Below are 62072 nucleotides of genomic sequence, written 5' to 3'. Positions count from 1 at the left end.
GTTAATATCGTCAAAAATTGAGCTGGATATTTGTTTGAAAGGCCATATGCACTATATATTCTTCTGGGGTAGGGGGTCTGAATTTCTTTCTTGTCAAAGAATTATGTTTATTATTTAGCTTCTATTTTAAACCGAAGCTTTCAAATATTTGATTGAGGGGCTTTCGAGATCTGGAGAAGCAGATTATAACGAAGAAGAAAAGGAAGCTTAAGCTTGAATTTTTAAAAACCCATAAAAAGGCTCATAATGATCTCTAAAAGGCTCCCTATGCTTGGCCTACATGATCATCATTCAGTGACGCCTCTTCTTATATCATAAATCCATTGGTTTAAAATTAACACAGGATCGTGCATCCATCCTATATAGATCTGGGCCCTGTTTCATAAAACTTGATATCAATAACAAGCTACAAGCTAGAGTTATAAGCTAAAGAAATCAAGGCATCTGATTGGCTGAGAGCAAAATTGTCCGAAAGAAATTTAGCATTTGTTAAAGCAATGCTTACACGTTTTTCTCCTTCATAAATGAGACGTTGTTACCCGGGGTTGTTACTTGTTACTGAATTACCAACTCCCCAAGCCCCCCCCCCCCAAAAAAAATATATATATACAGTTGAGCACTGTCAGAAATTGCAGTTTCACTAAACTTGCTTATATATATATATATATATATATATATATATCAATAAATCGATAAATCAAAATTGTCAAGAGGGGCAGAAAACAGGTGGTTCGCCCCCCCCCCCCCCCCCCCCCTCCCCACACACACACACGATTCGCTCCTTGGTAAAGATTTGTCCTCAACAAAAAATTCTTATCATCGGTTGCCTTGATGGAGACTAATACTCTGAGGAGTCTTGATATCCCTTCGCGTGGTGATTCCCTCCGCAAGATCAGACCGTCCGACATTCCCGCGCATGTGCAGTTGTAACACGCGGTTATGGTCTGCACTTCAAAGACCCTTTGTCCCTCCGACTCGAAGAGCTGAACTGAAACGCCCAAAAGCTAGAAAAACTAAATGAATGATAAATAAATATATAAAAATAAATTATATTTGAGCTCGAGCCTGTCCGTAACCTCATCTTACCCACAAGATTTGACCCCTCAAATTATTCAGACCATGTGTCAGCCTTGACCGTGCGGCCGTCGAGCACTCGCCCCAACTGCTGGCCGCCCCCCGCCGAACCAGACCCCGGCCCCTCCCCCACTCCGGGGTCGGAATGACCGCATGCATGTTACCAAAATGTCCGGTAAAGGGGTACTTTTCAAGCACCAATGTCCGGCTCGTAGTACACAAAAATCTAACCCGTATTGACTTTACACTCCGGAATTTGGGGGTCAGTTTTCAAAAGGAGGGAACACGCATATGAACCAGACTAAGTCGGATCGATTTTACCCTATCTAACCCGTGAACTAAATTTTGTAAGTATAGAAAATATTATGACTAGATATGTTGTATATAATTGTCAGGATTCTCACCCCCGATCACATGTGTGGAAAAACGTACATTTGCAATAGGCTCGCCCTATTTGAAATTAACGCATTGAAGAAAAATCCAAACCTATATGATCTTTTCTTCCATTCCATTCCATTCCCTTCCCTTCACTTCAAGCGCGTAGCCCGGTTTTTATTTTAGGGGGGTGGTATCTGGGTGGTATAGTGAGCACGCGAATCACTACAGAGCGCGCGTAGCGCGTTCCCGGTAGGGGGTGGGTGCAGGGAGGGGGTAATCCCCCCCCCCCCCCTCTCGCGCGAAGCGCGAAAGCTTTGACGTTTCATTAGATTACTAGAGAAAGAAGGCGATTCGTTGTACCGTCGGACTCTTAATCCTTGTCTAAATTCAGTTTCTATTGACGTTTCATTAAATTATTAGAAGACGAATCGTTGTACCGTTCTCGACTCTTAATCCTTGTTTGAATCGAGTTCCCCTTCCTCCGCGCGTAGCGCGGAAGTTCTGACGTTTCATTAAATTATGAAAGAAAGAAGACGGATTCGTTGTACGATTCTCGACTCTTAATCATTGTCTGAATTCAGATACCCCCTCCCGCACGAAGCACGGAACCCTTGACGTTTCATTAAATTATTAGAGAAAGAAGACGTTTCGTTGTACCTTGACTCTTAATCCTTATCTGAATTCAGTTTTCCCCCGCCCCTCCCTCGCAAAGCTAGGAAGCCTTGACGTTTCATCAAATTATTAGAGAAAGATTGAAGACGATTCGTTGTACCGTTCTCGAATCTTAATCCTTTTTCTTCCTACGTCCTCTTCCTTTCTTCCTTCTCTCTCTTTTTTTTTGTTTTGTTTGTTTTTTGGCCGGCGATTTAGGGGGGCGACCGGCCGCCCCCACCGCTCCACCCCCCCCCCCCATGCTTCGCGCCTGCTTCCCTTTCTTTCCTTTTCTTTTCTTTTCTTTTGGTTCTGTTTGGTTTTGTACATATATTTTCAGCAATGTCCGTCATTGTAACGCGGGCATCTTATTTTGTCATTGTATATTAAATTATAAAATATGTTTGTAAGCTGAGCTGTGTTTCCTTATAACGCCTTATTTTATTCATCACGTAGACTAGTCATGCTATTACGCCCAAAGAATTTCAGATCATACGCGATAACATGTAGTTCCAAATGCTGCATAATAAATGTGCGGGTAATTATGCCGAATAAGGACAACGGGGTGGGGGTAGGTCTATGTTTAATTTTGTTAAGTGCTCTGACTTCTCTTTCTCATAAAATGCCTATGTTTTTCTTTCATGACAGTGCGAAAGGTAATAACTGTGTCTTGTAAAAATAAAAGAAATATACACTTCCGGGTTTCCCTCGTATGGCTGCGCTATTCTATCAAGAGCTAGAGGGCGACAATGCTGATACTCAATTATTTTTGTTACACTATAAACAACAAAAAAGTATAATTGATTGTTGTTATATTTTTTTTTTTAATTGTGAATGATTCTATTTGTTTGGATTACAATCAGTAAAATTTGAATTGAATTGTGACACCGTCCTATAATAATGTCCCGAACCGTTGGACTCCAAGGGTCGTCTGGGTAGGGAGATGTGGGCAAGGTGGAAGGGATCTATAGGATGCTCCTTTTACAGACGTTATTATCATCAGCATCATTATCATCATTGCCAGTATTATTATAATTATTAATATCGTTATCATCATCATTTATTATTATTACAATTATCATTGTTATTTTTATCATCATCATCCAAAGTTTAGGGTTCGAATCCCAACGTCTGTTTTAAAGACAAATTGATCTACTTTGCCATGCACTCTCTACCCCGTCTCCACCCTGGTCCCCGTCGCATAAAACTTACCATTGCTGGTAACTTTGCCATCAATGGTAACTTCCATATAACTTCAAAATCACTCCATGGTAGTAACCATCAATGGTAAGTTTTTTGGCAACGGAACCCAGTTTGTAAATGGCAATTAATAATTGCAGGGCCTGCAGGAACAACGGTATTCTGATGTGGCTCAGAGGAGGCTATCCCGGGGGGCAAGGGCACAGCGTCCCCTCCCTGAGTATCCCCAAAGTGCCCCTTTTTACATAGGCAAGGGTCCCTTAGATTAAAAAAGTACTCTTACCCCTTATTCTTAGTCCAAAAAGGTGCCCGTTTGACATTCTATAAGCGCCTCTTACCGACACTGATAATTGTCCCCTATTCAAATCTGAGAGATGCCACTTTTAATTTGACACGGTGCCCCGTTTCCTCGGTAAGACTGCCCTTTACCCTTCTTAAGTGACCGTTTACACCTCTGATAAGTGCCTCATTTATTTTTACACGTGCCCCTTTTGCTTCCAAATATGCGCCCTTCTTTCTTCCGATAAGTGCCCATTTTCCCGTCCCTTTTTCATTAATACCCTTTTTCACCTAGTATGAGAAAATGCCCACATTAAAATTTGATATGTGTCCCTTTTCTTTCGACAGCGACAATTCTTTTTCGTTCTAATGAGTGCCTTTTTTTCTCCATCTCTGGTGAATAGCTCTTTTAAGGTCCAAAGACTCCGAAAAATGCCCCCTTTTCACATCTGATATTTGCCCTTTTCACCTTTTACATGTGCCCCTAATTTAAAACTTAGAGCAATTTTTTCTTTAATTTTCTCAAATCCTGCTCGCAACGCTTACTCGCATTGATAGTTGATATGTTTATTAAAGGTCTGTTTAGTATGTTATGATTAGGCTGCTTAATGGGTAAGTCCACTCCAAAAATAATTTACTTTCAATAGAAGCAGAAAAATCAGACAAACCAATCAAAAAAAGTTTGAGCAAAATCGGATAACTAATAATAAAGTTATGAATTTTTGAAAAAGTATATGTAAAACAATATGGAACAATGAGAATCAGTACACAAATTGCCAATTTAGTTATCAGTTTGTGACGTCATGTCCTCACAACTTATCAATTGCATTATATAGTTTAATCCCATTAATTTACCTTTTTATCCCCCAAAAAAACTTGATTTCCACATGCCTTTGCTCAGGTTATATGATTTGTATCATATTGCGTGCATGACAATTCCCAAAACCTTTTATGAATTTTGAAGAATTGATACTATTTTCTGAATATTATATTTCATAATTATTGATTTTTATATAAATAGTTTATCGAAATTAAATGTTCATGATTTAACTGAAAAAACGTCTTTATTTGTGCATCCACACAAATTACTAACAATCTAACTTGGATGCTGGAGTGAAGAAATAAGATTATTAGGGTGAAACTTTGATAGGAAATTTCTTTTATCAATATAAAGAAAACAATTAGTGGATAGTGAGGACCATACGTCACAGACTCATGAGTGAGTTGCCAATTTGTGTAGTGATTTTCAAAGTTTTTGAGGTCATTAAAAAATCATAACTTTTTTTATTAGTAACCCGATTTTGCTCAACTATTTTTGATTGGTTTGTCTGATTTTTCTGGTTATATTGAAAGTAAGTTATTTTTGGAGTGGACCTTTTTTTGTTTTTGTTTCCTTCTTTTATAAGATATAAGTTTTTCCCCTGCAACTTCACAATTCTTAATTTTTTTTTGATCGCTCGCTTTGCTCACTCGTAAATGAATATTCAGACCATCACATCCAACTGCAAGGTTAGATGCTTAAGTAGTATCTTGGACCATGTAAAGAGAGAAACAAATTTTGAAGTCATCCGTCATAATTTAATCATAAAGGGATATTAGGAAAGTCTAAAAATGGTAGATTTTCGCTTTGAGGTTTCCTTTTGTATAGGAGCCCCTTTTTTCTAGAAAGTGCTCTTTTTTTGGTGCCCTCGAACAAAATGGTAGACTTTCCCATGTAAGAGCCCACATTTTTTTCTCCAGAAAGTGCCCCTTTTTTCTTGGTCCCCCCAAATAGAATGGTAGATTTTCGCATTGAGTTTTCCCTCAGTGTAGGAGCCCCTTTTCAGAAAGTGCCTCTTTTTATGTTGCCCCACCCCGGCTTGCTTTGGAAGACGCTTTGCCGACCCTGCAACCTTTAATTGAATATATACCTATTTGATATAATTATATTTAATTAATTTCAACAAAATTGAATTAGGCCGTCAGTTGTAGGAATCAATGAGGGCAAGGAGAAGGGTGCCCAACGCTTTCCAAGGATACTCGCAAAATGCCCATGCATCCCTACTGATCGAGCGCCCCCATATCATTTTTTTGTTTATAATTCTTAATGCCAATTTCTCCTCTTGAACAGTAGTTTTCATAGATTCTGCATAGGTGCCCCCCCCCCCCCCCCCAGTGGTAGGATCGTTGTTTAATGATATTTACGTTCCGTTTCAATATCAAATTGTAACCTACTGCATTATCTTCAATGTTTCAACCTAACAACGTGGTTCACTCATATTCAACAAGGCAGTCATCGATTTTACGGTTCTAATTTCCCATGGACATCCACCCCCGGATAACCACCATAAGTCAACTTCCCCCTAGGACAACTATAGTACCCCCAGGACAACTATATAGTACCCCTAGGGCAACCACCCTCTAGGACGACGACCCCGGACAACTCTTCTAGGGGGTAATTATCCGGGGGTAGTTGTCCGGGGCTAGTTGTCCTAGGGGATAGTGGTCTGCGTAATGGGGGTAGTTGTCCAGGGGGTAATTGTCCTAGGGGGTAGTTGTCCTTGGATTAGTTGTCAAGGGGTTAGTTGTCCGCAGGCACGTAGCAACAGGGGGGGCATATGGGGGGCACGTGCCCCCTAAAATTTCCAAGATAGGTTGAATTTTTGTAGACCCCTTTCTTGACCTCGATCGATTATATGTATGTGCCCCCCCCCCAAAAAAAACCCATCAAACTCTGGCTACGTGCCTGGTTGTCCGGGGGAAGTTGTCCTGGGGGAGTCGTCCTAGAGGGTGGTTGCCCTAGGGGGTATCTGTCCTAGGGGGTAGTTGACTGGGGGTGGTTATCCGGGGGTGGATGTCCAGGGGTAGTTGTCCGGATACGCGAATTTACATGTGGTCAATCCTCACACTACATTAGCCCAGAAATCAATCAGACATAGGGGTCCATGCAGTGATGCAGATGTATGGAATTATCTACCTAACTAATATAAAATCACCAAACTCCTTTAAAAGAGCACTCAAATGATTTTAAATTTCGCAGATGTAAGATATTACTTACATATAAACAAAATCTATATATCAGTTTTCATTATATCAAACATAAATCTAATTTTGTTATGATCTAAAAGACATTTTACGACTTCTTTTTTCTTGTTCTTTGTAAATAGTGTAAAAAGTTCACAACCCTTTAGGAATTTTGTTTGTCATATATCATATATTTGAAAGGTGTTGTAACAATTAAAGCTTTATTTGCTTTTGTTTCATCACCTTTGTATAATGTTCATCCTTTAAACTGTATAATAGTTGCAACTTGTCTTTGATAAAACATTGATATATTCTTTTTCATGTGAAGTCAATTCAAATGTATTGTACAATTGGAAAGGATTTTTAACATATTATATTCTTTTTCATGTAATGTTAACTCCAATGAATTATGAAATTGTGAATATGCATAAATAAATAAATAAATAAATATACTAAAGTATTATCATCGTACGTACGTATGACCCGCGTTACCAATGGCGACGTACGTCACTAATGAACTGAAAATATCGCTTAGTTTCTTTTTTCGATTTTTTTTTTTTTTTTTCCATCTAAGAACCGCAATGAAAAAGAGATTAAGAGATGCATTGTTTTTATATTCAATGTGTCTGGTGTATTTTCTTTTTTTCGATATATTATCTCGAGCATGCGACTCAATATCTATGATGTTTTCGGTATCAAACACCAAATATTAGCAAATTATCGTTTGCTTTTGTTACAAATGATGTCCATTCATCCATTAAAAATGGTCGCTAACTTCAGAGCATACCACACTCTTGCTGTGCAATCCGGGTGCGCTGAGCTAGCTCGCTAGCTATAGACGTTTGTTTGTGTGCACCTGCCCCCCGGGTTACAGCGGTGTGTGTGCCGATTCCCGATCCGCTTGTACCGTACCGTACTATACTGCTTGGAATTGTACGTACGTACGAAGTACGTGCGCATATTAACCATGGTACGTGCAGAAATAATGGGGAAAAAGAAATTATTAAAAGGAAACAACAAGTCCGCAGTACTAATATCGCATTCAATTGTATTTTACCGACTTCGTAGGCAAATAGCTCACGAAAAATCAGGTTTGACAAGTTAGTGGACCAAATTCAACTTCAAGTCTTTGAAATATCCAACAAATACAGGCACAATGGCGTGATTTTATGGAGACATCAGCAACTGCTACAGACAGTGCTAGCTACGTAGAAAAGTCAAACGTTCCAACTCCAAGCCGGTTTACCTTCGCCAAGATGAGAATCGAAATGGTGGATCAAAAGTGATTTGAGTTTTACAAGGAAAGGTGGTGAACCCTTAGTTGTTTCCAGATGGAGAGCAACCTGCAGGAAGACACCATGGAGTACATTGATTATCCAGAATATGCTGATATTATGGAATTATTCATTGAGACTTTGACAGGAACTGTCTTCGAGCTGCGAGTGTCGCCGTTCGAAACTGTGATTTCTGTCAAGGCCAAAATACAGAGATTGGAAGGTGCGAAGTTACTTAGATCTACTCACTGAAATTAGTGGAAAATATATAGAGAATCTATGGGGATAATGGGTGGAAATATATGGATTTTTTTTCTGTGTCACTAGACTAGTCTACTAATACTTTAAAGTAGACCTACATAGAATCTACTATAAGCATGATAAGGTGTTGAGATTGATATTGTTCAGTATTTAACTGCTCAAGCCCTCCGGCTCCATTTTAATCGGAGACCGAATGCCTAGACTAGATCTAGTCCCGACCCTAGGCTTTGTATTGTACTGTCACCAGTTAGTTTTACTATGGCCTTCCACGTTTGCACATTCCCTCACGTCCAACCCGTTTTGTCCACGGTGGCCTGAAACGTTGTAGCGTCCTGATTAAAACGTTCCACTGGAAGACTGCCATCCCTCTGGAGACGGCAGAGAAAAAGTTGATGTGCCGTGCAAGAGGATCATGCAGCACAGGAGATTCTTGAGTGTGAAGAGAAGATCACGGCCTGGAGAAAGCTCAGTCGGTAGAGCAGTGGTCTCGTAATCCGGTGACCCGGGTTCGAAACCAAGGCGATGCGCTAGTGCCCTTTGGTAAGGCATTAATCCTCATTACCAGGTCCCTCGGAGAGCCTGAGAGGACCAAAACCGTCGCCTTGCGGCATTGAAAAACGTGGGGTGAACGATGTGCAGAACCAGGACGCGCGATGAACGCAGATGGTCCGAGTCAAATAAGTCGCGTAATGGAAAATTACTGAGAGCAACAATATGTACAATAAAAATGTGAATCTACAACATGATTGCTGTGGCCGCCATGGATTTTTTTGCTATAGGGGGGGGGGGGGGGGGGGGGTAGTGAGCACTCAGATTTTTTTGATTTTTTTTTTTTCTTACTCAACACCTCCCCCTTCCCTGTTGAGCCCCCCAAAAAATTGCATACGATCTCCCTCGAAGCAGTTCTCCAAAGTTGACAGCCCTATTTTAACCTAGCATAAGGCCAAGCCGCCAAGGGAATTAATTTTGAAATGGCAAACGTCTTATTTATCTTCTCATTTTTTAACTTGTCATACCTAAGTAAAAAAAATCAATTAAAACTTAGACTCTGATTGAATGTTGAATGTTCTATATCTACACAGTTGGAACTTCTGAATCAATCAAGGCCCCATCTTAAAAAAAGTTGTGATTCATTTAAATCAATCGCAACTCGTCTTAAGGCCCCCCCCCCCCCCTCAAACAAAGAAGAGCTCCAATATTAGGGGGTGTGGTGTATCATCTGTCCAGATTCCACAGCCAGAAGGTAATAAGATATTATCATTAATTTGTTTATTTTAAAGACGGCTTTAAATTTAAAGTTCTCCTAGCTCTTGAGCAAGAAATATTAGTGACACAAGACACATGTATGTATGTACTATGTGCATATAACAACAAAATTGATAAATTGTATTGTCTTTGATTTTAAATTATTTGCAGGTATCCCCATCTCCCAGCAACATCTCATTTGGAGGTCTGTAGAGCTTGAGGATGATTACTGTTTGCAGGACTATGGGTAAGACTTTGATTGTTCGATCAAATAAAAGGACATCAGTCCGAGTCATTTCGATGTATTTTATAAAGAGTTTATATGTACAGTTAACTCTGCATTACTTGAAAGTCGCACAAGTCGAATTTTCCCTAAAAGGCCCAAGTCAAACATATTCTTTTTTTAAACCAAACTATGCAAAACGTATTTTATTCACATCGACTAAGTCTAATTTTGCCATAATCGAACTAATTATGCTGTCCCAACAGATTTGACTAACATGTATTTACATGAAGCTCTATGCAGAGTTAATGTCAAGAAATGTGTAAAAAGTTCTTTCTTTTTTTCCCCATCAGAATTCCACCATCGGCATCTCTGAAGTTGGTCTTGGCAATGAGGGGAGGTCCTATCAATACTCGAAGAAGTGAGTCTTTTTGTTGTCAAGTTACATAAACAATGTTACTTTTAAAATAAGGATCAGGGCTACTGTACTTCATAAACAGGCTCTGAATTGGGGGGGGGGGGGGGGGCTAACTCAACAACCAGAACAATCTCTGCATCATGTTCCGTTTCTAGAGTTTAAATGCCAGCTACTCACAACTTGTGTAGTAGATTGTGTTGTACACTGTAGCTTGTGTGACAAAAGGGGCCTCTAAATCGCCATAAATTTTGCTGAACTTTTCACCTTTTGAAATTTGTATTTGCTTTGTGTTAACTATCTGAATTCTTTATTTTTTTATGTGGTGTTCTACATGTACACAACATATTTAATGCAATAAATCAACACAAGTATTTGTGATCGATTAAGCTTTTGTGGATAACTTGGCTATGATCTTCTTCTGAGCCCAAGTTGTCTCTTGTGCTGAGTATTAATGGTGTTCTGCTCTGACAACAATACACCAGTTTACGGTTATGGGCGCCATTTTAATGTACGAGTAAACAAATCATTGACCTCTAGAGGTCAGTGGTTAACGCGTAAATTAAGATAGCGCCCATGCAATATGATGTGAGCGCACAGCGCAGGCAGTTAAAATGGCGCCCATGTCTGCGCATGCGCACTGTCGTAACCCTAAACCGGTGAATTGCTACCATTCTGTAACAAATTTGCTCACAGGCAATCAAATTCTATAGTTTCAGTAGCTTGTGGTTTAATTTATTAAACATTAAGTGAAATAGTTTTAGTTTCATTAGAAATAAAAATACAAATAATAGGTGGCAGTTTTCAAGGCAAAAGCCTGAATTCAGGCCCTATCAATTCAGTTTCAATATCTAGGCTTTTTGTGTACAAACTAAACAATTTTCAAAGATTTTCAAACCCACTCTTGAATTCTCACTGGTAACCCTAAAAAAAATGGGCTATACAATGGGAAAATACTTGTACAGGGCTCCATACCAACTTTTATGGAAGGGATCGTTTTGAAGATATTCCATTCTAATCTTTACTTCAATTCAATCAATTCAATTTTGTTTAATTCAGTTATAAAGAAACAATCAGGTATATAACATACAATACACACTAAGAACATATTTGACAAGGACATAAAATAAACTGAATAGGTTGCAACCAGAAAGAAAACATAATCCTTATAAAAAGGTTGACCCTATTTTGATAATAAAAAATATGAAATATATATTCGTTACTAAACATTATTAAAACAATACACAAATCAAGACAACATCTACATGTACATTACATGTGCCTAAGGGTTTGGCTACAATCACATTGAAACAATTTGGGTTATTTGTCTGATCGTAGCTACATGTATGGCACTTCACAGTACATGTTCATGCTTTTGAACAGTATACAGTCATACTGTACATGTCTATATGGGAAATAAATGTTATTAACTAATTATTCTTTGACAGTTCCGATGGAAGATCCCGCTATCCGGGAGATGGCGGAATATATGGAGGCCAACAAGGAGGAAATCTGGGAGAAGTTGCCAGGCAACCGCCAGGTCACCCTCCTCGTCTTCCGGGAAGGAGACCAGCTCAATTTCTTCCGGGTTGTGGACCGGGGAGACGGGACGCTGACCCCTCTCTCTGAGTCACTAAGGTGAGGACTAATTAGAAGAAAAGAATGAAGGTTACGGGTAGAGAGAAAGAGAGAGAGAGAGAGAGAGAGAAAGAGAAAGAGAAAAAAAGAAGGAAAGAAAGAAAACGTACTGTGAGCACAAGTCAGGGAAAGGGAAGAACAGATAGAAATAAAAAAAATTATTGCAATTGTTAAGGAAAGAATTTAGGCCTAATAAACTGACACATTAATGTTTTACAAACTTGTTTTTCGAGTTTTCCGTTTTCATTTTCATCTACATTTACATACAGTGTAAGGCCAAATAACAAAAAATAATGTGTTTCTCGTCCGGACGTTAAAAAAAAAGGTGGAGGCAGGGCATTGCTATTTACCATTTTGCAATTTGTTAAATTTTATCCCCCAAGATGGCTCCCATGCCATCTTTATAATTATAGCTGGCTATGCGTTTTTATTCACAGATATTGTGCTATGTGAGTAGGCTTCTTTCTTTTTTTTCTTCTGAATAGTAAATAGTAAAAAAAAAAAGAGGAGGCAGGCGGGGACGAAAAACACTTTATTTTTGTTATTTGGCCTTACACTGTATGTACATGTAGATGAAGATAAAAACAGAAAACTAGAAAAACATGTTAGTAAAACATTAATGTGTCAGTTTATTTGCTATTCAGTGCCAATCAATAACAAATGCTAAATTTCTATGACAAATTGGCTCTCAGCCAATCGATTGCCACAATTTCAGTATTGAATTGAAATTTATTTCCATCATCATGACAATATATACAAAGATAAAATAACAGTAATTGTATCTTGTTTTCTATAACAAACTTTATGAGACAGAGACCTGAAACCCGTTCTCAAAGCCTTTTCTCTGTGACAAATCTGCTGAAAACCAATCAGAAGCAAGGATTTCACTAGCTTTTAACAAAAACTGTCATTTGTCACTGATGACAAGCTCTGTGAAATGGGGCCCAGATATCACAACAATTAGCAGGACTTCACTCTTTATTGTGTTTTACTGTTCAGTAACTTCAGTGTACATTGTATAGACCAGCATTTGTTATTGCTGTCAAAGGCAATGCATGTGATCACCCATTACAAATGGATTGATAAACAAACAATCTAGTTGTACACTGCGTAGTCTTACATTTTAAGAAGAAGATCCTGTTGCACAATGGGGAACATAAAAACATCACCAAACTTTTAACAACTTTGTAGTACATGTACTGCAAAAACAAACAATGAATTAAGATGATTCCTGATTGCCTCCACCTTGTAAATCTGTCAAAAAAGCCAGCATAAAATTTTAGTCAGAAATTTGTAATTAATGCATCAAATCTCCAAAACGTAATAGTACAAATTAAAAGCTCCTTATGAATACAGGTACAGGTGTATATCAATTTTTGCTCACTCCCCAATATTGCAGTCTGCATGTATATGTACACATTGTAGGTCTACTTTGTACATGTACATTGTACATGTACATGTACCCGTATTTTCAAAGACATGTGCACTTGTATTTTCATAGACATTCAACACTGCACATATGTATGAGAGGGGTAGGGAAATATTGCTCCCATCTCCTCCGCATGTCACCTCCATAAATTATAGACACGTGTTGTCAATACATGTGTATTGCCTATTGGCACACATGCGAGTCTGGATAGATAGACTAATTCCAACCACTTCATTGTGTTGACCGAGCCTTCCCTTTGACCACTTGCTTCTCATTATAGACCGTTAATAGACCCCCTGGCCATTGTATTCACACAATAGCCACCCTTACGTGCTTGTCAATAGTCTGTGGGATAACACTGGTTACCAAGGGGGTTTCCAATGTACACAATAGACCCCTTACCTGGCCTGGCTCACCTCCAAGATGTTCCCAACTTACGCACCTTGCAGGGGGGGGGGGGGGGGGAGGAGGTTTCATCCCTAGATATGTGTAGGACTCGTTGATGTGGATAGTTTTGTTGACCCTTTCCTACCCACATAATTGTATACATTTTTAGCTCATTTGCAGAGTTGCAAGCTTTTCCATAGCAACCATTTAGTGAAAGGACAAGCACATGACCCATCCCTTTATATATAAGCCATTTTGTAAATACTGTCTGCACATGGGCAGATAAAGGTCATTTGTGATAAAATTGTAAAATGAATACGTGCTCATGTTATGTACATGTAATCATTATTCATGTGTGCACCTACGGTACATTCTATGATACAAGAGGGCAAACAAAAACTTTTCATGAAGCACATACATGTACAATGTACATGACTTTGGCATTGATTATTCTAAAATACACAAAGTGGGACTTCTCCATGAGTAAAAGATCTGTGGATATTTGGAGTCATTTGACACATGTGCTAACTACAAAATGGTCCATTCTAAACGGTGTCATTTTTTCTTTCTTTCTTCTTCTTATACGTATAAACGTCTCCCTTTAAGTTTAACTGTTCAAGGAAACATTTCATAATTTTAGAGCAATGTAATATAATATTCGTGTACTATACATGTCTGAATGACAGGCACTACATGTAGATAGGCCTACAAAGTACAATAATGTTGAGCATCGTTGAGTATTGAATTTATCCAAGCTCCGTAAAGCTACGAAATATTCTCCCTCGTGCAGTAGTTGAGAATGATGCAATCATTCAACGTTACAGCGAGCGAGGGATGTTTGAAAATCAATGGCAAGTGGAGGAGCTGTGTCTCTTGGGAGTATGAATTACATTATAAGCATCTAGTCGTGAAGGCCAGGTGCTAGATCAATAAGATCTTCTATTGATGTGTTTTTGTTTGATACCAGTCACACTCCTGCAATATCCCTAGGCTATCATTTTGTTTTGATTAGAAATGAGGATGTGGTGTTGATTAATTTTTTATTTCTGGTTCCAGAGATGATTATTGTTTTGAATGATGCCAAGTACAGTCAAACCTGCTTTAGCAATCACCTGTATAGAAAGACCACCTGTCTATAAAGACCACATTTTTCATTTCCCTACTATTGTTTCTTATTTAAACCTGTACTAATGGAACCTGTACATACATGTACATGTACATGTACTTGTACAAACTGTACATTTTAAGACCACCTGCATAAAGATCACAGTTATAATTTAACTCATTTGTCTTCTAGTGCACATGTATTTGATCATACATGTATGCATACAGCATGTACAAATATGTACTTATAGTCTTCGCTTCTTATGGGCTTTCCTGTACTTTACTGGCACACAGTTCATGCAGGTACATACTTCAAGATTGATTTCACTTCATTGTTTTGTTCACTGGTTTCATTGACCAAGATCACAACCAAGAGAAAGGAAACTAAGTATTACTCACAAGTCGACCCACAACCCACCCTTAACGTCAAAATTTGAAGTGGGATAGATTCCCAGGTTTGCATGTCACTCATAAATTTACACAGTGCTGATGTAATCTAGAATGTTATTATGACATAACGTCAACCCGAGGATACATCAAACATTCATAGATGTTGTGTACTTGTAGTATGAATTTCATGTACCGGTATGTAAACTGTATTGAGTTACTTAATATGTTTAAATGCCCTTAGAACATACTGTACCCCCCCCCCCCTTTGCCCAAGAGAGAGAGAGAGAGAGAGAGAGAGAGAGAGAGAGAGAGAGAAAGGGGGAAATCCCATATAAACAAGGAAGAGAATACATGTACATGTATATGACGAAGCTTGTCACAGTACGGAACTATAATAGATAGTATAACAAATATGTCCAAAAATTATTAATATGGTGTAACTGTGTATAACATTCACAGGTAATATTTTCATACATTTACCTGTACATTATCAAATTGAAGTACTTGAAATCGACCTTAGTGGTTGTTCCCAGAACATTTCTTCCCCCCCCCCCCCCCACTTCCCCATTCATTACAAAGCAGGAAAGCCAGAGAAGCTTGCAACGGTGTTTCCTGCTTTCAAATGTAGAATGAACTTGAATTTACATGTACTCATGTTTTTTTAATGAAATAAAGAAAATTAAACAGAATTGAGTGCATACTGTGGAGTTCGGCATAACACATGAAGAGAAAAAAATGAATCATTTAACATGCTGATATATATGCATTAAATTGTATTGGACATGTTCTCAATCTCATTGACATACAGTACATGAATGTACATGTACATGAAGAAGGTTTTCCTTGTCAGGTACAAATGTCTTCTTTTTTAAATAATAAATTTTTATTCAGATTCAAATATTATAATAATTTTATCCCTCCTTTTGAATATTACATGATAGTGACAGTCTCATGAAGAAGTATTCATTTAAATGAGTTACTCCACAAACATATTAAACGTTTCTCTCTCTCTTTCTCTCTCTCTCCCTCTTCCTCTCACTCTCTCTCTCTCTCTCTCTCTCTCTTTCTCTCCCTCTCTCTCCCTCTCTCCCTCTCTTCCTCTCTCTCTCCCTCTTTACATGTACAGCGGTGCTTCTGTGTATAACGTTGGAGAGGAGGAGGATGAGGAGAAGAAGAACCTAAACCCAAACCCGCCACCGGAATATCCGACGGAGGAGAACGACCTCACCATGGGAAAGATGAAACTTCTTAGGGCCAAGATGGAAAATTTATCCGTTGGCAAGAAGGTAAATTGAGAGTTCAAAGCCAACTTTATGGAAATTAATAATCTGTTCTGCTAAACACTCTGTTTACAACATTGGATTACAGATCAACTATGATTTTACTTTGAAAAAAGGAAAATATAAAGAAAGATACTTTAAAAATGAAAACAAATTGAAATTCATGTGAAACGATCAGGAAGTCAGGACAGTTTATTTCCATGATACAATTTATAAACCTTGTGTTGAAAGGAACATTTATGATAGTAATGATGAACTTTTGAACTTATGAATTATGAACCAGTAACATGTTACATGTAGGTGATTTTTCATCTGTGTAAATCTCAAGGTAACATGTCATTGATGTTCACTGATTGCATTTGTGAAAACATAATATGTTCAGAGAGAACTAATGCATTGTGTTATTGTTTTCTGTTGAGAGCCAGGCGGACTAAACCTCATACTCTTACACAGATCTAACGCTCTTCTGGCTTTCGGTATTGATGAATTGCTCTATTGCTTCATTATTACCATCCGTTTGTTTATTTTTTTTATAGAAAACGACAAAGACAGCAAGACCACCGAGCAGCAGTCGACCCAAGAGTTCAGGACAGAGGAGAATCTTCTCAGCTAAGAAAGGAAGCAAGTCCCTCAACAAGACCAGCCCCCTTCCACCCGTAGGAACTACAATACTACCACCTGTAGGGGGCGCTATGGTTTCTACTGGTGACAGTCATGAGAAATTGCCTAGTACCAGGACACCTCGCATTGGATCGTCTGCCAAGGGTCTAGGCATGAGGACACGGACAAAACCTGAAATTGTGCCCAAAGCGAGGGCAGCAGACATTACGCAAATTGGTGCTACGACGAACCCAGTGGCTATGTCGGCCGGTATGAGCAGCCGCAGCAAGAGCCGAACATTGAGACTCAGTAGTAGCAAGGAGAGCAGGCATAGCCCCGTCCCACCGCCGTCGTCATCGCAGCGTGCTCTTGAGAACCTCACCGGCGCCAATCTGCATCACTCCTTCCGAAGTCGGACAAACGCATACCCACACCCCCCTTCCACGCAGAGTTCCTTCATCCAGGACCTCCGGCCGACCACTTCCTCCAATCTTGCCGAAGCAGCCCAGGTTGCGGCCGACGCCAGCCGAGGCCCGGAACGCATGAACCTAAAGACTGCCGATGCCCGCATGGTGACCCAACTCGTAAATCAAGCTAATCGCGAAGGCAAGATTAACAATATTGTGAGGTCGGGACACCGTGAGAGCTCGCATACGGGGAAGCGCAGCGGACATTCTCGAGTTACTTCGGGTAGCATGACGCTATCTCAAGCTCTCAGTTCCAGCAATGGACTCACAAATGCTATTAGTGAAGACAGGATAAGAACGCCAGATGCCAGGAAAGCTCTGATTGTAAGTTAACCCTGCCTTGAGGAAATACGATAAGCAATTAGGAAATGTACCAAATTTTACCTCTCTAAAAGGAACTACACTGTATGTATATTTATTCAGTGGTAAGCTTCTTGTTTCTCACTTTAGAAATGCAGATTTTTAAACTCTGCACAACTGGGAATAATAGCCAAAATGAAGAGAAACAATGGCAAATATGGTCAAACTTGTTCTAGTTTTGTCACTTGAAATATATATTTTTTATGTAACAATGTTTTATCCTTTCTATATATGTACACCGAGGAGTATTCAATTTAAAAAACTATTTTGCATCTAAATTTTAAATCTTCTGCCTATATTCACATTGCATGGTTGGGCTGTTCCGGTAGCCTTTCTAGCATGTACACTACAAATGCTTGCAAGGCACATGTTGTTTGGAGAAAAAAAGACTGAACGTCATATTGTTGCTCCGAATAATGATGCCATAAGAAACATAGACAAGTAATTGTTTAGTTGCTTGGGTATTCTAATTATGCTTCACATATGATGTTAATATGTAGGGGTTGAAAACTATAGAAGTTTTATTGGTTTTATGAACAATATATTTTGCGCATTGTGTGGTTTAGAGAAGAGTGGGAACTGGGGCATGTTTCATCTTGCTTTGTTTCAGAGGAATCGCAACCTCGTTAATGAACCATTTAGTTTCAAACGTCATGAAAAGGAACCAAGGCTTTTAAAATGCATAAAAAGACTACGAAAAAGGAAGTTGCTTTGAGGGTTTCCTGATGTTGTACACAGAAACAAACAAAGTCTTGGCAGTAGGCCTAGTATCTACAGTACATGTACATACATGTATGTAGTTAAAAAGACATCTGTGGAAGCACCTATGAATCGAATATTCCCTGATTTTCTAGTTGTAATGACAGTTAACCTATCTCTTTTTAACAAAAAACGTCATATAGTGTTTTAGAATACCTCCCCTACATTATATATTTCATTGATTAATGCCCATACACTGTAATATGAGAATATTAATTTTTATGATTTTCAATTGTGTTTTTATGTTACAGTCTGCTCACAGTATACGAGGGAGGTTATCCGGCAGCAAGGAAGGCAGATTATGTGAGTATCTTCCACAAATAATTAATTTTTATATTTTAAGAAATCAATATTTAATTTGAGATGTCATTAGACTCGTGAATGGAGTACGTTTTTTTTCAATTTGTATCCATGAAACATCTAAAAAAGACATTTCATGATTTTAGTAATCATAATGGCTCCAAGTATAACAAATTCCAGCTTACCGGTATCTATCTAATTTACAGTATGCAGACATTAGCATTATCTCATTATAAACCAGTCGCGACAATATTTTCTTTGTTCACCCTGTTGTAAGATTGCTGGTTTATTGCTAGTTTTTACATATTTAGCCATTTCTTGTTTCTAATTTCTAATTTTTAAATTCACCCTTTAGTCACACCTCCAGCTCAAATATCATTTGCTGATTTGTTCATTCTTTTGTATCTTCTCTTCAGCAAAAACATTCATACATGTATATTCTTTGTTTATTCCTTCACCACGTATTAACATATCCAGCTATTTTTATTCACATGCACTTCACTTGCTAGTTTGTACAGCACCTCTTATCAAAACAAACCATTATTGAACTCTTTTTTTTCTTTGTTCACCCTGTAGTAACATCTCCAGCTCATCGCCTGCCTCCAGTCACCAAGCCAGCTATCGGCTCCAAGAAGAAGGCGAGTAAGAGATGCTTCATGTGCAACAAGAAAACCGGCCTTGCCACCAGTTATGCATGCAGGTAAGACCATTTCCATTGAATGTTTCCACCAGGACTGCCTTTCTTTTTCCTTAAAGATTAAAGCTTGAGTTCTGGTAATGATAGAAAATAAATTCTCACAGAATCCAACAAAACATAAACTGATGTTCAAGATTACAAAAAAATGACATGTGCCAAGCGATTTTGGTAGAAAATGTATGGGAGCTGATTAGTGAGCATAGAAAGATGAGGAAATCGAGGAAAGTAGGTCCGACACCATGTGCTTAAAACATAGGTCACTATGTGCAAATGTGAGTTGTGATTTTTGTTGAATGATGATTTCCAGGAAGTTTTTGTGAGATCGTTCCTTATTTTCCTGGTTTAAACAATCAATCTACTGCAGAATTAACAATCCAGAATAAATTATAGCCATGTTCTCTCGACATACAATGCCCATACCAGAGCTCAAGATTAATGTTAAGTCTTACTTTGCCGAGTGGCTTTGCTTGTTCCACGATTTTACCAAAACATGAACAATTCTTTCATATGCCTGTACTTCTTTCACCATAACTTGCAATCAAGGTACAGTTAATTCTGCATGACTCAAAATGGCATAAGCCGAATTTTTTTGGGACAACACTTTGCAATACACGTGCCAATTAAACGTCCTAAGTTGAATTTTGTATTGGTGGAACTATTTTGGGGGGTCTCAACAGATTTGACTGAGGCAGAATTAACTTTTGCATGCATGAAAATGTTTGCAAATTTCACCAGAGCTTTGCGAATGTTTCATGCCATGAACTTATTAAATCACAACTGGTTTAAGACTGATTGATTGCAATGCAAGAAAGTCAAAATTCATAACTATTAACAAGTTTCAATCTCCCAATTCTTCTTACTACCTGACCAATATTTGACCCCAGCTTATACAAGAACCATACATGTACGTTGACTTATCGTCTTCTCGAGCGTACAATAATGCCACTCTTTTCTTCCTCTTCCCATCTCCCCTTCCTGTTGACAGGTGCAGCCACAATTTCTGTGCAAGCCATCGCTACGCAGAAGCCCACAACTGTGAGTACGATTACAAGACGGAGGGCAGGAAACTCCTGGAGCAGAGCAACCCTCTCGTCAGTGCACCAAAGCTACCCAAGATTTAACATCAAGCCATGTATTTTCAAACGTAATGTGTGTTATTACCTCGTTTTAAACAATATGACGATTCTTTCTGAAGAGAGACTATGTAAGGTACAAGCATTTTGAATCATTTACGATGGAAAGAAAACAGCATTAATTGTGTACACTGCAAATAAGATTGCTATTTCTAAAATAACGTTAATTATTAACTTCAAGCATTGTTAATCACTAGGATCAGATGGAAACAGCATTCATTGTGCACATAATGTGTTCAAAAGTATTTGGAATAACTTTAATCCTGAATACGTGTGTTCACAATCGTACACTCTCGCAAATTGATCACATAAAGCAGAAAGCATGAGTAGTTAACACTGAATGGATATGAGCTTATCTTATTCTGAACATTAATATACATACTACATGTGTATAATCATATACATATCCAGTTTATGTCGTCATCAATGGCATTCATTCACATTGCATGCTAAAATGCACCTATTAACCTTTCACCACGAGTCCTGTTCTAAGGACTTTATCGATTTATACAAAGTATACTATTTATCATACTGATGGAGTAGATCAAAAAGTACTACCAATATATATCGTTGTACCTCTTATATATATTATCTGGGATTTTAAAATATCAGTTCAAGCCCTATGCTTAATTATGCATAGTCAAAGCATTTTGATGAACAAAGTGAACTACATGTTCAATACGTTCAGCCATTTTGAATTAACATTGTTTTAATTCTTATAAATCTACATTATGCATTTAATGTAGTGATTGAATACTAGAAATACATGTGCACAATTTTTTGTCTGCATTCATGAAAGATAACCTTTGAAAACACAAATTGTATTGACATCAGAGCTTTCTGAAGTGTTTGAATGCTGCAAATGTCGGCCTTTATACCAATATTGGACATTGCTGAGTTTTATGATGTTTACGTTAAAAAAAGAATAACAGGATATTACTGCATTTGCTACATACCAATGAAAAAGGTTCACTTATAATAAGAATCACACGCTTATTAAAGAGTTCACTTAAAGTGGGATAATTTGCAAGATATGAAAACAAAACTTACTAAAGAAAATTAGTTTAAGATATTGTACATTATTCTGACAAAAGGAAAAGTACTTTAATAAAAATATATGTGAATTATATATAAAAGTGAATCTTAAAAAAATATGTATAGTTCAAAAGGATTGCAACTGCTCTATTCTGTGCTACTTGGGGTTTTGTGTTGTTCATTGTTTGTTTTTGCCTCTACTTTGGTGAAAAGGAAATACGAACTTGCAGATGGGCATTTGTAGGCAAAGTGAAAAAAATGGGTAAGAATGTGGTGTTTAGAAACGTTCCTTCCAAATCTCGCTTCTTTTCTGTCCATACATTTGAGCTTGAATTTATTATGACTATTCATGAAGTAGGGGGCACAACCTCTTTTACAATTCATTATATATTTCATCCCTTTTGAAAATTAGACCTTATTTTCTTTAGGAAATTGATGCCACACCATAATGTTCATCTGCATTAAAAGTTAATAAAATATTACTGAGCAGACTTTCAGATCACCTTATATATACAGGTTGTATGGAATGACTCTTACCATTAAAATATTTCTAAAATTTATTTAGAATTTATGATTAGCCTGAAATATAGCCCTTAGTCTTACCTGTTAACATTATTATATTGAAATCTATTGAAGATAGCTCATTTACTAAAGCTTTGTTGCATCACGATTTCCTTCCAATTTTTTTTGGAATTGCAGTAATTCTAAATACATGGAATGAAACAGATGCTAGCAATTTCCGCGTAACGTATTAGAATTATCATAACAGTTATTAGCCATGCTGTCAGGAAATCTTTAACCTAGAATTCCAGGTTCATTTGTTTTCTTTGTAAAAATAAATTCTTCCATTAACGTATGACAATGATGTCTCAAAAAAACGTATAGGCAAAGTCATAACATAATAATATTATGTTATCATTCTGTTTCAGTAAAGTACTAGCTTTTCCGATTGTTCTAAGATGCGATCTTGCTGAGCGTCAAAATGTAGCATGTGCCTTTTTTTGTGTGTATTTGTTGTGTTTTTTTTTTTTTAAACCCTTGAGTGGGAAGTAATTGTGTTAGCAGCTTGTGCATTTAGTTGCAGCGTAATCTGGAGCTGAAGTTGCATGTTCCTTCCTATGATATTATCTTTTAAAGGTTCCAATTAACTCGATTATTTTCGAGAAAGTCAAAGTAGCTAAGAGCAGCAAAAATAAGAGGGGCAGGAAAAACACCTAGTGAAACGAAATGTAAATGTTTGTACCGATGTTGGCAAACTAGACCTTTAAGCAAAGTCATAGTCCACCCTGCTGTTACATGTATGTTCATGATCAATGTATGTAAACTTCAACCACAGGAAAAAAACAAAAAAACTTTCAAACATCACATAGTACCTCTAAGAGAAATGCTTATATTTAACCATTTAAGGAGATATTTTCATGCAGCTTTAAATCGTATCATATACTTTATTTAAGAGAATGCAGCTATGATGATTTTTAAGCAAGATAAATATTGTCCGTCTGAAGTGGAGCCCTTTTCCCCATTGTTACAAGAATCTGAACTTATTTGGTGTTGTTTTAATGTATAATGCATAAACGATTGGTTTGCCATGCAAATAGGAAACACAGGTCCTGCATGCAGTACACAATCCATAGGAGTTGTGCACATTTGTACCTCTTATGTATGCAAACCAGAGGCAATGGGAACATATATGTCTAGCAGTAAGTCTCTCTCTCAATGATTGTATGCTTCATATACTTCTTATGTGATTAGTTCATTTGCTAAGATGGCAAAAGGAAATGTAAATGAAAAATTAAGTGCAATACGAAAAAAAGAAATTTGAGATATTATCTCAAAGTAGATGAAATAATGTACTGAAAATCTATCAGTACAATTTGGGTGTGAGATGTGATATACAATCATGTAAAATAGAGAATTATTATTTCTATTTTTCTCTTCAATCCGATAATTTTGTTTTATCTGGTTTTATTTTTTTCTCTTGACTGTGTGGGATAACTTTAGCTCAGCTGAAAACACGAAAATAGTTTGTGACCATTTTTTGCCTTATGCATTTTTCCTGGTTTTCAACTATGCAGACTATTAAAAAGAAGTGGCGTGTCTTAAGTCAAGAAAATTTGTGCAAGTATTATTCATTGTGTTGTTTCATGGAGAATTGTGAGTGAAGTGTTTGGTGTAGAAACTAGAGGGAGAGATAGTGAAAGAGAGAGGGAGAGAGAGAAAGGGTGGAGGTGAAAACTAAAGGAGAAGGGGGAAATAAAGAAGCAAAAGGACTGGATCGACAAAAGAAGGTCAAGAGAATGAGAGAGACAGACGGTGTGAAAGAAAGGCCCCAAAGAAACGAGTTAAAATGAAAAGTAAAGAGCCTGAAGACAATAAGATAAAAAAAAGTGTAAGGTTTTACATGTTGTTGTAGTCGATATGTATATATATGTACGCTATATGGATTAGGACGGGGTACGTGCCCCCCCCCCCCTTGATCAACCAGTGTAAATAAATATGTCTTGTTAGAAGAAAACAAATCATAACATCAATAAAACGATTGATCACGGGTTGAATTACCTATCATAAAATATATCTTCATCGGCAACATGATGATTGATAAATATAGGTACGATCAAGTTTGATTTATTTAGAGAATACAAGTTTCATGTCACTTTGATAAATTGACAAATTGCTCAATTCTCCCATTTTCTGCCTGATATCCATTTCCTTTGTCGGTATTTTCATTTTATCAAAAAGCTGATAACGGAGTACAGTTGACGAAAGAAATTGCGGCTTCAAAGTTTTGCTAGATATCAAATAATCACAGCGCCTTCTCAGCGCATTTAGGACGTAAATTTTACACCAGGCTAGATCAAGGGTTCTATTGCATGCAAGAGCGCATAAATCTGAATAAATCTTTGGCAATCAGGAAAGTGAAGAAAAAAACAAAGGGAAAGAAGGAGGAGAAGAAGAAGAACAAAAAAACGAAGGGAAAAAAGGAGGAGAAGAAGAAGAACAAAAGAAAAAAAAAAGAGGAGAAGGAGGAAAGGCCCGGAGGAAAGGGAAGAATTAAGAGGAAGAAACAGAAGAAGAGGAGGAGGAGGTACAGACGTAAGAAACTCTCACTTCAAAGTTTTGCAAAATGGCAAAGAATCACAGCGCCATCTATATATTTAGGACGTAAACTTTGCACCAGGGTGGATCGAGGGGTCCCTTGTATGCAACGGGGCATAAGAAACTGAGAACAAAATACAGAGAGATTTTAACAAACGAAGGAGAAGAAGACATAGAAGAGGAGGAGGAGGAGGAGGAGGAAAGGGAAGAAGAAGTATAAGAAGAAGAAGAAGAGAAGAAGAAGAAGAAGAAGAAGAAGAAGAAGAAGAAGAAGAAAAAGAAGAAGAAGAAGAAGAAAAAGAAGAAGAAGAAGAAGAAAAAGAAGAAGAAGAAGAAGAAGAAGAAGAAGAAGAAAAGAAGAAGAAGAAGAAGAAGAAGAAGAAGAAAAAGAAGAAGAAGAAGAAGAAGAAGAAGAAGAAGAAAAAGAAAAAGAGGAGGAGGAGGAGAAGGAGGAGAAGGAGGAGGAGGAGGGGGAAGAAGAGGAAGAGGAGGAGGAGAAGATGATGAAGAAGACGAACGGGAAGAAGAAAACAAAGAAAAAGAAACAGAAGGAAAAGGGAAGGAGAAGAATAATATAAGAAGGAAAGAAGAAGAAGAAAATAAAAAAGGAGAAGACGAAATTAAAGGAGGAGAAGGAGAAGTCCATTGACCTGAGGAGGTTTCAAATTAGGCCTGTTTCAACTCGGGCAAAGCAAGTTTTCAATGCAAACGAAACCGGGCTGACCAGATTAAACTTATAAAAAAGCAGAAACACGAAGTTGCAAACCATCCAGCGTCTCCTAATAAATTACGTTACTGACTAATTAATTATATCATTACAAATCTTTATTCTCAGTTTTCTTATGTATAACTGATTTACTTATAAAACTGAAGACATGGCGTATATATTCAATACTGAATAAAAGAAAACTAAGCGATATAAAGCAGAACAAGAAAATGAGAGGGCGAAAAAGGCTAATGCGAAAAGAAGTTAGGACCCTCTCGTACTGTTTTATATCCCCCGTATATATCCGTACTATTATATCCCCCTAATCGATCTTGTTCTTTATCATTTCATCTACCTAAGACTGGTGCCCCACCCCCATCCAAACTCACACTAATGAACCCCCCCCCCCCCTAATGACTGGAGCCACACCAGAGATATTTTACGACAAAATCATTAAACCCGATCTACAGCAGCCCTCCAAACATTCTCGTCACCACTATATATACATGATTTCTGGAAACTGGTAGGGGCGGAGGGGATGGGGGAGCCCCAACACTTATGTCCATGGTGTATTCCATGCAGGCACAAATATACTGCCAAATAGCAACAACAATGGCAATCTTGCAGTACTTAATACTGAAAGCTGAGCTAATTCATTTACAAAAGACATGTTCCCTTCGGTGTACCCTTACTTGGCACTTTTACTGATTGTAAGTTAACCCTGCCATGAGGAAATATGATAAGGAAGGAAATTTTACCTCTCAAAAAGGAACTATGTATATTTATTCAGTTGTTAGCTTCTTGTTTCTCATCTTAAAAATGCACATTTTCAGGATACGATTTTTAACTCTTCACAACTGGGAATCATAGCCAAAATGAAGAGTAGCAATGAAAAATATTTTCAAACTGATTTTTGTTTTGGCACTGGAAACAAGTTATTTTTAATGCTACAACGCTTTATCATTTGAACACATACTGTATGTACATGTACATATTAATGAACACTGTAGGAATTTTCATTTTAAAAAGAATTTTGCATCAACATTTAAAATCCTCATGTCTATAGTCACATTTCATTGTTGGGCTGTTCGGGGGGTGTTTCATAATGCTGTTCGTAAAGTTACGCATGACTTTACAAATGACTTAAATATGAAAAGCCAAATGGGTTGCTCAATCTTTATTAACTGCATCAACTATAGAGTTGAACTTTGCAGATATAAATTAACATTCTTATGATAACAAACATTTTTAATGCTAAGTATATTTTTTTGCCATAATTAAATTGAGGTTATTGGAAATATACTGTAGTCACACTTTGTTAAAACATCAGAAAATATTGGGGCATTCTATCTGGCACTTCATATACAAGTCGTTTGTAAAGTCATGAGTAACTTTACGAACAGCTTTATGAAACAACCCCCAGGTAGCCTTTCTAGCATGCTCGTGCAAGGTCACTACAAATGCTTGCAAGGCTCTTGTTTCAGTTACAAAAAAGTAGGAAAAAAGACTAAACATTATATTGTCGCCCCAAATAATGATGCCATAAGAAACATACACAAGTGATTGTGTAGTTCCTTGGATATTCTAATTAAGCTACACACAGGATGTTAATATGTAGGGGTTGAAACAGAAAACTATAACAATTTTATTGGTTTTATGAACAATATATTTTTCACAATGTGGGGTTTAGAGAAGAGTGGGAACTGGGACATGTTTCATCTTGCTTTGTTTCAGCAACCTCATTAATAAACCAGTTAGCTTAGAACGTAAAGAAAAGGAACCACGGCTTTTAAAATGCATAACAAGAAAACAAAACAGGAAGTTGCTTTGAGGTTTTTCCTGAAGTGGTAGACAGAAACAAACAAAGTCTTGGCAGCAGACATATATACATGTACGGTGGTTAAAGGGACATCTGTGCAAGCACATATGAATCAAATATTCCCTGATATTCCAATTTATCATGACAGTTTACATTACATATCTCTTATTTACATAAAATGTAATATAGTGTTCAGAATACCCCCCCCCCTCATTTTATATTTCATTGAATGATGCATGTACTGTATATGAAAATATTCATTGTATGATTTTTCACAAAAAAAATTGTATACAGTCTGCTCACAGTATACGAGGGAGGTTGTCTGGCAGCAAAGAAGGCAGACTATGTGAGTATCTTTCACAAATAATTGATTTTAATATTTTAAGAATAATTTGAGATGTCATAAGACTTGTGAATGGATTACATGTGCATACAGTATTTGATTTCTATCCGTGAAACATTAAAAACATGTTTCGTTATTTTAGTAGTTATGATGGATCCCAGTACACTGAAGTACAATTTCCAGCTTATCTTTCTAATTTATGCAGACATTACCATATTCTAATTAGCATAAACCATTTGTGAACATAATTTTCTTTGTTCATCATGTAGTACGATTACTAGTGTAAACACACATATACCGTATATATTTTGCAATTTCTTGTCAGTGTAAATCATTTATTCTTTTTAATTTTCTGAATTCACCCTGTAGTCACATCTCCAGCTCAGATATCATTTGCTGATTTGTTCATACCTTTGTATCTTCTCTTTAGCATAAACATTCATGTATCCTTTTTTTTTATTTGTTCACCATGTACATGTAGTAACGTATCCAGCTCTTCTTATTCACATGCACTTGCTAATTTGTACAGCACCTCTTATAAAAAAAAACCATTATTGAACTCTTTTTTTTCTTTGTTTACCCTGTAGTAACATCTCCAGCTCATCGCCTGCCTCCAGTCACCAAGCCAGCTATCAGCTCCAAGAAGAAGGCGAGTAAGAGATGCTTCATGTGCAACAAGAAAACAGGCCTTGCCACCAGTTATGCATGCAGGTAAGAACATTTCCATTGAATTGAATTCCACCTGGGGAGTGTTTCACAAAAAATAAGATCAACTTTAAGTTGGACTTAACTATGGCAGGCTGTTCATGCCACTGTTTGCTCTCACCATTATGATCTTAAAATATTAGATTTGTTACTTTAATAATGAATTATAAACAAATCTTTTTCTTATGTTAATTGAGAGCTGATTTGATGAGAAAACCACCTGTCAGTGACCATGCAAGGAGGTCTAATCCCTCCTGGCCAAAAGAGTGGTTTGTCAGATTTCTTTGATTGTAATTTTTGTTTAAGAGTGTAAACTCAGAAACTGCATGCATACAAATGTTGGCAAATTTCATGAGTGATTTAGGGCCCCGTTTATCAATAACTAGTTGCAATATGTGTTATAAGCTACTGAAATCACTGCATTTGATTGGCTGAAAGCAGGTTTGTCATAGGATTCTTGCATTTGTTATTGATAACAAGTTTTATGAAACGGGACCCAGGACCAGGAGGTTTCAAGCGATGAAGTTATTCAATCACAACTGGTTTAATACTGATTGATTGCAATGCAAGAAAGTCAAATTTCATAACTATTAACAAGTTTCAATATCTCAATTCTTCTTAATACCTGACCAATATGTGACCCCAGCTTAAACAAAAACCATACATAGACTTTTCGTCTTCTCTAGCTTACAATAACGCCACTCTTTTCTTCCTCTTCCCATCCCCCTTCCTGTTGACAGGTGCAGCCACAATTTCTGTGCCAGCCATCGCTACGCCGAAGCCCACAACTGCGAGTACGATTACAAGACGGAGGGCAGGAAACTCCTGGAACAGAGCAACCCTCTCGTCAGTGCACCAAAGCTACCGAAGATTTAACATTAAGCCATGTATTTTCAAACGTAATGTGTGTTATTACCTCGTTTTAAACAATATGACGATTCTTTCTGAAGAGAGACTATGTAAGGTACAAGCATTTTGAATCATTTACGATGGAAAGAAAACAGCATTAATTGTGTACACTGCAAATAAGATAGCTATTTCTAAATTAACGTTAATTATTAACTTCAAGCATTGTTAATCACTAGGATCAGATGGAAACAGCATTAATTCTGCACATAGTGTGTTCAGAAGTATTGGGAATAACTTTAATCCTGAATACTTGTGTTCAAACTCGTACTCTCTCACAAATTGATCACATAAAGCAGAAAGCATAAGTAGTTAACACGGAATGGATATGAGCTTATCTTATTCTGAACATTAATATACATACTATAATCATATACATATCAAGTTTATGTAGTCATCAATGACAGTCATTCACATTGCATGCTAAAATGCACCTATTAACCTTTCACCCGAGTCCTGTTCTAAGGACTTGAATGATTTATACAAAGTATACTATTTATCATACTGATGGAGTAGATCAAAAAGTACTACCAGTATATCGTTGTACCTCTTATATATATATTATCTGGGATTTTTAAATATCAGTTCAAGCCCTATGCTTAATTATGCATAGTCAAAGCATTTTGATGAACAAAGTGAACTACATGTTCAATACGTTCAGCCATTTTGAATTAACATTGTTTTAATTCTTATAAATCTACATTATGCATTTAATGTAGTGATTGAATACTAGAAATACATGTGCACAATTTTGTGTCTACATTCATGAAAGATAACCTTTGAAAACAGACATTTTATTGACATTGGAGCTTTCTGAAGTGTTTGAATGCTGCAAATGTCGGCCTTTATACCAATATTGGACATTGCTGAGTTTTATGATGTTTAGGTTACAAAAATAAAATCAGAATAGTACTGCTTTTGCTTCTGCTACATATCAATGCAAAAGGTTCACTTATAATAAGAGACACAAGAGTTTATTCAAAGAAGGATAATTTACAAGATATGAAAAAAAATTACTAAAGAAAATTAGTATAAGATATTGTACATTATTCTGACAAAAGGAAAAGTCCTTTACTAAAAATATATGTGAATTATATATAAAAGTGAATCTTTAAAAAATATGTGAAGTTTAAAATGATTGCAACTGCTCTATTCTGTGCTACTTGGGGTTTTGTGTTGTTCATTGTTTGTTTTTGCCTCTACTTTGGTGAAAAGGAAATACGAACTTGCAGATGGGAATTTGTAGGCAAAGTGAAAAAAATGGGTGAGAATGTGGTGTTTGGAAACGTTGCTTCCGAGTCTCGCTTCTTTTTTGTCCATACATTTGAGCTTGAATTTATTATGACTATTCATGAAGTACGGGGCACAACATCTTTTACAATCCATTATATATTTCATCCCTTTTGAAAATTAGACCTTATTTTCTTTAGGAAATTGATGCCACACCATAATGTTCATCTGCACTAAAAGTTAATGGAATACTCCTGAGCAGACTTTCGGATCACCTTATATATACAGGTTGTGTTGAATGACTCATGGCACAAATTTATTTAGAATTTATGATTAGCCTGAAATATAGCCCTTGAGTCTTACCTGTTAACATTATAATATTGAAATTTATTGAAGATAGCGCATTTACTAAAGCTTTGTTGCAATGCGATTTCCTTTCAATTTTTGTCAGAATTGCAGTAATTCTTGATACATGTAATGAAACAGATGTTAGCAATTTCTGCGTAACGTATTATAATAATAACAGTTTTTAGCCATGCTGTCAGAAAATCTTTAACCTAGAATTCCAGGTTCATTTGTTTTCTTTGTAAAAATAAATTCTTCCGTTAACGTATGACAATGATGTCTCCAAAAAACGTATAGGCAAAGTCATAACATAATAACATTATGTTATTATGTTATCATTCTGTTTCAGTAAAGTACTAGCTTTTCCGATTGTTCTAAGATGTGATCTTGCTGAGCGTCAAAATGTAGCATGTGCCTTTTTTTGCGTATATTTGTTGTGTTTTTGTTTTTTTAAACCCTTGAGTGGGAAGTAACTGTGTTAGCAGCTTGTGCATTTAGTTGCAGTGTAATCTGGAGCTGAAGTTGCATGTTCCTTCCTATGATATTATCTTTTAAAGGTTCCAATTAACTTGATTATTTTCGAGAAAGTCAAAGTAGCTAAGAGCAGCAAAAATAAGAGGGGCAGGAAAAACACCTAGTGAAATGAAATGTAAATGTTTGCACCGATGTTGGCAAACTAGACCTTTAAGTAAAGTCATAGTCCACCCTGCTGTTACATGTATGTTCATGATCAATGTATGTAAACTTCAACCACAGGAAAAAAACAAAAAAACTTTCAAACATCACATAGTACCTCTAAGAGAAATGCTTATATTTAACCATTTAAGGAGATATTTTCATGCAGCTTTAAATCGTATCATATACTTTATTTAAGAGAATGCAGCTATGATGATTTTTAAGCAAGATAAATATTGTCTGTCTGAAGTGGAGCCCTTTTCCCCATTGTTACAAGAATCTGAACTTATTTGGTGTTGTTTTAATGTATAATGCATAAACAATTGGTTTGCCATGCAAATAGGAAACACAGGTCCTGCATGCAGTACTGTGTACACAACCCATAGGAGTTGTGCACATTTGTACCACTTATGTATGCAAATCAGAGGCAATGGGAACATATATGTCTAGCAGTAAGTCTCTCTCTCAATGATTGTATGCTTCATATATTTCTTATGTGATTAGTTCATTTGCTAAGATGGCAAAAGGAAATGTAAATGAAAAAATAAGTGCAATACGAAAAAAAGAAATTTGAGATATTATCTCAAAGTAGATGAAATAATGTACTGAAAAGTGATCAGTACAATTTGGGTGTGAGATGTGATATACAATCATGTAAAATAGAGAATTATTATTTCTATTTTTCTCTTCAATCCGATAATTTTGTTTTATCTGGTTTGATTTTTTCTCTTGACTGTGTGGGATAACTTTAGCTCAGCTGAAAACACGAAAATAGTTTGTGACCATTTTTTGCCTTATGCATTTTTCCTGGTTTTCAACTATGCAGACTATTAAAAGAAGTGGCGTGTCTTAAGTCAAGAAATTTTGTGAAAGTATTATTTATTGTGTTGTATCATGGAGAAGTGTGAGTGAAGTGTTTGGTGTAGAGACGAGAGATAGTGAAAGAGAGAGAGAAAGAGTGGAGGTGGAAAAGGAAAGGAGAAGAGAAAATAGAAAGCAAATTGAGTGGATCGACAAAAGAAGGTCAAGAGAAGGGGAGAGATTATGAACGTTTATGTACTTAGAATATATGCTAGATGGATTAGGCAAGGGGATACTAGCCCCCCCCCCCCCCCTCCCCTTGATAAACCACTAGAAAACAATTCATAAGTGATCAATAAAATGAGTGACCACAGGTTGAATTACCTATCATAAAATATATAGTCCTCGGCAACATGATTGATACATAAAGGTACAATGAAGTTTGATATCTTTGGGGAATATAAGTTTTATGTTAGCTTGATAAATTGACAAATTGCTCAATTCTTCCATTTCCTGCCTGATTTCCATTTCCTTTGTCAGTATTGTCTTTTTATCAAAAAGCTGATAACGGAGTACAGTTGACGGAAGAAATTGCGGCTTCAAAGTTTTGCTAGATGTCAAAGAATCACAGTGCCATCTACGTTACAGCGCATTTGTACCAGGTTAGATCAAGGGTATATTGTATGCAAGGGCGCATACATCTGAATAAATCTTTGGCAATCAAGTAAAAGCAAGTGAGAAGGAAAAAACCGAAGGGAAAGAAGAAGAAGAAGAAGAAGAAGAAGAAGAAGAAGAAGAAGAAGAAGAAGAAGAAGAAGAAGAAGAAGAAGAAGAAGAAAAGAAGAAGAAGAAGAAGAAAGAAGAAGAAGAAGAAGAAGAAGAAGAAGAAGAAGAAGAAAAGAAGAAGAGGAAAAGGAGGAAAGGGAAGAAGAAGAGGAAGGGGAAAAAAGGAAGAAGGAGGAAAGGGAAAAAGATGACGAAAAGAAGAGGAGGAGGAGTAAGAAGAAGAAAAAGAAGAAGATGAAGAGGAGGAGGAGGAGTACAGTTGACGTTAAAAAAAAAAAAAAAAACCTCTCACTTCAAAGTTTGCAAAATGACAAAGAATCACAACGCCTTTTACATATTGCATGTAAACTTTGGACCATCTTTGGAAATCAACTATATATATAAGCAGTTGAGAAAAAAATGCAAGGAAATAAAATAGCGAATTAGGAGAAGTAGACGAGAAGAGGAGGAGGAGGAGGAGGAGGAGGAGAAGAAGATGACGATGAAGAACGGGAAGAAGAAGGGAAAAAGAAGGAGAAGAATAATATAAGATGGAAATTAAAAAGGAGAAGAGAGAAAGGAGAAGGAGAAGAGAGAAAGGAGAAGGAGACGAGAGAAAGGAGAAGGAGAAGGAGAAGTCTGTTGATTGAAGTAGGTATAACCCGAACGCATAAAAACAAAGAAATGGAAACAGTGGGCGGTTTTCCTTTTGCAATATCTGTTTCACTCCTAGAATGATTTCAGATTTTGAACCCCGCCCGTAACCTTCCCTGCCCCTTCCCTGCATGTGTGGTGACTCAATCTTTGTGTATGATTCAGCTTCATAGTGACATAATGCCAAGAAATACTTTTTTTTGCAATTCCTAGTATTGGAGTAAACGATTTTTTTTTTTAAATACAGAAATATCTCCCATATGTACATTGAAGACAGCCATGGATGCATATGCCCAGGCGCGTACGCAGGATTTTTTCAAGGGGGGGGGGGGGTTAACATTTTTAAATCGGGCCGAAAATTATCGCATCGACTCAGCCGGCCGCGCTCAATAAGCGTGGGGGGGGGGGGGGGGGGGGGTAAGAGGACACTTTTTTCTTCTTTTTTTTTGGTCTCGAAATTTGAAAATTTGACATTTTGCTCCGTTGGGGGGGGGGGGGGGGGTAAGGTCGCCTTTTTTAGGTCAGCCATGGGAATAATTTTTTAGGGGGGTTTATACACATAAAAATACCAAAGGGGGGTGTTTAACCCCCAAACACCCCCCCCCCCCCTGCGTACGCGCCTGCATATGCCCCATCCCTTTATACTCAATTACTAAAAAAAAAAAAAAAAACTGAGCGATATAAAGCAGAACAAGAAAAGGAAAGGGCAGAAAGGGCTAATGCAAAAAGAAGTTAGGATCCTCTCATACTATTATATTCCCCGTAATATTATACCCCTAAAGATGATCTTGTACATTATCATTTCATCTGCCTAAGACTGGTGCCCCCACGGCCCTACCAGCTAATGACCCCCCCCCCCCCCCCCCCCAATGACTTGATTTTCTTACGACAACATTATGAAACGCTCATAATTAAACAGACGCCTCCACACATTCACATCACCATGCACTGTAGACATGCTTTCTGGAAACTGGTAAAAAGGGGGCGGAGCTATAGGGTAAAAAAAAGCACCAACCTTTTCCAGGCTCTTTAAACATGCTGGTGTTTTCCCGGCGCCCATGTAGGCACAAACAGGCGCACTGGAAGCAGTTTGGGATGGGGGGGGGGAACATTTCAGGGGCAGTGGCGTAATGAGCAAAAACGTTTGGGGGCAGAAAACAAAATCTGCATCACCACCACTCTCATATGTAACATGCAGACCCCAGGGAACGTTTTTCAAAGTGGAGTAATAACGATCAGGTATAGCGTAGGGAGCGAAGTGAGTGTGGGGTCCAGGGGTTTTGCCCCGGCGGGGATCAGGGAGCCCCACAAAACTTAGGAGATTTAGGCAATCAATAATAGTTAGATTAGCGTATTTAGATACCTTATTTGCGATACTGGTAGTTCACTAATTGGCGTGGGGTCCAGGGGGCTGAGCCACATGAAGCTCCGAGGGGGTTATGCCAGTTAAAGGGGGGGGGGTGTAGCACGGCAAATACTTGTTAACGCCATATACGCTGAAATTTCATGAGTTTTTCCCTCGTGTCTCCCACACATTTTGATACCAAATTGGATATGGGCGGATCTATGGTTCGGGTGTTAGGCGACAAAATATTATCACATGTCTATAAAAATATGTAATTCTCACAAATGTGAGTGTGTAAGAATATTTCCCCCCAAAATGTGCATATTGTCATAAAAATATTAATTAAAAAAAAAAACATAAAAGAAAATAAACATTTCCATCTTATTCAATATACTTCAATCTATCACCATCCTAATTTTCACATTAATTGAACCTTCCTAGGCCGAGATCTTGAGGGGGCATAATGCCCCCACCCCCGGCCGTATTAAGACCTCAAATTGTCCGCCCTTTTTAGGGTTAAGGCCCTTGAGAAAAAAAAACACGCTTTACCATCCTCTAACAATATTTCCACGATACATGAATGCGCGTAGGGCAATTATCAAATTCTCTATTGATTAATTTAGGGGTATGCGGAATGTTTAGAAAATTTAATTACTGATTAGTTGTGATTCAATTCATGTTTGTTATTACTTTTTATTTTATTTTTGGTTAAATAATACAAATATTTAATCCTTTACCGCTGATTTTTTTCAGGGGGCGGGGGCAAAGATACGTTTTGTCCCCCCCCCCCCCCAACTTCTGACGCCCCTGGGCGCAAAGATACTGCCAAAAAGTGCCAAATAACAATTAGCAACAACAATGTAATCTTACATGCTGAGCTCAGCAAATTACAATAGTAATGTCCCCCTTCGCTGTTCCCGTCATTCAAAATATGTCAGCTGTTTAATTAGACAATGCTTATACCTTCTTGCTGGGTAACATAGCTCACAGTCGTTCTCGACAGGAATCACAGGATATGTAGATTATAAGAGCATCCAGCGAACGCATTGTTTCACGAAACCGACGTCATAACAAGTTCACGGACATCCTACTGAAACGTGTGTTAAATTTGCTACGCTCGCTTTTAATGGGCGAACTATAGACAACTTCACTAGTTTAACGCTGCCCTGATTATTCCAAAGGTCGAGACAGTCAGAGCATGTTTGTTCAATAATACAGAGGATACTCGACGTAAGCACTCTTCTGCTGATCCTAGAGAGCGAGAACAACAATTAGCAAAAATGCATCGTCTGGCAATATTAATCACCGTTGTCGTCTGCGTTTACGGCCAAGGTCCAACAGCACGCTACAGCACGAAGACCGGCTACGAAACAAGCTTCGAACCTGGGACCGACGAAAAGAACCAGCGGTTGAGGGACTGGCAGACCATAGCCAGCGATGTCGGGGAGAGCGCCTCGGTAACGGGCTGCAAGCCCGTGGGAGTGTACGCCGTCAACCGCCACGGGATGCGGTACGCGAGTGATAGCGACATCGAGGATTACAATGCCATCTTGGCGAGGATGAAAATGACCGGCGTCAGCGAGGAGTTCGCCTACCTGCTCAACATCACCGACAACCTCTACCCGATAGCGCTCGAAAGTTCGCTCCACCCTGCCGGCTTCGCTGAAATGGAAGGGTTGGGTATGAGGATCAAGCAACGTCTGCCGGAACTCTTCGTCAAAGATGGCCTCGACGGGTTCGACTTCCAGGGCACGTATAGACAACGGACCGTCGACAGCGCACAAGGTTTCATCAACGGTCTCCAAGGTCCGACAGCTAATTGTTCCTTCTCTAGCAAAACACCTACAAGGGTAAGTTCACTCATGCAATCCTAACACTTGCTGTACCGATCAGCGGCACTATTTGGCAAGACATGATTTTGTCTCTCTCAACCCAGGAATGTTGAATAATACCATTTTGATGGTAACCCATAAGCACTCGATGCTTAGTGGAGATGAACACTCCCGGCCTACAAGCGACCACTATAATACCAATATCATTATATATCTAAATAATTACACTGTCAACTTTAAAGTTGGAATACATTTTTCTTTTATTTCTTCTCCACTTATGAAGTGATTGTATCAACATGGTTCATTCTTGATAGATAAAGTTTATATTTTCTCATAACGTTATTCATCAATCTCTTTGCCTCTTTAGGATGATTCAATTCAATTCAATTCAATTTCGGTTTATTAATATCAACATATACAAACAATGTACAATGCAGTAGTCCATGGACCAATAATGCAATGTTTACATAAAATGTGCATAAAAACAGGAATGATCATATAAATGTATAATAAAAATGATAAAAGATAAAGTTAAAATTATTGTTCATACCTAAAGTTATATACATATATAAAAAATGATAATAGATGGATGATAATAAATGTTGAACCAGTTATTGCAAGTACAAGTAATCATTAAATTAAACAATTATTTAAAATATATAAAGTTATGAGAAGATATAGACGGTATCTATCAAGAATAAACTGAATGGTCATAATCACTTCAATTCAATTCAATAAAGGTTTTATTCACATGACGTTCTGGCAGCCGAAGCTGAATTGCAGGTCATTTACAGGGTATGATGGTTAAAATACGGCATTGTACATGTAACATGAAACAAAATTAATGACATATAAAAGGATAAATATACTAGATACATTCATACATATAATAGACAGCATCATTAAACATAAACATATACAAAATGCATGAAGTAATGCAGCTAAGGAAATGGTAATTTGTTGTTTTACAAAGTAATGGAACAAAATCATCATGTATTAACGGAAATCACCTTTGTACAATATTATTTTTACTACCGTAGTCATTAAAACAGTTTCGTTTCACTCAATACAATATAGGCCTATACTAAAATTAAATTCAAAGCTTTATTAAAGGGAACAATGCAGCTAATGAATTGGTTATTTGTTGTTTTACAAAGTAATGGAACAAAATTATCATATACTAACATAAGATACGAATATAATGATAACACCATGCTACACGAAATCATATTAAGATAGGAAGATGTGGCCCAAACGAGGATTAAACAATTATTTCAGGTAATATCAACAAGACAGTATTCATTTCTTAAAGTGTATTACAATAATCGTAAATGAACATACTCGGGAAGAGTTATCTGCATCTGTATCTATATGGTTTGGTCAGCAAAATGTCCTCTCGAGACACATCCACGCTAACTTTGTGATGAGAGAAGCGCATTGCGTGTGGACAAATTTATCTATTTTGTTTAAATTGAGCTTTAAATGTTTCCAGGGATGGGCTATTAACAGTTGAAGTAATAAATCGCTCCTCGTAAAAAAGCATGTGATAGTCAATGCTTAGAAGACTAACGTTATAAGTATGGGGGGGGCGATGTAAATTTAAAAGCGGATATTGAAATTAACTGATTTTAAAGATTGTTTTCCGGTGCCCAGCAGGTTGTTAGTACTGATAAAATCATGAGATAGCTTGTTTGTGCGACTGCATGTTTCAAGTTAGGAAAAAACCCATCAATATTGAGAAATAGGGGTGGTGCCAGCTTGCACAACCCCTGCTTACATTGGTTGAGAACATGTAGATCCTGAAAACGTTTTAATAAACTTATAAACTTATCTTTCAACTCACATGGAGACCCAACTAGAAGTTACGTACCTAGTTTCAGTTTGTTTTCGTTATCATATATTTCGCGGCTATGTAAATGCTACACAGATATCATTATTGTGTCATTGTCTTAAAATTATTCCAATAGGACCACTTTTGACAAGGTTTGTTTATTTGTCGCTTCAATTTACTAAAATTGCACTAAACAATTTAACAATTTGAACATTTTGTAGTCCAAGAAATATTCATAATTTTTATTCTAAGAATTTAATTACTGTACACAAAATACTCTTCGCTTAAAACCATATGGTTTAAAACTTTAAACAACGTTGTATCTCTTATTAACTTTTCCCCAGCTCCGATGTGTTTGAAGACAAAAATTGTTTAATGCTTCTTATTGTCAAACTGTGCATGTGAATTTAAGTTTTCTGCAATGATTCAGTTGAAACACGATACCAACTACTTCGAAAAATCATCCTTAGGCGATTTCAATAGCCTTTGCGTCACCTACTAAAATATGCAAACATAATATCTATGGGACATGCAAAGAAATTATCCTCGAGTGGTTTTCTCGAAAATAGTTGCAATCTTTTTGTTCTATAGTATTTTTCTTCACGATTTTATTAACAGGACACGTTGACGTGTACATTCAATTCGACGGCGAATTCGACGGCGAACACTGAAACCGTAGCGGTTGACCACGAGCTTGAAGGGAAAGACCTCCTGCTGAAGTTCTACGAGAGCTGCACGAAGTTCATCACGGACGTCGACGACAACGATGCGGCGCTCATGGAGCGCGACAGGTTCGAAGAGGGACCTGAACTCACCTCGGCCTACAAAGCGGTGGCCACCAAACTCGCCCCAATCGGATGGACGGGACCATGGAACATGACCAAAAGTGACAACAAATTTCCTATTTCAATTTCTTAATTCATCTATTATTATCATCATCAACAAATAAGTATTTTATTTATACTATCAGAGGGGTTTTCGTTGATAATTATGTTGATGCTTTAATTAGTTTTTGTTTGTTTGTTGTTATTACCTTTAACATTCAAGCATAATTTAAAGTGAAACCGTTGTCTGAATATTCGAGCTTGTAGAGATCGGATACATATTCTACTAGTGATGGACGCGATATTTCCATCTGACATCTCGCTTTGCTAGTACATCGACGTTTGGCAGATTGGCTATTATTTATCCGTGTCTTTCAACAGTCTTGACTCTGTACGAAATAAATGTCTATTTTTGTCCTTTTGTACCAGAGTTCAAAACTATTTCATTTCATTGCATTTTTTGAGGGGATGATGAGTAATTCTTTTAATAGCTTATTTAGATTGCAGTTCTTCTTGTTTTAAAACATAACGATTGATTAAAATATGAACATTTAAACTTAATATACACTGTCGCTCATAAAGGTGGAATATTTTTGTTTTATCCCAATTTATGGAATTATTTTAAAAATAATTTTAAAATAATAGATCTAGATAATAGTATACATTCTCAGATTTTATTGAACAATAATTTGCCAATGTGTGTTTTCCGTGACTGCTAAAGCATATGTATGCTACTATGCTTATCAACTAGGGGACCTATGCCCTTAAGTCATAAATGACAGTAATGAGGATTAATGCCCCACAAAAGGGCACTAATATAGCACATCGACACGGTTTTGATCCTGGGGTCTCACAGTTACGAGGCCATTACTTTGTCACTGAACCATGACTGTACGCAGCGGGGGCTAGGGTAGGGGCAGTTTCATAAATAAAAAAACCCACAGAAAATGCAATAAATTTTCAAATATTTATTGCATTTTACCCCGATTCCCAACATAAAAAAATCTTTTGTGTGTCCATGCCTTGAGCCATAATGCATGGCCGTCCAGAGGATTTTTTTTATGTTGGGGACCGGGGTAAAATGCAATAAATTATTGAAAATTTATTGCATTTTCTGTTTTTTTTTATATTTATGGAACCTGCCCCCTACCCTAGCCCCCGCTGCGTACAGTCATGGTTCAGTGACAAAACAATGGCCTCGTAACTGTGAGGCCCCAGGATCAAAACCGTGTCGATGTGCTATATTAGTGCCCTTTTGTGGGGCATTAATCCTCATTACTGTCATTTATGACTTTAGGGCGTAAGTCCCCTAGTTAATAAGCATAGTAGCATACACATGCTTTAGCAGTCCCGCAAAACACACATTAGCAAATTATTATTCAATAAAATCTGAGAATATACACTATTATCTAGATCTATTATTTTTAAATAATTTTTAAAATAATTCCATAAATTGGGGTAAAACTAAAATATTCCACCTTTATGAGCGACAGTGTAGATATTCGAAGAATACTGACGAGTATGCGCTGAGGCTAGGCAAAGCTTAGGGCTGCAGTTACACGATCACATTTCCATCGAATTGGGGAGTCCAATCTTATGTAATCTCTTTACACAAAGGTTCCGCAATCAAAGTTGCATAACCTTACTGCAGTACAAAGCACATTCAGCATACATTTCGACTGTACAAGGAGGAATATATAGATAGAACGAAGAATACTAGAGCTAGACAAATTTGTAAGAAATTGAAGAAGTATAGGATACGAGGTAGTGATGTTGTATGTGTCATCAATGACATAACTAGCTTCAGCATTTATGCGGAAGATTAATTTCATGGGGGTGGGGCATCGCACTCTTCCTATAAGTATATCATTAAGGTCATCGTTATCTCATTATATAGTAAGAACAGGGTGTGTTAGAAGGCGTGTCATCTTCTGTTCACTTTGCCCCCCCCCCCCACCTCCCTCTCCAATTTCCTTCTCCCTCTTTCTCTCTTCCCCTCCTTTTCGTCATTCCCGGGGGGGGGGGGGTCACTTGCCCTATGTGACCTCCTATACCCCTCTAAAGCATGTGTCATAAATGTGATTTTGGAAATCATCCAGGATTGGGAAGCGGGTTCCGGATATGATGTTACGTTTCGTTTCCGTTGAGTACCTGCAAGTACCCCAGGGATTAACCGCTTTTTTGTCGTAGAAGAGAGGGGGAAAAAGGACCATGTAGAAATCGCGTTTTTAGAGAGTCGAATGTAAAGAGAGATATCCAACGAAATGCTATTTGCTTTAAAGCTTATCTGCCGTAGTTTACAGGAGGGATTAGACCGCCCTGCAAGGTCACTGGACAGGTGGTTATCTCATCAACTCAGCTCTCAGTTAACATAAGAAAAAGAGGATCATGGGGGACCAATGGTCACCGATTAGGCATTGTTTGTTATATGGAGGGTGCAAGTAGCTACAAGTAGTGCAGTGGGCCTTTAAACTCAACTGCATTTTATAACAGCGCAATAATAAATTCGTGAGCGAATCTGAACTTGTTACAATAACTGATCACCCTGCTAATTAAAAGTCACTTAAAGTGCACATTAATTTTCACTTTAACATTGATTTTATGTACCTCTAATCAAACAGTATTCTTAAAATATGTCTTATTGTCCCCTTAGAGAAGATACGTTATCTCCAAAGTGCAAACTTTGAAAGACAACGCAGACGGATGGCTCTTACGTGGGGTTTCACATAAGAGTCACACTTTGTTGCTATCTTCAGTGGTCTGATTCTGTTAAATTCAACAAAGAGATAATGTGAGATAAAGGGATTGGAGGGGGCGTTACCTTTGTACGACACACGGCTCCTCGGTCACTTCCTTACATTAACATAATTCCTATAGCTACAACTCTAGACCCAACAAATTTCCTAACCCTAACCCTATTTCTAAAACTAAACCTGACCGTAGCCTTAGCCTAAATCCCAATTGCAACCCTGATCCTAAAAACGGCGTAGCTACAGGTGAGCACGGGGCGGGAGGCACAAGGCGCCAATCGAATGATCAGACGATAAAATGAAAGGAAACTTGAGAAAAGAAAGAAAGGGAAAGGGAGGAGGGGAAATGGACGAGAAAGGAAGACCCCTGGACCACCTTCCGCATCATCCTCCTCTTCAGTAACCTTGGAAAATTTGCATTTCATTTTCTTAGCAATACCATGCAGTGTACTCTACCCCCCCCCAAAAAAAAAAAAAAAATCGTGCCAGTTTTAGTGCCCCCCCCCTTAATTGGTGCATACACGCTACGCCACAGACTCAATACCCTATTTACAAAATAACCACAGAATAATATTGTCACCGGAGGAGAAATGTCGGCAATTTTTACCCACTATTTATACAGTGCATAATATAGGTGCATGGTCCAGGGATTCGAACGATCGCTTGTTATGATTATGAGGAAACTCATGTGGGGGAATCGTTTGTCATTTCCTGAAAAATCAAATTTGAGGGAGAAGTAAAATACTATTAAACAATTAAAAGACATAAACGAACAAAACAAAAACAAAAATGTCGAAACCCTTTCTAACAATCCTTGATGCATCCCTGATAAAGCATTTTTATCCAGTTCGCAACTGGTTGCCGATCCAAATCTAATTTTATCATTTGCAATCTATCTTACAGACGACCTTGAAGTGATGCATCACATGTGCGGCTACGAGAGCGCGTACTACGGTTCTTCCCCCTGGTGTAACCTCTTCTTAAGAAACGAGTCCTTGGCCGTGGAATATTGGCTCGATCTCAAGCAATACTGGAAAGAAGGTTATGGCTACGACATCAATTACCAAATGGCGTGCCCACTCGTCGACGATGTCGTCGAGTATATGACGACTGTGAAGAAAAATGGGTGAGCTTTCAACCTATACTGATATGTTGGTACACTCTCCACCTTGAGAGAGCCCCTCCCCAATAATCAAAATTCTCTTCCTCGCTGGTAGAATATTCTTACCAAACAAAATGTTTATTATCTTAACTTTTTATATCCTTCTTATTATTGCGCAGCCAACAAGTAAGGCCCGAAATACCTTCAAAATTCTAGAAAAGTTTTGAAAAATCTAGAATTTGAACTTTATCAACACTTCTTACGTAAAGTTTCGTCATCATCTTATTTCAAGGATAATAGTAATATCTAACAGCTGCCGTTATATTTCAAAACTTTATTATAGTTAGTATGGTTGACATAATGGTAAAGTATATCATGAACTCATACAATGTGCAATGTTTATTGTTTATATTGATCAAGTATAGCGCTATTTCATTATTCATAGACAAAAGTCTGTTTCAAAAGCGCTTTATTTTTGTAATCGCCCACTTTATCTTTCAAAGTCTGTAACTGCTTGTTCATTCCTTTGCTTGTCATGCAGCACCCGCAGAGGAAGTTTCAAGTTCGGCCATTCGTCAACTCTCCAGCCGTTCCTGACAATACTCGGTCTCTACAAGGACACTCCCAAACTACTCGCCAACAACTACGACGTCAGCGTCAACCGCGCCTTTCGCAGCGGCCGTATCTCGCCCATGACCGGTCACGTCAGCTTCAACGTCCTTCAGTGCCCCAGCGACCAGTACCGCGTGCTCGTCCTCCACAACGAACTCCCGATCAAGCTCGGCACCTGCGGGGAATTCTTCTGCCCGTACGACGACGTTGTTTCGCACCTCGAGATGTCTTCGAATGGTTGTCGGTTCGATGCGCTCTGCGGGACGAACGGCCTCTACCCGGGCGTCAGTCGAGCCGACACTCTTTCGAAGATGTCCATTTTAACTCTGATGGTTACTCTCCTCGTGTCTTTCTTTGTATTGCAATAAAACAAAAATTAACAAGTTTGTAATGATTTTTTTGTATTTTTGGGGGGGGGGGGGGGTAAACTTGAGGAACATTTGAAGAGCCAGAGGGAATGATATAAATATAAATGAATATAACGGGTATATGACAAGGTCGATCATCTCATGTGTGCAACGGGCAAAATGTGGTGAACCGTCGGGCAAACTGTGTTGGGGCAAAGTTAGGTGAACAGACTGAAACAACATTTCATGTAAAATACCATTATTTCCTGTATCATGAATTGCCACTGCAATGAATACTGGACATTAATGGTGGGTTGTGTCTGTCTGATTTAGCTCAGCTGGGAAAGATTATCAAATCTTTTTTTTTTAATGTATAGTTCTTTCTGTAAAATGTACACTTTCATTCTTTACATCGTATAAGCTTAAGCTCTTGTCAAGAGGTCAAGTTTACGTTAAAAATAAAGTTGAATGTTGGGGAAAATTGTGCTATTTTGTGTAAATTCTTCATAACTCTGTAATGTGATATTTCTTGATCATTAACTTTCTCTTAAGTAGTAATGTATATAAATTGTTTACTGTATACTCAGTGATGATGTCACAAAACTACGATTGATAACTATATCGTACTCATCCCAAAGAACGCTGTTAATATGCATGAATTATTCTTTTTCCTTCTTACCTACACCTGGGTTAAGAGTGGTAAACGTAGATTAATATCTTACCGAGGGAATAAGTGGCTGGGAATCGAACCGTATGTCCGCAGTCCAATGAATCGGTGATTTATCCACTAAACCACGTATGCAGGGCATTCACCTAAAGCCTCGGTCACAAATGCCATTACGAACTGCTACGAACGCCGTACGAACGATTTTCAGACAATGGAAATTCGGGAAGAGAATGGAAAAACAGGAAAATTCGTACGAAATAATCGATCGTACGAACCTTCGTGACCGTAGCTTTAACTTACTCAGCAGACTTTAACAGAATAGGCCACAAACTGCTAATTTGGAATAAAATTAATGTCATTAAATGTGATATTCACGCATGGTATAACTGTGTTTCCTTTATTCATAATTTCGATTTTTATCTGCATTTTCTATCTTCTTATTAAAAGATCTTTCATCAGATGAACTAGTATGCCTCTTAAATTTATTATACAGTGTTGGTCAAGATAATACTTGTAGTATTTAATAATTCGTGTTGAATCGAGATGGCTTTAAAGGCTTTGATTGATACTTGTAGAATATGTTTTCTGTCCGACCGGGCGATCCCATTCTTTCCATATGATTGCCTACAGGAACCGATTGATCCCTGTATTAGAGAATTCTGAAGTTAATGGGTTAAAAAGTATCCTTTGGAATTAAAAAAGAAAAACAAAAACTTATAAATTTAAAGCTCAGACACGGCGGACAGACGTTTTGGGAAGAGCCACTATAGGGCTCCAGAGAGAAAGAGAGATAGAGCAAGGGAAATTATAGGAAGGAAAGAAGAACAAGAGAGAAAGAATGAGAGAAAGAGAATGGCGTTAGAAAGAGGAGGAGAGATTTGATAAAAAGGTAGCATGAGAGAGAGAGAGACACAGAGAGAGAGAGAGAGAGAGAGAATGAAAGAGATGGATAGAAAGGCAAATGGAGAAGAGAGAAATATAGAAGAGAGGGAGCGGGCAGACATAGAGAGACAGAGTCAGAGATAAACATTGAGAACATTAAGGAGAGACAAATTGGGGTAAAGTGTGGTAAATGGAAAAATATGAACAGAAAGATGGATGATCATAGACCGAAAAAGAGAATAGAGAGGAAATATTTAAAACAAAGAACAATACCATGAACTTGCGAAAAATCATTGCTATTTCTTTTATAGCACTCCCATTGTAAAAAAAAAATGTACGAAATTTTCACACACGTGAACGTTTTGATTTAACAACAAGCACAACTCGCTAGCTCAATAACAAATACAATTTTGTAGTCAGTTGGTTAAAACAAGGAGTTGGTACAACTCTCCTAACTCTTTAAAATTGACCGCATATATCCACAGAGCTTACATAAAGTAGTGATAGTACTGCATGAATTTAAGAAAGATCCTGATTAATACATAACTTTCATTGGCACATATCCAGTATATTCATATCCGTGGGTTTTTACAAATTAATTTTGTACACAAATAGCGACCCCTGTCTTGAATACATTATGACGCATGACTATTGATTGTTGCGTAAGTCCAAACCTCCAATATATTGCGCGTAGGCCATTGTTGCGTCAAGAGCTCTGCGCATTTACACACATATGAATATTCATATAACTGGCCTATCCTTGTGCGCGATTGGTCGAAAGTTTATGTCATGGTGATCGCGCATGCGCATAATGTAGTAAGCTAGCTTCGCATCAACAAACGCTCATTCTTATCTTATCTCTTCGATTGGGAGCAAGCTCATTGCAAATTTCGGAGATTTTACGAGGATTTCCACAAATTCCACGCCTGCAAGTGTCTGAGAAATCTAATTCATCTGTATACTAGCGTCTGTCTGTCGGAAACCTTAATATTTGTTCAGGTAAACGATTATCAGGATAATTTCAAACATGAAATATGTTTAATTTGATTACATTTTCTGTTGAAACTTGAAGTCCTTGCACAATCAAAGTCTGCAGAATGTATATCCTTTGTAGTCATTTACAATTTCAAACACTCGAAACTAATGCTAGACATTCAAACACCCTTAGCATATTGTATCTTTAAAACTTCCATAATCACAGTAATCATTATAATTTATATTTGATTTCAGAAGTTGGGAACTTCGGTTATCATTCCAGGGAATAACTGAGCGAGATTCCTGCTCTGAGCGGGAGATTCAAATACCCAGACTTTAGAACAATCCTTACTCACAGAGACTCACATTTTTGAGCTTGTGGATGTACCAAAATGTCTACCATGGAGATTTCAGTTAATCTCACTCAAAAGATCGAGGCTGATATCCTTACTCCAAACGGAGACTGGCAAACTCAGAATGGACTCAACACAGAGACTCTCACTCACAAGCCTGTGGACGAGCAGACTCAGTTTGATATGGATCCAGGTGTGGTCCCCATTCAGCTCAAGACTGAGCCCCCTACTCAAGGCGGAGACTGCCAAGCTCAGACTGGACTCAACACAGAAACTCTCACTTATGAGCCTGTGGAAGAACATACTCAGTCTGATACGGTCCCAACGGAGGATCGCACTCAGAAGACCGAGGCTGAACCCCCGACTCCACGTGGAGATGCAGAAATTCAGACTCCGGAGAAAGCGTCATTGATTGACGCCCCAACCCAATCCGGAGACACTGAGTTTCAGACTCAAGATCGCATGGAAAAGCAGAATGTACGTTGCTTCTGAATTTTGTCTTTTCCGATGTGACATGAATAAGAAGAGTGGAAGGAGTTATCTTAGTCCAAGAGAAAGAGAGGGGGCACGAGAGAGAAGTAAAGGAACACAACCAAACAAATTAAATAACTAACAATGTAGCAGATAATATGGCAAATGAGTTGGAAGTGTTGAATCTTTATTTTATGCTCAGACTAGGAAAACTTTGTCTTTGCCGTTGAGTACCATATATAATAACAAAAAGATATTCAATTGCCATTGCCCGTACACTGGATTCCATGTTGGGACAATTTCATACTTCCAGGGCTCAAATTAATTTTTTGTCCACGGGGGCTCTTCCAAAAAAAAAAGAGCCCCGTGAGCCTTCTCACGGGGACTCTTTTAGTGCTGACGGGGGCTCTTATTTTAATACAAATTTCCATTGAATTGGTACCCATGAAACTCCTAAATTCCTTGGTATTTTATCATTATCATTTATTTAAGTCGGCATTTTTCCTCTTAGAAATTTACCTGTTACATAGCTGTATAATTTTATCCCCATGATCAGTGGCGGATTCAGGGTGGGGGGGGGGGGGGGGGGGGAAAAAAGAAGGAAAACAAATGGGGGGATCATTTATTTATTTATTGTTGAAAAAAGTGTTCCTTTCCCACTTGTATCACAGAGAAACAACAGTTTAAGTTAAGTCTAACGTTAACGTTAATTTGTCGTTAAAATGTAGAGTACAGCCCTTGGCCTTAGGTCTAATTTAGGCCGTAACTGTTACTGTTTGAAAATCTAAAGTAAAATTAGACGGTTTTCATGGTTATATATAGACTAGGTAATTGAGGAAAAAAAAAGTTTACCCGTCACTGAGACCAGGTCGATAAATCTTCTAGATCCATTATTAGGGTCTAACGTTTGTAGATATAAGGTAGATGCAGGCGCGGATCCAGCGGGAGTGAGCGGGCCTTGCCCCCCCCCCCCCCTTCCGCAAAAGAGAGAGAGAGAGAGAGAGAGAGAGAGAGAGAGAAGGAAAAGAAGGGAAAGGGAAAGAGGAGAGAAGGGAAAGAAAGAAGAGGAAGAAGAAAGAAAAGGGGGAAGAAGGAGATCGGGGGGGGGAGGGGCGGGGGGCGAAAGGGCCTTGCCTCCCAGGCTGTTGCCTCCCCCCAATAAAACAAAATAAGAGAGAAGGAAGGAAGGAAATGGAAAGAAAAAAGGAAAAGAGGAGATAAAGGGAAGGAAAATTGACGAAGAAGTAAAGAAAAGAAGGCGGATATCAGTTGCAATTTTCCCGCCAACATGTTTCGGATGGGGGTGGGGCAAAATGCCTTTGCCTCCCCCCGCCCCCGCTAAAAAAAAAGAGAGAGAAGGAAGGAAAAGGGTAAAGGGAGAGCTAAAAGGGACCAAAAAAGAGGAAGAAGAAAAAAAAGGTGAAAAGAATTTCGATGCGGTGTTCGAATAGAATTCTGTGAGATGATGATATACTTTATCATAGCCTGATGTGACGAAGTATCTCTATCCAGATATCTGTTGATAGTATTATAAAATATAGAAGTCTGATATGACCTTCTGCTCGTAACCGACAAGTCACCGCATTAAAATTAAATTGCAAATAGTGTTCAACAACACGATGGTGGATGAAACTTTCTAATATTCGAAGATATATGACCCTCAGACCATATTGTTTCATTATTTTTTATTCAATCAATCTACGTCAAAGAATTGATTTATCATCGCTCTTCAATTTATTATTTCACCTTTGGATGTACTTTCATTCTTATGCATCACGAAAGAACACTGAATTGGATTCTGCAATGTTTGTTTTGATTAATTTCCTCCCCTTCTCTTCTCCCTGTTTAATACTGATAACATTTTCAATTTTTCTTAATCAAGGCAAAATATTATTTTCATATTTCTTTATTCAAGACAGGAGAGAGAGAGAGAGAGAATATGTTAAGTGAGAATTATCAAGTACAACTATGAATTGCATCCTTTTCAATATTATTCAATTCGCTGAAAATATTCAGAATATGAATACGATAAATCCACATAATTCACCAACGCTGTTCAACGCATCCAACGCTCCAACCATATAGCCCATATGCCAATGCACCATAATATTATTTATCAAATATGAAAAGATTTTTAAATGGAATTTGAAGAAAATTCAAATTTACAATGCACTGACAGGCATCAGTTGAAATCATGAATTCTCTGTGACTGGCTTAGCACTAGTTTCTGAGGGACCGGTCACTGAAGAGGAGATAAAGGGAAGGAAAATTGAGGAAGAAGTAAAGAAAAGAAGGGGGATATCAGTTGCAATTTTCCCGCCAACAAGTTGCGGATCGGGATGGGAGTGGGCGAAAGGCCTTTGCCTCCCCCCACCCCCGCTAAAAAAAAAAGAGAGAAGGAAGGAAGGAAAAGGAAAAAGGAGAGCTAAAAGGGACCAAACAAGAGAAAGAAGAAAAAAAAAGTTGAAAAGAAGGGAGATAGACCAATTGCGGTTAATCCCGCCAGCAACGTGTGGAGAAGGGTGGGGCCGAAAGGTCCTTGCCTCCCCCCCCCCCCCCCAGCAAACCTAGAAGAGAGAGAAGGAAGGGAAGGGCCTGAAGGGAAAGAAAAAAGGTAGGGAGATCAGTTGCCAACAAATTGTAAATCAGGGGGGGGGGGGGAACACTGGCGTACTGATTGGGGAGGAGGGGGGGGGGGAAATCAAATTCAAACGTGGTTTATTTCTAATTCCATAACGGTGGTTTACACATAATGCTGAAATTACATAATTTTCCGAGATTTTTAGTATTATACTTTGTTATGCGTTTTATTGTAAAATGACAAATTCCTAAATTTACAGCCAGGCAAGAAATATGCTTCTTGAGATGCCAAGGGGCCTACACGTCAGGGCCCGCGGAACGGCGGTGATCGGGAGCCTTGAGGTCCCTCCCCCCCCCCCCCCTCCACTTTTTTTGAAATAGAGAGAGAAAAAAAAATGGAAAGAAAGAGAGCTAGAAAGAAAAAATAGTTTACTGCCAGTGTCACAACAAAATAAGATATTAACCGTAATTAAACACCTAAAACCCCTGAGCTTCCGGGGCTCTGGCCCTGGACCCAACCGAGGGCCCTAAGGCGGGCCCCTTGATACTCATCTGACCGTAATTTAGTGCCTAAAACTCTAGTCCAGCCTCTGTACCGTTTTCGTTTAGCGCACCCAATCAGCTGATAAAATAACACACCCTCAACGTTGAAGGTGAAGGGGGGGGGGGGAGTAAATGAATTCAGACGAGGATTATTTACGAGAACGGTACAACGAAACGTCTTATTTCTCTAATAATTTAATGGAACGTCAAAGCTTCCGCATATCGCGCTCGAAGGGGAACTGAATTCAGACGATGTTTAAGAGTCGAGAACGGGCAACGAATCGCCTTCTTTCTCTCATGATTTAATGAAACGTCAAAGCTTCCGCGCTTCGCACAGAAGGGGGTTCACTGAATTCAGACAAGGATTAAGAGTCGAGAATGGTAATACAAATCGTCTTCTTTCTATAATACTTTAATAAAACGTCAAAGCTTCCGCGCTTCGCGCAAGAGGGGGGGGGGGTAAACTGACTTCAGACGAGGATTATTTTCGAGAACGGGCAACGAATCGCCTTCTTTCACTAATGATTTGATGAAACGTCAAAGCTTTGGCGCTTTACAGAGGAGGGAGTGGGAAAATCGCCCCTCCCTGCACACCCCCCCCCCCATTACGTCAATGCTGGTCAACATTACGTTCCAATATTTGGCTCGCATATTTCAAATTTGACCCCCCCCCCCCCCCCCTAAGAAATCCTGGACCCGCGCCTGCCCTTGATGACATTCTCTCCATTTCTTCCCGTTCTAACATAATGTCCTCCTCATTATTCGGAGCAACCTTATTTACATTCTTTCTTTACTTTACTCTTTACCATTATTATCCTTCCGAAACACAGGGGCGGATCTAGCTATTTGCTTAGGGTTGGGGGGGGGTAACCCAAATACGATGTGGAGCATCGTCCACGAGCCGCATAGCGGCGAGGCGATTTTTGTTGTTGCTATTTTGAACACTCGTGAATGATGTTTTCCAGGCATCTACTGACATCTACTACTACTGTGTAGGTCTGGACACATGATAGCATTTTTCTATGCACATCACATTTTCACTTGGCAGCCCAAGGGGGATCGGGGGGTTAAACCCCCTAAACCGCCAAGATCCGCCTCTGCAAAATCTTTGCTGATCTTCTTCTCAATATTGGTCGAGTTACATTATTTGCTGGTCTTTTAGAACAACCAGATTTCAGAGGATTCACACTTTTCATAACGAAAAACTTCTCCATGTTTCAGTCCTTGCGCGATCGTCTCCAGCTCTGCGAGCTTCCGTTGTTTGTATCGGTAATACCAAGAAGTTACCTCATAGAGATGGGAGAGAAAGCGCCATCTAAGTTCCATTTCATTGGTTTAAGGTTTGAAAATTGATACTCAATATTGTGTTAAAGTGATATAAGAAAAGATATCCTTTATTTTATAATTCCACGGGGGCGATTTTTAATTTTGCTATCGCCCCCGTGGGCAACCTGACGGGGGCAATTATGGAGCTCACGGGGGCGAATCGCTTATCACCCCCGTGTATTTTGAGCGCTGCATACTTCACAGATCACCTTTTTTCAAATCAATAGTTTTATTAACTTATATCAATCGACTTTTACGATACCATATAACAGCATTCTAATAACTTGCTGCAAGTAGTCAGCGCAATCAGCAGGGTGTCAGCTGATACCTCCCCCGAAGTTCTGGCTATGATTCTTCTGGAACGCTGGCAGGAGAAGGAGGCAGAGACCCAGCGCCTGAGAGAAGATCTCATGAGCACTGATGAGGAGAAGACCACAGCACAGGCCCAAGTTAAGGTATACTTGATTAAGATCATCTCAATCGAATTCCACAAATGTATAGTTTAATTTGTTGAACTTTACATCTTCATGAAATTAAAATCTTCGTAAGCATTACAGCCACAAGGAGGAAACAGCAATAATGATAAAAAAACTAACAAAATCATGATTATCTCTTTTTCTAGATAAAATGATAAGTAATGAATTGACCACGCCCAAAGTAATTGAAACTGCAATGTTTCAAACACATTTTCTACCCCATTTCAATTCTTACTTTTTATGACTTCTAGCAATATATTGTTGTTTTTAATATGACTTTGGCTATTTTTTCTCAATAAAATACCTGGTCGGTTTTCATATATTATATGCCATATTTTTCTTTGAATTCCATTTCCTGACACATCTCTCCCTTCAGAACTTGATCACCGCGGCTTGTTCCATCTCTGAGGCAACGGAGGACTCCACCCCAAAAGATGTGGCTGAGAAGCTCCTCGAGGCCCGACAGGTTCTCGACGTTCGGCGTTCCGAGACCACTGCAACTTGGAGAGAGAGATTTAGGACCATGAAAAACAAAATGGACCTCCAGATCAGGGTAATACATGATTTTTTTTTATGTGTGATATTTGTAAGATTTTTAAAGCAAAAACAATATGGTGCATCTGAAATATAACGGTATTTTTAATATATTTGCTTTCCTTTTATGGAGGCAATTTTTTTTTTAAATTTATATAACACATGATAAGTAAAAAGCTTACAAAAGTCTGATATGACATTTTACTATGCCAAACATTCAATGACGTCATTATAATTATAAACATTTTAATCTTAGTTTACAACATCTTTCTTAAAACTTTTCTATCACCCTCGTTTTTATTCTTTTCTTTTTTTAAATATCAAACTCTGTTCATAATTAAACGTGGTCGTAATTAGTATTTAGTTATATTTACATTTAATAATAATATTTCTTATGAAATTTATCTTTATCACCCCCCCCCCCCACACCTCAACCTTCACAGCCCCTTCGTTTCACTGTATCTCTCTGCTGACCATAAACCATAAATTCTTTTTGGCATGGTCTTCTTTTAGTCATGTCATTTCTTATGCCTCATCTTTTTCATCTCCTATCTTCTTTATTATATTTTCTTCATTCTTTTTCAAAATCATCCTGAACATCTTCTCTTTTTTTAAATTTTGTTGTTCTTGTGCTATTCTATTTCTCAACATCTCCCTTCTCTAAGTCTCTCTCTCTCTCTCTCTCTCCCTCCCTCCCTCCTTCCCCCTCTCTCTCGCTCTCTCTCATCCTTTCATTTCTCTTCATCTCCCTCATTCTACCATATGCACTGTCTACTTTTCCTATTTTTCATTTCCTCTTACCTATGTTCTCATTCCCCTCTCTATCCTTCTCTCCCTCTTCATTTTCCTTCTCCCCATCTCCTCCTCCTCCTCCTCCTCCTCCTCCTCCTCCTCCTCCTCCTCTTCCTCCACCTTTAGACCTTGGCCGATCCAATCAAACTGATCACAGATAGCATGGATGCTATCCAGTCCCCAAACGTCCTGGCCGAGAACCTCAGACAAGCTTGGGACCAGGTCCAGGCTCAGAATGACGAACTTGAACTAGATTTGATGGTAAGGCTATCTCAATTTTCAATTCAGGTCAATTTTACTCTTTGCACATCCGATAATCAGAGAACAAATAAACCTGAATTACAAATTAAAGTGAAAATATACAGAAAATCGACAATAATAAAAAGTATAAAACGAAATTGCGATTTCCAACACAACAATTTATAGTGCAAGTCATAAATAAAAATTAAAAAAACATAACCAACAAATTTATTGAACAAACCGTCGCTAAAATTCTTAATGATTAAATTGAGAGTGTACAGTCGACATTGAGTTTACTTATCATTAATTGTTTATAACGAAAGCTTATCCCTTCATCAGCAAAATGTTCACTGCCCCGCCCATCAAAGTGTCCCTGGGTGATAGTTTAATTGCTCTTTATCTATTTTAGACGGCTACTGATCGGGTCAAACAACTTGAGTCGAAATTGGAAGCTCAAGCACAGGACGTCAAGGTAAATTATATTCACATTTAATTGACAAACATTACAATGAAAACAAATTCTATACTCCTGTGAATAATGTTATTGGTACAGCTTCAATAATTTCGCAAACACATAGCAGTGCTTGAACACTTTATTTTCTCACAAATTTATTAATGAAGACATAAACTACAAAAGTTTTGTGAAATTCGTGAAGGTTCCAGATTCGCGAAAGCTTCATGTCACGAAATAACAAATCGCAACACTAATCGCGTTAGCATAATACAAAATATAAATTTATTCTTGAAATATAAATTCACTTTCATAATTAGCAACGGTCATTTTGAAATAGTATCATCAGCCTTAATTTTGTCCTTATCAGTGCCTCGCCACCGATGCCGGCGTCTGCCTCGCACCCGATATCAACCTCTCCGATGTCGTCGTCGAGCTCAGGTGGTCTTTCGACGACCTCCAGAAGGAGATCGCGGCAAAAGAAGAGCAGATCGAGGTAATAAAGCAGAAAATAATTTGAACATTTAGAAAGTTCAGCAAACTTATTTCTTTTAACCAACAGTTGTGTAAATGATGATAAGGTCTACGCCTACAATATGATGATAGCGAATAACATAATACTACACGTATCATCAAAATAGAACCTGATATCAATGATGACCTATATAAAAAGTAAGTGAGTGGAAAATAAAAGACGAGGGGAATTGGAAGATAAAGAGAATTTAGAAAACATACAGTGATGAGGAGGAAATCGGAGACGACAGAGATGTACATAGTAGAGGAAAGGGCAGACGTTTATATATAAAATTGCGTAGAATGTATTTTTTTTATCAATATCAAATATAAAAATGCAACCTCACAAGTCATCTAATTCAAAACCCAGTAGAATCCAAAATAAAAGACAAGGAGGATCCATAATAGCAAATCGGCAAATTTAGACTGATTCTCTTGAAACCTTATAGGATCTTCTGCTCAAGCTGAAGGCTCTGACGTCATCCCTGGAGGACCTCCAACCCCTACTTGCTGCCGAGCCCAAGAAAGGCAAGAAGAGGAGCAAGAAACTACGCCTGAGATGGTGGAAGAGGGCGCCTGAACAACAAGAGGTAAGGGACCCCCCTCCCCCCCCCCCCCCCGCAGTCCTCATCAGTCATAATGATAATGAGTAACAAATTGAAATACTTCAATAGTTATAGGTGATTTAATCTGGCGTGGTAGTTCGATATAAAACATGAAAACTGCCAAAATAATTAGGCAGTTGCCAAAGTTATGAACTTGAATTAAAAACATGAATTTTATCACATATAAACACTTACTACAAAGAAATAGCCGAATCATCTACGTTGCGTTCTATTATACCAAATAATTAATTAATTAAAAATAACTCATTATAAAGTAATCACGATGTTCTGTACAAAGAGTTCAAGGATTAAAGATAATCATTTTGATTGGGAGTTTTTATATGTTTGGATTAATCTTTTTTCGGATCGAAATCGTAAGCATATAGGTTTAATACAGGTTATGATCTCTAACAAATATACCAACGAGTTTTTCTTCTGAAACTGGATTAGTTCTAAGTAGACAATTTGTTTGAGATAAATGTTTTGATCATTTAATTGTGATTTGTCATTTTCTTATCATGTGACAGGAGTCCAACAGTTATCTTGAGAAGTTGCAGGAAGGTCTCATCAAACAGAAAACCACCATGAGGTAAGTTTATTTTTTGTGAGTTCAGATTGATTTTATCTTGTTTTAGATACAGTATGGGGAACAATAATATATTAGCATAATCATAATTATGATAACCATTGTTTCAAGTTCTTTTCCCATTTCGTTCAATGCAATATTTCTATTTTACATCCTCTCTCTCTCTCTCTCTCTCTCTCTCTCTCTCTTTCTTGCTCTCTTATTTCATTTCCTCTCCTTGAACCCGGCCTTTTTCATTTTCCAATCTCCCTTAAAACTCACACTTTCACCACTCCTTTGTCTACAGTCTTCTCGAGGCCAAGATGACCATCCTGGCTGATCAGATGAAGAAGGAGAAAGATTGTCTGGAAAGACAGAAGGCTTTAAGGGCTGAGCTCCAAAACGACGTCAAACTCCTGCAATTTGACAACCAGGAGAAAGAGACCCTAATTCAAAGTCTCCGGGACCTTGTCGACACGTAAGCCAATTCGATAATTATTTTATTTTATTAAAAAAACACCTCAGGAGTCTAGAATAAGTTGTATACATTTAAACATCTTCATAAGCTCTGTTAAATTTTCATTAATAATGTATCAAGTATGACCTCCCACTCAGAAAGGTATCTTTCAATAAAAAGCAAATTGCTGCAAATATATTGTAGGCAAGTGATTCCCATAGAGAAAATATGCCTTTATTTTTAAGAGAAATTACAAACTAAATTGTATTTCCGCCATAGCCAAAGTTGAAGATAAATGTCAAAAAGCAAACAAAGAAACAAACATTTCAAAGAGATTAATTTTCATCTTAATGGGAACAAAGTCAGTTTTATTTTTTCATTTTCTCTTACAATACAGCCTGCAGAAGAACTGCTTAAACAAGAACAGGGGTGCTGCTCGGTTCCAAGCGAGAAACGCGGCTGATCATGCGACCGTTGCCTCAATGCCAACCATCAAGTGCGAGGTCCTAGATATCAATGACATCCTGCCTTTCTCAGGATGCCATAAACCAGGTGACCTTAGCAACATGCCTGTCCTCGGCAAAGAAACCTACGGCAAGGTGTACCTTGGTCGCCATGGTGATGACTTTCGACCCATCGCCATCAAGCAGCCAGTGTTGCACTCGGACTACCGCAGGGACATGCTGCAGGAAGAGAAGCTGCTGATGAATGAAAGAGCTACGAAGGAGTCCATGGTGCAGCAATTGCTGTCAGGGTCTCCCTACTTCCCCAAGATGCTTGGGGTGGTTACCATCGGTGATGACCTCTGCACAGTGATGGATTTCATCGGCAACAAGAAGACTGGCAGGACGTACCCTCTCTACCGAGCCTTGACGCGCCGCTTCAAGTCCAACCCAAAGCTCGGCCTGATCAACATGCTTCAGGTATGTGAGGATATCATCAAAGGCATCATGGAGCTCCATCGGGAAGGATACCTGCATAATGACCTGAAATCAAACAACATCTTGCTGGAGAAGCGAAGCCAGCGCTGGCACGCCATCATCATCGACCTCGGATTGGCCAGTGCAATGGCTTACGCCAAACAGAGGCGATTCTCTGACAAGAGAAGGGCTGAGTACAGATCGGGAAAGATTTACACTTACATGGCCCCTGAAGTTGTCCTGTATGGAAAGCGCAACTCAGTGGCCTCTGACATCTACTCTTTCGGAGTCATCCTCGAGTCCATCGCTAGGAAGATCAAGATCAGCGAGGTGGCGGAACTGGCGGAGGACTGCACCGAGCAAGATCCACTCAAGAGGCCGCACAGCATGGAGGAAATCCTCCTCAAGATGGAAGCGATCAGTGCTTCCTACTACTGAAGAGGCTAGGGGCCGGGGATGAAGATGGGAGTAGGAGTGGCCGCGAGGCATCACTCATTTGCGAGGACGCTCGTAACACGTTCTGGATGGATCAAGAATAGTGCGAAAACCAAAGCTGTAAGGACCATCAAGAGACTGTCTTCCTATTGCAAGATGTGCCTTCACGCAACAACCCATCGTGGTTGTTAGATGGTCTTCCATCCCCGAAGCCCCTACTTCATCGGCCAACTGGGTCTGAATAGTGCGAAAACCAAAGCTGTAAGGACCATCAAGAGACTGTCTTCCTATTGCAAGATGTGCCTTCACGCAACAACCCATCGTGGTTGTTAGATGGTCTTCCATCCCCGAAGCCCCTACTTCATCGGCCAACTGGGTCTGAATAGTGCGAAAACCAAAGCTGTAAGGACCATCAAGAGACTGTCTTCCTATTGCAAGATGTGCCTTCACGCAACAACCCATCGTGGTTGTTAGATGGTCTTCCATCCCCGAAGCCCCTACTTCATCGGCCAACTATTGGCCACAATAAGAAGACCACAGCTGTAAGAACCATCAAGAGACTGCATATCTTCCTCTAGCGATCATCATTTAAAGATGTGCATTCATATACTCATCGTGGTTGTTAGATGGTCTTCCATCCCCGAAGCCCCTACTTCATCGGCCAACTTTTGGCCACAGTCGAGACAGAAACCTCCATCATCCTCAGTCTCGTAAAATAATTAAACAAAGTGGCAAATACAGAAGCTACCCTCTAAAAGCAAAAGGGGGGAAGAAACTACTCCAACACTCATTTTAACTAGAATGACATGGGAAGGGTAGCTATGGTCACTATCGAACAAGATTGGTGAAAACGGAAGTTGAATCTATTGCAGCCCCATGTACATTGACCTGAATGGAAATCGTCACTATTGCAATAAAAAGGGAAACCAATCAGCATCTAAGACAGAAAGCTATACGAGAATAGAAAAGGAAGGAAGGAAAGGAAAAAGAAAAGAAAAGAAAAGAAAATAAAAAATTAATAAAAAAAGAATTAAAAAAGAAGGATAGAAGAAACAAAGGAACAAAGAAAGGAAGAAATCATAGAATCAAGGAACACAGCAACAAAGATAAAAGGAAATCTTTTTGATTAAAAGCAATAATTATTCTCAAGCGTCACTCGTCTTCCAAAGTATTCGGAACTTCATTCTACGGATCACACTTATACATGTACTTGAAATTCGATGATCACACCACCGCTCCCTGATGAGCGTCCTCTACGGTCAAATGGACGACGGGGCACAAGACAAGTTCAAGAATGTATTACTGGTACCGGTACGCGCGTTTCCGTTTACACCCTGCCCTAGGCTTTTCGGCAAGAAATTACACGAAACATGCTGTATCCGAAGTCTAAGTTTGTTTATATCGACGTCAAGAATAGCGAAGCCAAAGCTTATGTACAATTTCAATTGGGGATGCGAGGGTCTTCTTGTTCAAGACGGTTTTCCCGATATATTATTGTTTTGTTATCGCTGGGCTAAATTTTGCGAGCTGATCACGCATCCTCACGCTCTTAGAGTATTGCGTATTAATGGATAAAAATAAATGATACGACTAGGAAGATCAACTAGTATAGAGAGTTAGCTAGCGCTACGTGACGTTTTCAGAGTTCTGGTGGTGTGCAGAGCGCCGAGGCAAGATGTGGACGACTAGACTCCGAATACCAGTCGGTTTGTAAAATTTTATTGGAGAAAAGCCTAGGGCAGGGTGTAAAACGGAAACGCGCTACCGGTACTGGTATCAGAGGCAGGCGCGTACACAGGGGGGGGGGGGGGGGGGGGGGGGGGGGGGGGGGGGGGGGGGGGGGGGGGGGGGGGGGGGTTGGGGGGGTGTTTTTTGGGGGTTAACCCCCCCCCCTTTGGTAAGTTTTTATGTGTTAACCCCACCCCCTAAATTTCTCTAAAACACCCCCCCCCCCCCCCCCCTTTTGGATTTTTTTTTTTTTTTTTTTTTTTTTTTTTTTTTTTTTATAAAAAAAAAAAAAAAATCCCATGGTTGACCTAAAAAAGCTGACCTTACCCCCCCCCCCCCCAACGGAGCAAAATGTCAAATTTTCAATTTCGAGACCAAAAAAAAAAAAAAAGTGTCCTCTTTACCTCGAAATTAAGTTGTTCCTGTCAGATCAGTCATCATCATTATGATTTAGCATATAGTAGCAAAAATGTTAGTAAGAAACGCGACATACGCGTACGTAGCATGAAAAGTTCATCCTAATATAGATCTATCGTACGCCAGTTTGTAAGATGCTTTATCGATTTTCTACATCTTTTTCTTCTCGCTAATCTCGCGGATCAATTATCAATAAACTATTTCAAATTGTTTATTGTGCTAGCAGGGAGATGGGAGGGATGTTCGTATAACACAACATGTAAAACGTGGACAATAATTCAGTAAAATATTATAAGTAATAACAAATCTTATCTTAAAAGATTAATAACATCAATGAAATATTCAAAAGTATATAACCTGTCACTTTTAATATAATTATGTTATATTTTTGTGAAAATAATCCTGTTTATATACATAAATGATAAGAAAATCTTTAAATTATCAAATTGGCAATTTCAACTTTCACCAATTTCAGATAGCTGAGCATCTCCTGTCTACCTATCTTCACACACAACGCCCAATTAATTGCATTTTTTGCAGCAAGATAATCAATCATGAGTTTAAGTCCAGAGCATAAGAAGGCCAAGTTGTCGGATGTGGCATCTTCGGTAAGACGATTACTTTTTATTGTTTTTTATTGATTTAATCAGTTTGGTAATGCCGGTACTCGAGCAGCTGAGCAATGTACGGTTTGCTAAGGCAAACAGTGGGTAGACGTTGGCTTGCTCGTCCGTGTAGTTATGTAGGCGTGAAGCTGTGTGACTGTGCATGTGTCCGATTCTGTGTGGATGAGACTGAGAGTGAGACCATTTAAAACGCGATTAAACGACGTAGAACTGTATGGTGTTTGATATCTTGCATGGACGTTAAACTACCCTCCCCCCCCCCCCCCACTCAGTGTTATCAGGGTACGGGTATGCATGTTCCCTCCCTTTGTCTTTCTCTGGTGTGTAAATAAAGTCAATAGACATACACACAGCGGGCTGGACTTTGTTGCGTGAAAAGTGCCTCATTACCGATATTTTGGGAGCATGCGGTCCCTCCGACCGGATGGGGGAGCCTTAAGGGCTCTCTCGAAATGTTTTTTTAATGATATTATTCGAGAGAGCCTAAACGGCTCCCATACCCCTGCACGGAGAGTGCATGTAAACAAAACTCAAAAGTGGTCCAAAATCACACTTTCGCGCACCCGACCAATATTGGACAGTGGCTTTGATAAATTTTGTCGTAGTTTTGGTCTTAATTAGCGCTTTAATTTCAAAATCGGATCTAAAAATAACAAAATAAGAGCAATTTTCTTACCAGACCGATACAGCTCAGCTCCCTTTTCACGTGTACCGTGTGAATTCACGATGTCTACACAATGGTGATGACCTCTGACTAGCACTTCGTAAATGTGCTGCTTCCGTATAATGCGCTGAATAACACTCATACAGCGCATTATACGGAAGCAGCACAATTTACCACAATTACGGAAATGCCAGTCAGAGGTCATCACCATTGTGTAGACATCGTGAATTCACACGGTACACGTGAAAAGGGAGCTGAGCTGTATCGGTCTGGTAGAAAATTGCTCTTATTTTGTTATTTTTAGAACCGATTTTGAAATTAAAGCGCTAATTAAGACCAAAACTACGACAAATTTATCAAAGCCACTGTCCAATATTGGTCGGGTGCGCGAAAGTGTGATTTTGGACCCTTTTGAGTTTTGTTTACATGCCTCTCCGTGCAGGGGTATGGGAGCCGTTTAAGGCTCTCTCGAATAATATCATTAAAAAACATTTCGAGAGACCCCTTAAGGCTAGATGGGGGGGGTGGGGGTGGGGCGGGCGGTTTAACTACATACAATCAAATTAAAGATCTGTTTCATTG

The 62072-nt window shown here is 38.4% G+C and overlaps 4 protein-coding genes across 7 annotated transcripts in view; all 4 read left to right on the top strand.

Moving 5' to 3' along the window:
• The first annotated feature begins 7562 nt into the window (after positions 1-7562).
• LOC577894 (AN1-type zinc finger protein 4) lies at positions 7563-30047 on the top strand. Of its 3 annotated transcripts, none has more exons than XM_030979734.1 (9): positions 7563-8082; positions 9537-9612; positions 9942-10009; positions 11452-11641; positions 16078-16237; positions 16768-17622; positions 18669-18720; positions 28134-28257; positions 28992-30047. In XM_030979734.1, the coding sequence occupies exons 1-9, from the start codon at positions 7917-7919 to the stop codon at positions 29125-29127; spliced, it is 1827 nt and encodes a 608-aa protein (XP_030835594.1). In that variant the 5' UTR covers positions 7563-7916; the 3' UTR covers positions 29128-30047. The 3 variants fall into 3 exon arrangements, with proteins under 3 accessions (XP_030835594.1, XP_030835593.1, XP_030835592.1); XM_030979733.1 differs by lacking the exon at positions 28134-28257 and adding an exon at positions 19294-19417; XM_030979732.1 differs by lacking the exons at positions 28134-28257; positions 28992-30047 and adding exons at positions 19294-19417; positions 20400-23690.
• Positions 30048-35885: 5838 nt separating this feature from the next.
• LOC115921721 (multiple inositol polyphosphate phosphatase 1-like) lies at positions 35886-44326 on the top strand. The gene is made up of 4 exons (XM_030979731.1): positions 35886-36822; positions 39254-39521; positions 43113-43335; positions 43853-44326. The coding sequence occupies exons 1-4, from the start codon at positions 36253-36255 to the stop codon at positions 44289-44291; spliced, it is 1500 nt and encodes a 499-aa protein (XP_030835591.1). The 5' UTR covers positions 35886-36252; the 3' UTR covers positions 44292-44326.
• Positions 44327-47186: 2860 nt separating this feature from the next.
• LOC105444562 (dual serine/threonine and tyrosine protein kinase-like) lies at positions 47187-58058 on the top strand. Its single transcript, XM_030979161.1, has 10 exons — positions 47187-47624; positions 52340-52522; positions 52920-53096; positions 53996-54130; positions 54519-54581; positions 54931-55056; positions 55523-55663; positions 56206-56267; positions 56551-56721; positions 57098-58058. The coding sequence occupies exons 1-10, from the start codon at positions 47187-47189 to the stop codon at positions 58056-58058; spliced, it is 2457 nt and encodes an 818-aa protein (XP_030835021.1).
• Positions 58059-60683: 2625 nt separating this feature from the next.
• LOC576349 (bifunctional 3'-phosphoadenosine 5'-phosphosulfate synthase) overlaps positions 60684-62072 on the top strand; it is a 32489-nt gene continuing 31100 nt past the window's right edge. The window contains exon 1 of one of the 2 annotated variants that reach the window (XM_030979026.1): positions 60684-60808. In XM_030979026.1, coding sequence (XP_030834886.1) covers positions 60755-60808 — 54 coding nt within the window. In that variant the 5' untranslated portion in view covers positions 60684-60754. The remainder of the gene's footprint in view (positions 60809-62072) is intronic. The other variant, XM_030979025.1, reaches the window with a different exon arrangement.

Source organism: Strongylocentrotus purpuratus, unplaced genomic scaffold, assembly GCF_000002235.5.
Source record: "Strongylocentrotus purpuratus isolate Spur 01 unplaced genomic scaffold, Spur_5.0 spur5_scaffold_10, whole genome shotgun sequence".
NCBI classification, from domain to species: domain Eukaryota; kingdom Metazoa; phylum Echinodermata; class Echinoidea; order Camarodonta; family Strongylocentrotidae; genus Strongylocentrotus; species Strongylocentrotus purpuratus.
The sequence above is the reverse complement of the archived record's forward strand: the minus strand, read 5'-3'. Positions and strand labels throughout refer to the sequence as shown.

What these genes read in the sequence shown, in the direction of transcription:
- LOC105444562 (XM_030979161.1), top strand. Translation starts at nt 47,187, where the DNA reads ATGTCTACCATGGAGATTTCAGTTAATCTCACTCAAAAGATCGAGGCT. An exon ending in AAATGGACCTCCAGATCAGG is followed by an intron (nt 53,097 to 53,995) that starts GTAATACATGAT and finishes CTCCACCTTTAG; the next exon opens with ACCTTGGCCGATCCAATCAA. An exon ending in AAACAGAAAACCACCATGAG is followed by an intron (nt 56,268 to 56,550) that starts GTAAGTTTATTT and finishes CTTTGTCTACAG; the next exon opens with TCTTCTCGAGGCCAAGATGA.
- LOC115921721 (XM_030979731.1), top strand. Translation starts at nt 36,253, where the DNA reads ATGCATCGTCTGGCAATATTAATCACCGTTGTCGTCTGCGTTTACGGC. An exon ending in CTAGCAAAACACCTACAAGG is followed by an intron (nt 36,823 to 39,253) that starts GTAAGTTCACTC and finishes TTTTATTAACAG; the next exon opens with GACACGTTGACGTGTACATT. An exon ending in ACCATGGAACATGACCAAAA is followed by an intron (nt 39,522 to 43,112) that starts GTGACAACAAAT and finishes TCTATCTTACAG; the next exon opens with ACGACCTTGAAGTGATGCAT.
- LOC577894 (XM_030979734.1), top strand. Translation starts at nt 7,917, where the DNA reads ATGGAGAGCAACCTGCAGGAAGACACCATGGAGTACATTGATTATCCA. An exon ending in TCCTATCAATACTCGAAGAA is followed by an intron (nt 10,010 to 11,451) that starts GTGAGTCTTTTT and finishes ATTCTTTGACAG; the next exon opens with TTCCGATGGAAGATCCCGCT. An exon ending in CCTCTCTCTGAGTCACTAAG is followed by an intron (nt 11,642 to 16,077) that starts GTGAGGACTAAT and finishes TTACATGTACAG; the next exon opens with CGGTGCTTCTGTGTATAACG.